Raw genomic sequence first — 72,089 nt, forward strand, 5'->3', positions numbered from 1 at the left:
AAAAAATGCAATCTGTACAGAGATAAGGAACAAAAAAGACGTGTAGCCTCACCCAGTGGTGTGACTTCAAATAATAGAATGACCCAGTCTCACTCACAGTTAATATGTGCTCCAAGACTGGAACTCTGTGAGCAAAATGATATATATGCACTCACTGGCCACTTTGTTTTTGAAAAGTTATCATAAAACAACTGCTCATTCTTGCATTGCAAAGATCATTGTTTGCTAATGACAGAGTCCATGTAATAGAGTGGGGCATTAGGGGCACAAGATTAAATCAATTCTATGTCAGTATTTGCATTGTTTTATTCTGAGCAAGGATAAGTTGAATTAAAACTTTTTATTGAATCTAGCAGAGAGGAAATTGTATGGGTAATAAATTAGCAAAAACAACAGCAAAAAAAAAAAAAACACACACAAAAAAAATTAGTCCTCCACAGCTCCATGCAAGGTAAGTGTTTCAAGATGTTTGTAGTACACATTGTTGGACTGTTTGTTCAATGGATTCACTATCTAGAGCTTTTTTGCTAACAGACTTGATGCTTTATCTGTCACTAAAACTTAAGGTATGGCAAACAATTTTATGAAATCATATACATTTTAATAAGTGCTCATGTTCAAGTAACGGCATTGTTGTATTTTTTGTACCTAAAAAGATTTATCTCTGAACCTATAATTACCATAGATATTTAAAAAATTACTGTTTTTACACTTAACATACTATTTTTGGTCAAAGTAAGAAAAATACATGTAGTGATTGTTACTAAATTTGATACTTACTATTTAATTATGTGTGGAAATAAACTATTTCAATAAGGCCAATCAATGTTATGAGAATCTCACAATTTCCCCTTGGTCCTGTCAGACCTAGGTTGTATTTCAGTTACTTGAAAGTGATTTCTTTTAAGAGTGTCTACTTCAATGAAATGCTCATTTTCTTAGTGTGAGGTAACAAATCCTGTGTAACTAATATCAAAATTCAAGTTTTACATGAATGCAATGAACCAAAGTAAATTAAAGGTCGCTTATAAGATTATAGATGTCAGAAAAAGAAGTTAAAAATGTATTCATTATTTTAAATAGAAACACCTAAGATGTTTAGATTGATACTTTATTCATCCCCTCAGGGAAAATCAGGCATCTAATAGCTCAAACGCATCAGTAATAATTGTTAAAAATTGTTATAAAAGCAAGGAGAACAATCATAAATAAATAATAAAAAAATACAAATCTCTCAATTATTACAGTGTTGGAAGGTAGAGTGGTAACAAGGTCATAAAATCACTTGTATTAAGAACAGCTTTATAAAATCTTACAGCAGTAGGAACAAATGATCTTCTAAAACGTTATGTTCTACAGCGCAGTGCGAGAAGACGACTGATACATTTACTTCTCTGACCCACCAAAAAATTGAGGAGAGGATAATGGCTATTGTCAAGGATGGCCTGCACCTTCTTCCACATATATTTTTTCACCATAATTCCTAGTGTGTCCACAGTCCTGTCCAACACCGAGCTAGCCTTTTTCACCAGTTTATCCAACCTCTTAGAGGTCTCATCTGTCGTACCGCCTCCCCAACAAACTGCAGCAAATAAGGGGACACTGACAACGGCTGTCTCAGAGAACAACAACAGCATTTTAGTACATATTTTGAATGATCTGCATCTTCTGAGAAAAAAGAACATGCTCTACCCCTTTCTGTATAGGACATCAAGGTGGACACCTAGATATTTGTAAGTCTGTGTAACATCGATGTACTCCCCTCTGATGTTAACAGGTTGAAGGGGAACCTTAAACCTGTGGAAATCCACTTGACACAGAAGGCACAAAATTATGTTAGTTGCCAGTAGTCTAGCAGTAACATAGAGAATAACCAAAAGTCAATAACCCAAAAAATCATATAACAAAATGACTAACCAAAAAATACAATGAAATTAAACACATGGAAGGGAGAGGCTTATCCTTATATATAATTTGATACTATCCGTATGTATGGTGTTCGCGTCAATACCTCGACTCAATACAAGTTAGAACCATGCAATGGGACTCTGCCTCTGTAGTTAGAACATAACGTGGCAAACGTGGACGCAGTATTGCATGATTGGCTAAGTATGTTCAAATGCTTTAGTGACGCTGCTGGTCGGCCGAGTATAGTAAGTCGGTGTTGGTTCGAGCAGATAACAGTAAGTTTGATTGGTTTTTAGAATGTTGGTTTGGGAGGGGCGTACTTTTCCAGGACTAACATCGTCAACTGACTTAAACCCTTCGACAGCTCCGGAACCGTAAGTAATTTATAAACGTATCGGCATTTGCTTGGTCTGTCGAAATCTATCTTTGAGCAGCTCGGTTTTGGCATCTGTTCTTCTGACATCTATTGTTATTACTCCGACTCTAATTAGAGTCGTAAAATACAGTTTGTTTTGAAAATTTGTTTGCCAGAAAAAAATCAAATGAGGTGCGCCAAAGAACTGAGTTCACATCTCGCAGCCCTGTTTAAACAGGAAGCTCTTCCTTACATCGGTGAAAAGGTCTATTTTAAGCACAAATCAGTGCCATGATAACAAAATCATTTCAAGGACTTAAAAAACAAATAATTCTTTGCAGAGAAAGTATGGATTTCACAAATGTAGAATTTGTAGCCCGATTCGATTGGGCTCCCAGTCTTTAGTATTCTAGTAAAATGAATTAGGGCAATTCCATAAAAACTAGAAAACCAGGCAGGAAACCAGAAGCCAGTTAACAATATTTTGAACTAAGGCTAGCCCATATGTTCTTTAAATTAACTTTAAGGAAGAATCCAAAGGAATGGGTTGAAGCAAGAGAAAGTAAAATAATTATTTTGAATACAAATTAACTACAATCATATTTAAAACCAAAACCTTAAAAACTTTACAATATCCTAATATTTCCTTGATTCTTAAGAAATGCAAAGGACTAGCATTGTGAGGTGTTTCCTTTAGGATGTCCAAAGTTCAAACAAATTACCAAGGGTACCACCATCTTTTATAATAAGGCTGCCAGAATATCACATGCTTCAAGTTGTCTGCACATCTGATAAGCAACAGACATTGTTTTTACAAACAATATGATGGCACTCATTAAAGCAACACTCAAAATAGTGGAGCTCAAGCAAAAATACCAAACAAAATGATGATGCAATGAGATCATAAAAGTATAAAAATTATAAACCTAAATAAGATTGATACAAAAATTAAAAAATTAAGAAGATAATTCAGCATATTAATGGTTTTCAGATGAAATGAAAAGAAGATCAAATACAAAAGTACAGAAAAGAACATACATAGCAGAGGTTCAAAAACCAAAAATCTAATCCAGATGATCAAGAACCAGGGTTGCCAGATGTCCTGATTTGAGCGGGACTGTCCCAAGTTCAACAGACAAATCCTGTGTCCCACATTGCTTCTGAAAATCCCGATTGAACAAAAATTGGATGTAGAAAAAAATATCTTAATTAAATTTTTGTATTGCATATCTAGTTAAAGAGGCTTGCTAAATATTTATAGACAGCCTGGCGTCATTTTATGAATAAAATGTGTAAATGTCTGCTGAATCCAAGTGTTTGCAAAAAAAATCAAAAATTAAGAAGGCAAAAACAATTTAAAAAGATTTTGAATGTGAGGTTTAGCTGCAAGCTCAAAAAGAAAATTGCCACCAAAATGATATTTTAACCCCTCCAGAAATTGACCCCTTGGGTGTTATGCTCTTTGAGGCCACTCCCCTGGAAACCAGAATCTATGTCAAAACAACAAAATCCACAAAATGGCAGCTGTCACAGAAAAAAAACAAATGGCTTTGTCACAATACGCCAATATATTTTTTTCAAAATTGAATCTCATATGATTTCAAAATTAGAATACCTGAATGAATTTTAAAACCCCTGAAATGACACACAGTCAGTATTCCCTTAGGGCAAAACAAAAAAAAAAAATCAAAGAAAAATACACTTTATAATAGCTCTTAAGTGAGTGCACTAGATTAGCAGCATTACCTGAGTCAAAACTGGAGGGTTTATTTGAAACCCTATTTGAAAAGAAGGAAAATATTTAAAAACCAAAAGTATAATATAAATTAAAAGAGAAAAAATAAAAGGTGATGTCTGGTGTGGAGCTCCATCAAAACCATGACATTAGGCAGCTAGAGTGTGTAAATAATTGAAACTGAAGTCTTGTCATATTCCATATTTACTGTATATAAATATTACATACTAGCCGAAACCCGCCGTAGCATACGGCGGTGTAAGAATAGGAACAGAAAACAGTTTGAAAGGAATTCAGTATAACAAAGGCTTAGAAAACCACCGTTACAGTATAACAAAAATAGCAAGGAGCAAAACCAATGCCAATGGTCGAGAGAGTACCTTCCTGTAGCAAGCTACAGAAAACACAGACATACTGTATATAGGTAGATGCCGCATTCACTGTGTTGCCCAGTCGACACAATAAGTCAGCGGGTCCACCCTATTGCGAGTGGTAAAAGTGCCATTTAAACTAATACAGGTAGACCTGGAAACCGGGTTTTCTAATGAAAAAACAATAACGTTTTAAATAGTATCGTTTACATACAACAGATTTTAGCGAATCGTTTACATGCAATTATTTATATCCATTTATACACTAATAATGGCAATTATTAAATAATAATAGTTATTATTATTATTATTATTATTAAATAATTTCTCCTGTATAAGTAACATTTCTCAGACTGCTTTCTTCCATCTCCGAAACATTTCTAGACTTCTTCCTGTTCTTACGCAACACAGTACTAAAGTACTGTATTGGTTAATGCCCGAGTCACCTCACGTATAGATTACTGTAATGGTATTCTGTCTGTTATCCCATAAAAACATATCCATCGCTTACAGTTTATTCAAAATTCTGCTGCCAGGATAATAACCTGTTGTTCTAAATCCACTGAACATACTACATCTATTCTCTCTCAACTTCACTGGCTCCCTGTTAACTACAGAATACAATACTAAATACCTTAACATTATCTTAACATTTAAAGCTCTCCACAACCTCACTGATCTCCTACAGACACCTCTCGCTCACTCAGATTCTCATCTGCAGCTGTACTTTCTGTACCACACATCAAACTCTGTGCTATGGGAGTTCGAGCATCTCTCATAGTGCTCCTCAACTCAGGAATTCTCTTCTCTCTCATAAACATGAGCTTGATTCAATAACACATTTTAAAACTACCCTCAAAACTTATCTTTTCAAACTGACATACCAATTGTGAATTTTGCATTGTTACTGCCAGTTATCTTTGTTTGTTTGCTAATTATTGCTGTTTGATCGAAAGCGACAGTGGACGCGGAAGTAGGATTAGAGATGGCGGGCTTGGCTCTGTCGTCCGTATCCCACGGTCTTAGAGTTGGTGGGCGGGGCTCTGTGAGTTGGCAGGCGTGGCTCTCTGTCTTGAGTGCGCTCTCTGTCTTGCTTGTCCTTAGTTAGAGTTGGCGGGCGGGCTTTGGCTGGCGTGGCTCTCTGTCTTGCGTGTGCTCTCTGTCGTGCTTGCCCTTAGTTAGAGTTGGCGGGCGGGGCTCTGTCGAGCATATCTCATGGTCTTAGAGTTGGCGGGCATGGCTCTCTGTCTTGCTTGCACTCACTCTCTTGCGTGTCCTTAGTGAATTACAGTGCATCCAGAAAGTATTCACAGCGCATCACTTTATCCACGCTTTGTTATGTTACAGCCTTATTCCAAAATGGATTAAATTCATTTTTTTCCTCAGAATTCTACACACAACACCTCATAATGACAACGTGAAAAAAGTTTACTTGAGATTTTTGCAAATTTATTAAAATTAAAAAATTGAGAAAGCACATGTACAGAAGTATTCACAGCCTTTGCCATGAAGCTCAAAATTGAGCTGAGGTGCATCCTGTTTCCCCTGATCATCCTTGAGATGTTTCTGCAGCTTAATTGGAGTCCACCTGTGGTAAATTCAGTTGAGTGGACAAGATTTGGAAAGGCACACACCTGTCTATATAAGGTCCCACAGTTGACAGTTTATGTCAGAGCACAAACCAAGCATGAAGTCAAAGGAATTGTCTGTAGACCTCCGAGACAGGATTGTCTCGAGGCACAAATCTGGGGAAGGTTACAGAAAAATTCTGCTGCTTTGAAGGTCCCAATGAGCACAGTGGCCTCCATCATCCGTAAGTGGAAGAAGTTCAAAACCACCAGGACTCTTCCTAGAGCTGGCCGGCCATCTAAACTGAGCGATCAGGGGGAGGAGGGCCTTAGTCATGGAGGTGACCAAGAACCCGATGTTTACTCTGTCAGAGATCCAGAGGTCCTCTGTGGAGAGAGGAGAACCTTCCAGAAGGGCAACCATCTCTGCAGCAATTCACCAATCAGGCCTGTATGGTAGAGGGCCAGACGGAAGCCACTCCTTAGTAAAAGGCACATGGCAGCCCGCCTGGAGTTTGCCAAAAGGCACATGAAGGACTCTCAGACCATGAGAAACAAAATTCTCTGGTCTGATGAGACAAAGATTGATCTCTTTGGTGTGAATGCCAGGTGTCACGTTTGGAGGAAACCAGGCACCACTCATCACCAGGCCAATACCATCCCTACAGTGAAACATGGTGGTGGCAGCATCATGCTGTGGGGATGTTTTTCAGCAGCAGGAACTGGGAGACTAGTCAGGATAAAGGGAAAGATGACTGCAGCAATGTACAGAGACAGCCTGGATGAAAACCTCCTCCAGAGCGCTCTTGACCTCAGACTGGGGCGACGGTTCAATGACCCTAAGCACACAGCCAAGATATCAAAGGTGTGGCTTCAGGACAACTCTGTGAATGTCCTTGAGTGGCCCAGCCAGAGCCCAGACTTGAATCTGATTGAACATCTCTGGAGAGATCTTAAAATGGCTGTGCACCGACACTTCCCATCCAACCTGATGGAGCTTGAGAGGTGCTGCAAAGAGGAATGGGGCGAAACTGGCCAAGGATAGGTGTGCCAAGCTTGTGGCATCATATTCAAAAAGACTTGAGGCTGTAATTGCTGCCAAAGGTGCATCGACAAAGTATTGAGCAAAGGCTGTGAATACTTATGTACATGTGATTTCTCAGTTTTTTATTTTTAATAAATTTGCAAAAACCTCAAGTAAACTTTTTTCACGTTGTCATTATGTGGTGTTGTGTGTAGAATTCTGAGGAAAAAAATAAATTAAACCATTTTGGAATAAGGCTGTAACATAAAATGTGGAAAAAGTGATGCGCTGTGAGCACTTTCCGGATGCACTGTATATATATAGATTTATTGAATAAAGACCAGAAAACTCAAACCATTACTTTATGTCTTGATTTAAAAGGTTGGCCAAGAACAGTGAGGACAATAGTTACATCTTTGTAATCTGGGCTGGAAACAGAATTTTAATAAAAGTTTCAAGAGTAGAAATCATAATTGAGAAATTGGCCAAAAGTCAAAATGCTGTTTTCAGCTCACCCCCTTGGCATTTTTTAAATCAAAGTTATTTATTCACAAACATGATACATATGCATTTGCCATGCAAAACTGTGTTTTAAAGTTCTATCTATCTAAGTCAGAACCTGGAGAAAATGGAATTGAGACATCTAAGCAAATCACTATACCATATTAGTAACTGAACCACAAAATGGCAACAACCCCGAAAAAAAATGGCGTCTAGATAAAAAGAAATCATAATATTAGACAAAATTAACATAGGAAAAAATTAGTATAGAATCCCAACATAATAATGGATTATGAATCTGCAGAATTCATAACTCATGAAAAATACTTCAGAGCATGAATATAAAATTATTTTAAGTACAGAAAACTTTCAAATTCATCATGCTGTTCTTAAAAGTATTTTCTCTAATAGATGGACTATACCCCTCACTAAAAATTCCAATAATAACATGTTATTTTTCATTGGAAAAAATAATTAAACTAGACAGCTACAGTTTAATTAATACAAATAGATGAAAGCTAAAGAATGAAATTAACAAGAATAATTAAGAACAGAGCAGATAAAATGAATGATATAAACAAAAGATGCCAATAAAATAATAATTAATTCAAGACTGAAACTAAGTCACAAACTTAATTGTCATAAACAAAAAGAAATGAAGAATAAAATAATAAACTCAAGAATTCTGAAGTAACAAAGTCTCAAAAAAATCAATATACCATAATTCAAAGTCAGGAAGTTAACTCTAAACCAGAAATAGCTGAACACAATTACTAATTATTCAAGGTACTAAACTAAACATGATCCAAGGATTTAACCCAAGGAAGAAGTCAAAAATATTACATAAGAATAATAAAATAATCCTAACGATGAAATCATAACAAAACAATAAAAAATCCTTTATGATTTTGTTGCACACAGCCATGCCAGACAGAGAGAACATTCTACATATGAGACCGCCCGATCTGCCATTGGCTAATAGAAATCTCTGGCTGAAGGATAGAACTGGCGGCTGTGATTCCAGCGTTTGAGGTTTGTGTCCTATCTCTGCCATCTGAGGAAGGACGACTTGAGAGAGATTAGGAGTGTTGCCATGAATGATTATTCACCAGTGACAGTCCAATTTAGAAAGTGAAGAAGGGCTGAAATCAAATGCAATGGAGAACAGCTGCAGTTGCACTCAGTCTTTATAATTATCGTATGAGACTTTGGATCATTCAACCACAGTACCTGTGGATTATTAACCAATATTAGACTCTGTACATTTAGAGTCTAAGCTAAACAAATTTATTCTTTCATTTCAGACCAACATGCAACATGTTGCCACTCTCTGGCTCCAAGACTAACAAAAATATATGAAAATCTATGCACACAATGTAAATTTGCTCAGCCATCAATTAAACATTTAAGCTGAATAACTCAGTGTACTACTTCTAATCCTGCCTGTTATGCCTCTTTGGCATGTACGGCAGCAACTAAGTCTTTTCACTGCTGTTTGCCTTGAGCCAGCTTCTTGATGGTGCACCAGCTGCGGTTCACAGTTTTCAGCTATGCCTCCACAGTACGCCACCATGTATTGCTGGGCCGTCCTCTCTTATATTTCTCTTCAGAAGTCCAGTGCATATAGTTTTGGTAATGGAACTGCTTTTGCTTCTCATTGCATGTCCAGTTTATCTCCATTACGTTTTTGTCATGATGGCGGCCCCACTTTCTTCATAGCATTGAGTAAGCAATTCTACACTGAAGATGATTCTTGGACAGAAAATGCATAACATTCTTCACACACTTTTTGTGTGGAATGTGGCCACCTTAGTCATATCACCCTCTGTCACCTACCAACACTCTGATCCATATAGAAGAGTTGATTAAACATGGATCTGGTAAAGCATTCATTTAGTGTGGGTACAGTACTGTGGTGATTTCCACATGTAGCTGAGGTTCCAGAAGGCATTCCTTGCTTTGCACAGTCTGCTCTGAATGTTGTTGCCTGCTCTTTCATCATATTTACTATGCTGTTCAGATAAGTTAAAGTGTCGGCAATAGGTAGGTTTTCTTCATCAACCATAACAAATATTGGTCTGTCCACATTAAGTATCATAACCTCTGTCTAGGTCCTGCTGATCTAGAGTCCCACCTTCTGTGCAAATGTGTTGAGATGGTTTGTTTTTTCTTGAATATACTGTAAATGTGCATATGTCACAGCAAGGCAAAGTCATCATGGGTGGAAAAGAGTGTCCACCAAATACGATTTAGTCTGTCCTCAACTATGGTTTGCATTATCCAGTCAATGAATAGGTTGAAAAGTGTATTTAACCATAAAAGATCAAAAATGTCATTGTGTTAAAACATTCTAAATGAATAAGTTATAGGGGAAAAAAACTTTCATATAAAATCTTACAACAATGTCTTGTGTGGTTGGTGTCATTCTTGGGTTGTACCTTTTTATCATTACAGTAAAAAAAAAATTTCTGAATAGGTATTAAGAACCTATGAATTACCTGGAAAGGAGCAACTGACTTGGAGGGCCAGCAAAATCTATAAGGGGAGAGAGAGGCTGACCATACCTAATAAGGTGTAGGTGCAGTGGCAAACGAGACGGGAGAAAAAAGGCAAGGAACAGCGTAAGAGAAAGAAAACTACAGGGAAAACTATGCTGTCAATAGGAGCCAAGACAACATAAAGGATCATTTAGCCATTTTATGGACAATATGGGAGGGGGCCTGACAAGCCTGTATGAGGAGGTTTCTTTGTATCAGGGTTTGGCTCGGTGTAACCCACGCAATAACAAACTTAAAAAAAGAAAACAGTATTTCAAGGGACTTTTTTTCATTCAGTTGATCCTCTAAGATAATTGTTATTTCTGTATTTATATTCTGTTAGTGGTATGGCTTGTACAGTATTGTAATCCATCAGTGTAGAGGGTTTGGGGAAATAACTGATTTATTTGTTCACAGTAATCATTTTATTTCAGTCATCATTCTGCCTCTGTTGGCTGCTCTGTACTTGTGTGGTTAGTAGAAAAGAAGTGTTGGTCACTTGCACTCTGGAGCACTTATTTATCTATTTTTCTTTTTGCTCCCGCTGTAGGTTTTAGAAGTGTATATTATACTTGTGCCATCCCAGGGTGGGAAAAGGGTCCTGAGGAGTGGTACAAGCTGAACCTGCCTGATATTTTAAACATTGTGCTTCTTCTTTGCTCTGAATCTAAGCACTGACAATGAGCATACGACGTTTGAATATATCATATTGGAATTTATCAGAACCTTACACCTGCTTTCATCTTGACTAAAGACAGCATTAGAATTAGTGTATTTTATAACTCTGACAAACATTCCTCCAAAAATCAGCAGCCAGGATACTGTTATGACAGCATGAAATTTCTTGAACAAGAAGTAATTGAACCATCATCATATTATATTGTGCTTTTATCACAATTTCTATCTATCTACATTAAAGACAAATGCAGATACATGTTTTTCTTTGCTTTTCATCTCAACATTAAACTGCTGTATAAATAAAGATTATGGTACTATATAGTGTATGAATCAAATAATAGATAAGAAGTGAAACAATCAGAAAAATGTAAAGAACTCAAGAGGTAGAAAGATGTTGCAGATGAAATATAAAAAGGAAACAATGTGAATTTTCAAAGAAGATCTGAATGTTAGGACTGAAAATGCCTCACCAGGAAATCAAGAATCTATAAAGCCATAGGAGTAAAGATCAATAGATTTACTTTTTTATTTACTCAAATTCAAGCCCTCTGCACTTTGATGAATGCTGTTCTCAAAACCTACATTGTTCAAGTGACAGGTTGCTGAGTTGTACTAACCATAGCATTTCGTCTACATCCCATGGGATGGTATGTGTTACAGATACTTGGGTCACACATCCTGTAAGTGCTGTTTTCTTTTTGCTATTGGCAAACAGTATTATTCAAGTATAGACAGCATGTTTACCACTCTTATACTGTGCAGCAAACACTTATACAGTATATGACACATATGGTAAACTTATTTTTCTGATTATTAATGTACCTTGTTATTTTTATTTTTATTTATATGTGCTAGAGTTATTTAATTTTTTTTTTCTTTTTTTATTTATAGTATGCATTTTGATCATCAGGTGCTATATTGTCATTTACACCAGTTTCCATTATTTAGCACATGTAATGTAATTATTACCATCTTATTGTATAGAAAACAAGTGTTTTGCTTGGTTAAAAATAAAACAAGCAGTTTGTTCTAAAACAACTTCCTGCCATTTTAACTTCTAGTTAAAAAAGTATTTACCTGAAACTTCTGGTTACCATTCATAAATCCACATAATTTGTTGTACGGAATGACATCTTTGATTCATATATTATGACATTACATTGTAGTTTGCTGTTTGAAAGGTATTAAACCAGAATATCCTATTAAAGTGCTATTGCAGAATGTGATTGGCCAAGGATATTGAGATTTAAGTATACTGCAAGAGTTAAAGATGTTAGATTGGCTAAAATGGATGAGGTTTGGTCTGGGTCAGATTAGTCTCACAGAGCCAGACATATTATATATACATTTTTGGAGACAACCATGAGTGAACTTTACTTAATAGTTGGTGGGAACAATTACACAACTTAGTGAGCATCACAGTTCTAAACCAATCCAACACCTCATGAAGGTGGTGCTCAAAATAGGGACAGTGATTTTGAACTGCTAAGAGCCTTGGTGCTGTTGTTAACCTAGTCTAACAGAGAGGAAGCTTCTGATTGCAATAAACTGTTTACTACCAAAAAGTCCTCCAAAATGACCCCTATTAAACATATAAAGGCATGTTACATGTGTGGAGAGCCCACTGCATGTGTTAAAAATAAACATAACCTGTTGCAAGGGAAAAACCTTTCTGTAAAATCAGATTATACATTGGCATTCAATGACATCAGTGAATTAGTAGTAGTAGTAGTAGTGAACGACACATTTTCGTTGTTGTTCACTGTTACAAACATATTGTTGGATGTAAGGTTGAAAGAATTTATCAGATATGTTGATAATGAAGAGCCACAGGAGATTCAGATTTCGGTACTCAAATCACCTGATTCGGTAAATATGCCAAGCTTGAACCTTCTGGTTGCACATCTTAATGAATAACTAAAGGGAGTCCTCACATGTTTAATTATTAACAATATAAATTATTTAAATGATGTTAACATTTTATCTGTATAATGTAAAAAACATATTTTGCTGCATTGCATCTTAAAAATTATATCGTCATCATGTGTAAATACACGCTAAAGTGGCTCAGGTTGTGCAATATTATAACTGTATCGTAAGTTTACAGCAGGGGTCATCAACTATATTTGTCAGAGGGCCAGAGTTTTACCAGACAGTCTCCTTGGGGGCCGGACCCCCAAGAAGAAAATCTAATAAATATCTAAATTTGGTTTAACATTATGTTTAATGTTTATACTTTTTCCATTGCATTACAAAACTCAAGGCTCCCATCACCTATACCACAGTCAACCACTAGGAGTGATAGATATTTTGCATCATTTCCATTAGGCCAAGTCAACTTTATAATAGAGCACTTGAAAAACAAACACGGAGGAAGTGACAGGAAAGGGTCTCCTAAAAGAGGTAAAATGGCACTCTCAAAGACCATGAAACGCAAAGTTGATGTAGAAAACAGGTCCTTCAATGATGACTGGACTGAAAAGTACGCATTTATCATGCCAACCTTCCGAAATGCGTCACCAGTATGCCTAATTTGCAGCGAAACTGTTGCTGTTGCAAAAGAATACAATCTGCGCCGTCACCACAACACAAAACATTCTAATTTCAAGGTTTCATATCCTGAACAGTCAGAGGCTCGTCAGAGAAAAATCGCCACATTGAAATCTGCCTACTCCCGTGCAAGTGGCATTATTACTCAAACTTTAACTGATCAAGAGAGAGCGGCGTGTGCATCCCTGCAGGCTGCTTGGGTGCTTTGCAGACATAACCGCCTTCGCGGAAAGTGATGTTTTAAAGGAGTGCATGATCACCGTTTTGGAGGAACTTGCCCCCGACAAATCAATAGACAGAATTATTGCATCTGTCAAACAAGTACCTCTATCTGCCTCAACGAATGCACGTCGTGTGCACGCTTTGGCAGAGCAAGTGCAGAAAGCTGTCATTGACGGGTTAAGGAAGCCAAATACTTTTCGCTAGCTATTGATGAGTCCACTGACAACACCGATATTTCACAGTTGTGCGTTTTTGTCAGATACTTTGATGGCAAAGATTTCCGAGAAGAGCTGCTGGCATTGCTTCCACTGGAGGACAACACCACTGCTGACATCATCTTTGGAAAACTGGAGGATTTTTTTAAAAGCCATGGATTGCCCCTGGATAAAATCAACCTGACAGTGACAGATGGTGCACCTGCCATGATTGGAAAAAACAAGGGTCTGGTGAGCAGAATAAAGACTGTTGCTCCTAAAACTAACGCACTCCACTGTATCATCCATCAGAGCGTGCTGTGCGCAAAGCTAAGTGGGGAGCTCAAAGAGGTGATGGAGAAAACGATGAAAATTATCAACCACATCAGAGGAACTTCAAGCACGCAGCACCGCCTGTTCCGCAAATTTGTGCTTGAATCCCAGGCTTCTCATGATGACCTGTTACTCCACAATGACGTGCGCTGGCTTAGTAAGGGCAAAGCACTGGAGCGCTTTGTTGAACTCCGTGCGCAAGTAGTGGATTTTTTAAAACAAAGTAAATCCAAAGCGCAGCTGACCATCTCCGCATCATGCAAGACACATTATACATGTGCAACGTTGCGTTTTAACAGACATCTTCTCCCATTTGAATACACTTAATCTCCAGCTGCAAGGAAAAGGAAAATCAGTGGTGGATTTGGTGGAAAAACTTGATGCCTTTGGGAACAAACTCGATCTTTTCCACGCAGATTTGTTGTCAGGGAGGCTGCTGCACTTTAACACACTGAAGACGGTGGGAGAAGGCAACGTAACAGACAAGATGAAGACATTCATCACACAATTAAAAGACAACTTTTCTGCTAGATTTGATGACTTTTTCATTTCCAGGGATGTCATTGGATTTGTGCGTGACCCATTCACCATCAGCCCAAGCGGAGAATTCTCCACAAACGCGGTGAAAATGTTGCCATTAGACGAGTCGGCCATTCAGAGCCAGCTGGCTGAAATTCAGGCCGCAGGCGACATGAAGTCGGCTCTCCGTGGTGCTGAAAGCCTGAGCGCATTTTGGGTATCTTGTCCCGAGACCTATGACACATTGAAAACGCTGGCTATGTATGTGCTCACCATGTTCGGTTCAACCTACACCTGCGAGGCTGCATTCTCCAAGATGAATTCGATAAAACACAAGAGAGGAACCGACTGTCAACCCAGTCTTTGGAGGACTGTTTGCGCATAAGTCTGACAGTGGCCAAGCCTGATGTGAAAAAGTTGGTGTCAGAGGGGAAATGTAACTTTAGCCATTGATTAAGCACTGTGAGTAGCCCGTTTCAGCATTGTGATTTGAATTCAAGCCCACTTAACGTTTCATTTGATGTGCGAACATTATTTGTGACCTGTTTTGTTCTGGTACCAGGTTATTTATTTACAATGCTATTTTAAGTTTTTATACCTGAGGATTCTGCTAGTTTCAAGCATGTTGTTGAGACTTAGTAATAAAAAAAAACATATGTTATGTAAGGGCACGAGGAAAAGTTACGCGTTCGTTGTTTTTTTTTTAAACCTGTTTGAAACAATAAATGCTTAACGCCCAGTCTGTCTGAGTCTGTCCTCATTTTGGAGTGTAGCCTAAATATAGTCATAAATGGTGGTTAGTCTGACAAGAGACTCAGTTGTTGTTATTTTTTGTTGCTTTAATAGTGTGGACAACCATTTTCTTTTTGATCCTCACAATTTTGGAATCCGGTCGCGGGCCAGATTGAATGGCTCAGCGGGCCGGATTCGTCCCGCGGGCCGCCAGTTGATGATCAGTGGTTTACAGTGAGGTAATTGTACTTATAAGTACAAACAGCACTTGATGGACTGATTGATTGCATTTATAGTTCTTGGGATGAAACTGTTTCTGAGCTGCAAGGTCAGTACAGGAAAGGCTCTGAAGCATTTGCCATATGGGAGCAGTTCATATAGGCAGCATGGCTGAGGCAGCGTGTGCTAGATGCTGTATACTGATAATTCTCTTTTCGATCAGCTGCTGTGTGGCTGTGATTCCACACTCAGATATAGTGATATAAATACTCTAAGTGGTGCAGTGAGAATAATACAGAAAAAGATGATCCGCTGTGGCAACCCCTAATGGAAGCAGCTGAAAGAAGAAGAAGGTGCAGTGAACGTAACAATGCTAAAGTTGCTATGTTATTTAGAATAGTTTGGCCATTCTGTGGACCATTATATTGTTATGGATTAATTACAATCAGATGTGTCAAACTAATAAACAATATGTGGTTAAGTTCAGTATATATGATAAAGCCGCATCAGGGATGTGGATCTAAAAAAGAAAGGGAAACCACACTGGAATAAAAGCACTGCTTTGATGCTGGGTGCCGCCAGTTTGCAAAACTGAGCGGAGGACTTGCGTACGCCAGGGTTTGAGCTAGTGTGAAAATGTGAGTGGCTTTCCACCAAGTTTGGGTTTTATACATCGTGATCTGAGCATGGAAACGGGCAACATTTTTGTGGGTACACACCATTTATACATGAGGACCCTGGTCCTCTGACATGCCAAGAGAAACAGTACATCCAGCACAAAATTAACCCCTTAGCAGTATACTAATTAATAATTAAGATTTGTATTTTCTCTTAGCATCAAGTCTTTTGTTCTATTTTTTTTACACTCCTCCTGTCATTCTGGAGTTATTTTACAAAGAATTCGGGGCAGTTTTTTAAGAAGAAACCATGTGGCTGTATTCTCTGCAGTCGCCAATTTCGCCTCTAATCACAACAAACTTTTTAACTAATTACATGTCAGCATACATGTATTTGTGTTGGAGAATTGTCTCTGATCTATCGAATTAGGTTCAAATTAAATTTAAATTTTGTAACCTGTCTATATGTTTTATTTAGTATTTGGTTCCAGGTAGTTTCTATTACTTGTTAATATTGCTAATTATAGATAATTACAGCCTAAACTGACAAATTGTCCTTTAGATTAAATGAAAAATTATGCACTGTACTGGTGCATGCTCCTCAACCTGACCTGACCTGACAAGAAGATAAGTGCTAGTGACTGGCATTTTATCTACAGATAATTCCATCCATAAGCATATCCATGGGGAATTTGGAGTTTAAACACCCTGAAAATATATTATTTTATGACACTTCCAACTAATTGGTCATAATTGATCATAGCATACATAATTCATAGAGTTCCTCAGCCCATCACCCTGAAATAATTCCTGGCTACGTTTCTGGCTCCATCATTGCAGCTAGTCCAAATAATATGAGGCTTGGCAAAATTTAACTTTGTAATGGAAAAAGAACAAGGACAGTATTAGTGATTGACTAGAACATGCTGTCATATGAAATATTTATTTACTCTAATCAAATATTTATTTTGAATCATATCACTTTTCTTAGAAACCCCATAATAGATAAAGTGAGTTCAGAGGATAAATGAATGGATCACAAAACAAAACAAAATGTCATGTATTGTCCATCTACATGACAGTGAACTTAGATCTACTGTACATCTGAGCTTTGATATCTGCTGCCTTTCCTTCCAATGTCTGGAGTTGTTTCTTCTTTCTGCTGTGGCTTTCTCCTGCCATTGATGTCATAACATTTTCACATCTCCCTACCATATAAAAAATCTTATTTTTGCGACTAACTCATTTCTTTTGAGATGTAGCTTTTGTGTTATTTGGAGATCAGTTTATCCCAGTAGGAGATATTCCCTGTGCACTGTGCTTTTCTCCTTTTTTTGCTGTTAATTTACTCAAAGGGTTTGGTTATCCTCATCACTGTCCCCATTTTGAAGCTTTCTGTCAGTGTGTCCAGATTGAATCAGGTCAACCGAGGTCTTTTAATTTCCTGCCAGCTTTTCAGAAAGTGAAGAAGAACAGACAGCAAAAAATAAATTAAACCTTTGTGTAGGGGGGCTGTTAGTAGTGACAAAAATATATATGTAATTTTCTTTCTGTAAAAGAGAAACTGACCCCAGCCCAGACCTGATTAAATCTTTAGCAATGGCTCTCTGAGTTTCCATCTAATCAAAACAAAATCACAGCAACTCTTCTAAAAGATTTTCCACTGAGTGATCATTTAGTGCAGTGGATGCAAAAATGGAATTTGTTGATATAAATTGATCATGACAAATGTTTATATGGTGATGACTATTATTTTAAATTAGACTTCTGTGTTGAGAGTTTTATACAGTATGTTGTTTTTTTATTTCACTTTACATGACTATTATAACCTGATCTGTTTACTGAAATGTTCAGATGTTTTATGTACCATAAAACTTAATTCTGTGCACTGTACTTCTATACAGCAAACAACCACTAGGTAATAAACAAATCCTGCTAAAATGAGAATGAGGCATTTCGCTGTTTAAACAAAGTGAAGAGAAAAAAGTTTATAAAAATAAAAATTTGTCCACATTAGTCAATTTGTCTTCAGACATTCTTAATACAAATAAGGGTCGTTGAGGGCCTGGTAAACTTTAATGATCCTGCCTCTCAAAAATATTAAAAACAAAAAAAAAAAAACACAAGCCAGACTACCACTTAACACAGATTTGGCTTCATGGAGTAGGCCTCACCATCAACAACAGCCTAGCCCCTGCACATATCCAAAAATGAAACCAAAGCTTTTAAATGACTAAATGTGCTGTAGGGCAGACTGGCATTACCCATTCTAATTCTAAACAAATTTCCATGGCTTAGCAAGCCAATGCCATACACTCTTGTATCAGCTTCTTATTGACTGGGCCTCATATCAGAATGCAGCCTCTGTGCCTTATCTGATAAGATGATCAATCACATACCAAGTAACACTCAGAGACAGCTCTTAGAGGCACCATTTGGACACCAAAAGTCAAACAAAAACATATAATTCAATGAATGGCAACCTTGATGGACAAAACTTCGCTCTAATCGTCTATTAATAAGGATCAGCTTACTGTATGTGTATCCAATAAACCAATGCCAAGACCTCTGAACCTTCCTTTAAAAACCACTGCAAAACTCAGATTTTGGCTGTCAGCCTGGCTGGAACTTTGGTTGTCCATATTCGGGCCCGTACAGCTACAGGGTGTGGCCATTAAAAAAGATTAGAGCAAACCCTTCAGTTTCAAAGGGTAATTGAAGACTGTCCATAAAAGGAATTGAAAGTGGTGTGCCCTCAGTCCAAACTCTCCTAAGATAACCAGATTTGGGATGTTGTTTGGTGTTTTAATTAATTACCAACATTGCCGAATAGGTCAAACTGCTAATAAATTAAATGAGGGATCAGATATGACCCCTTTCCTATGGAGGAACTCCTGTTTCAAAAAGAGAAGAGAAAAACTGAGGAAACGATCAGTTTGTCCAAAGACAAACAAATTTCACGTGATGATTTTTAAAACTTTATTAAATAGATTCCAAAAAAGAACACAACAAAAGTATTAGAAACCAAAAAACAAAAAAGTTTTGTCTGTTCAAACCAAAAAGCAAAAAAATTCAATAAAATCACAGGCCCCAGAATAGTATCTTCAATGTAAGCACAGGTCAGAATCGGAAAATCCAAAAATCAGAAGAAGTGCAAAATTAAAAAAAAAGTATCAAACGCAGTGCCAAAGCTGCAGTGTAACTGTAGTTTTTCCTTAAATATTGATAGCAGTGGTCCCCTAGTTACATTGTTATGTGGCTCCGCCTCCTGGAGCTCTACATAAAGAAGACAGGACAGAAAACATTAAAAGCAAACACATACATTAATGACTCAACAGAATACTGTAGAAATAATAACAAATGCAATATTAAATAGATATAACACATAAAGAACAAAACCAAAAACAGAATTAATAACAAAATACACAAAATACTATTTGAAAGTCAACAAAAAGATCAAATAATCAAAAATCTGAGCCAAAGATAAAACCATGACTGATAAATAACATATAAGTTTTTATACAGTCATTCTTGTCATATGTACACATTACAGTGAAATTTTTACTTGCATACACCAGTGAGGGTAGAGAGTGTGCACATGTATGTACACTCACCTAAAGGATTATTAGGAACACCTGTTCAATTTCTCATTAATGCAATTATCTAATCAACCAATCACATGGTAGTTGCTTCAATGCATTTAGGGGTGTGGTCCTGGTCAAGACAATCTCCTGAACTCCAAACTGAATGTCAGAATGGGAAAGAAAGGTGATTTAAGTAATTTTGAGCGTGGCATGGTTGTTGGTGCCAGACGGGCCGGTCTGAGTATTTCACAATCTGCTCAGTTACTGGGATTTTCACGCACAACCATTTCTAGGGTTTACCAAGAATGGTGTGAAAAGGGAAAAACATCCAGTATGCGGCAGTTCTGTGGGCGAAAATGCCTTGTTGATGCTAGAGGTCAGAGGAGAATGGGCCGATTGATTCAAGCTGATAGAAGAGTGACTTTGACTGAAATAACCACTCGTTACAACCCAGGTATGCAGCAAGCATTTGTGAAGCCACAACACGTACAACCTTGGGGCGGATGGGCTACAACAGCAGAAGACCCCACCGGGTACAACTCATCTCCACTACAAATAGGAAAAAGAGGCTACAATTTGCACGAGCTCACCAAAATTGGACAGTTGAAGACTGGAAAAATGTTGCCTGGTCTGATGAGTCTCGATTTCTGTTGAGACATTCAAATGGTAGAGTCAGAATTTGGCGTAAACAGAATGAGAACATGGATCCATCATGCCTTGTTACCACTGTGCAGGCTGCTGCTGGTGGTGGTGTAACGGTGTGGGTGATGTTTTCTTGGCTTACTTTAGGCCCCTTAGTGCCAATTGGGCATCGTTTAAATGCCACGGGCTACCTGAGTATTGTTTCTGACCATGTCCATCCCCTCATGACCACCATGTACCCATCCTCTGATGGCTACTTCCAGCAGGATAATGCACCATGTCAGAAAGCTCGAATCATTTCAAATTGGTTTCTTGAACATGACAATGAGTTCACTGTACTAAAATGGCCCCCACAGTCACCAGATCTCAACCCAATAGAGCATCTTTGGGATGTGGTGGAACAGGAGCTTCATGCCCTGGATGTGCATCCCACAAATCTCCATCAACTGCAAGATGCTATCCTATCAATATGGGTCAACATTTCTAAAGAATGCTTTCAGCACCTTGTTGAATCATTGCCATGTAGAATTAAGGCAGTTTTGAAGGCGAAAGGGGGTCAAACACTGTATTAGTATGGTGTTCCTAATAATCCTTTAGGTGAGTGTATGTGTGTGTGTAGCAAAATGTTCTGTACATTGCAATTCAGTGGTGCACACATGGATGCACTACTCTGTGTTAAAGGAAGTGCAATGCCCTATGCAATAGCACCCATGCACAAACTCAGATTATGGTCATCTGGACCAAACCGATCAATGAAGGGGTGGACTGAAACACTGAACAAACTAAAATGTAAGACATCGATTCTTTATATAAAAATTCACAAAACAAGTAATTAAAATCAATGTTTTGTCATCAATTATAATAAAAACTGCCCAGGTTGTACTCAATATAGGAAAAAATACTAAAGAAAACAAATACTTCTTCTTCCCATCACAAACAGAAATAAAGGTAAAAGAAAAGAATGTTGAAAGAAAACTATTTACAAAATCAAACAAAATGGACAGCATACTGCTATCACTTCTTCAGTACATTTAACCAATAGAACTAATTTGTCTGTTCTGCACTTACATCTATTTAATACTAGCTCTGAAGTTTACCAGCTGGTCAACAACCCAGTCAAAAGATGTCCTCTAGTGTTGGTCGCTCAGTTGGTTTTTATGTGGCCGTGGGATTGTTGCCACCAATCCCTGCTAACAGCTGTTATGTCCTATCTAATCAGGGAGAACAACATGACATTGGATCTTAGTACATAATTGAGATCACTCTCATGTGCATGCCTGCCCTTAGACAGATGTCCATTCTTGCGTTGACTGGTTGTTAGCGTAATTAGCATGCTTGGTGGAAAAGGGACGGCTGATGTTGTTTTCCTTTAAAACCACAACAGTTTCTTGGCAAATAAGACATACAGCCTTTGACCGGACTTCAGTGACAAAGTATTTAGTTGTCCATTCCTTATTAAACACCCGGCACTCACTGTCAACTTTTTCTTTTCCTTGGCCCACTCATTGTTGCAGATGAGTTCAGAGCAATAGCAGTGTAATAACAGAGAGTAGCCCGGGCTCCGCAAAATCAAGTCAATATATCACTGTGCGTAATGTGCCACCTGGTGGAACGCCAGGCATTACAGGACAAGGTTAAATGAATGCAGTCATAATTGAGATATGATTTGATTTGGGCAATTTGGTACTAATCTTCGGCGGGCCGGATTAAAAAGACCAACGGGCCGGATGTGGCTGGCGGGCTGTAGTTTCCCCCACCCTGACCAAGTTGATTTTGCCATATACAGAAAAGCAGTAGAGCAGTGTTATCAAATGCCACAGCCAGATACTGAGATGAGAAACAGAAAAGAAGAGGGTTAGCAACGGTTTAAAATATTATGTTGTTTCTGTACAAATGATTAACAAACAGAAATGCAGTATGCACAGATAATCAGAAGCTCTAGTCAGGGTATGCTGGACTAAAGTATTAAGTCTTCTACCTGGATTTAAAAGCTGAGACTGAAGGGACATCTCTTATATTAGCAGGCAGATCAAGCAGGGCCTTAGGCTTTTGAGGCTTTTTATGTTAAAAGGAGTATTTTGAAATCAGCCCTAAACTTAACTTTTCGTTTTTGCTGGTTCGTTTAATAATTTTTGCAGCAGCATTTTGAATTGACTGGAAGCTACATAAAGAATGATTTGAACAGCTAGTGAATAATGCATTGCAGTAGTCAATTCTACAAAGAAAATGCAAAGAAATGCATGAATTAAATTCTCAGTATCTTGTGTATTTAGAAAATGTCTAAATCTTCTAACATCTTTAAGATGGAAAAAAAACTTGTTTTTTCATAGTTTTATTGTGTGTTTTAAATGACCTGCTAGTGTCAAAAATAACACCTAAACTGCATGCTGATTCAGTAAAATTAATGGTGATTCCAACTGAGTTAAAGAATGTTGTTGCAGTCTTCATTATTCCCTCCAATAACTAACATTATTCTGTATTCATTGCCTATACTGACCCCTATGGAAAACCATATTTAACTTCAAGGTACTGTCAACACATTTCTGTATGTACTGGTAACAATTTGATAAATTGGAACTAAACCAGTCAAGCACAGTGCCTGTGAGCCCAATGCAATTTTCAAGCCTCTGTAATAAAATAGAATGGTTAATGGTGTCAGATGCTGCACTTAAATTTTACAACATAATTAATTAGTCTTTGCACCTGCTCATATGTCTCATGTTGAAGGTAAGTACTGTACAGCTATTTATAAAAGGAAAGTAAGGCTATAAACAGCTATATACCTGTACAGTATCTTGTACCAAAAACATACTCTGTAACATGGCCTGTCACAGGGGTATATTGAATGTTTCTGCTCCTTGTCTAGAAATAAGTCTAACCAAATTGACTACTAATAGGCAGCAGGTAGATGTCAAAAAGAATTAATGGTGCTCTCGTAATTATTACAAAGGGCAGAATACCCAGGAGCAATCTCAGGTGTCTCTCTGTTTAGGTCTTTATCAGTGTTCAGATATTCAGGGGGATAAGGAGTTGCTAGAGGGTGTTGCACCAAGACTTTATGAAGAAGAAGACCCTTACCTCAGTAGTAATACTGGAGCAGACAGAAAATAAAACACAGGGTGGAATATTAATGTACACCTCTTTAATTGTGAGGATTTAGACAACAACAGCCTAACAGGAAGGAGTGATGAATCAAACAAAAGGAACAGAATAATTCATTTTAAAGAAGGGTGCCCAAGGAAGGCAATGGAAGTGAAAAAGGTAAGAAGATGATGGAAAAGCATATATAGCAAGGAACCTCCAGAAGTAGACATTGATCCAATTCTCCATTTTGTATTTTTTTCTGGAATATGTGGCAAAGCCTTCAAAGGTCAATGTGTTACCACACATCTAGAATATTGATTTAACAATTTCACTGAATTACTTCCATACATCTATCTATTTTCAAGCCTGTTTAATGTAAATTCCTAGACTACCCCTATGGCTTTCAGACACAAGACTGAATTACCAGCAGTCCATTGCAGATTAAGTATACTGTAAAATTAATTTTGATATAGAAGTAAAATTTATCTGAAGGGCTCCATTCAATTAATATGGTTTCATTTTCCCTATATTACCTTTCATACTGAGCACTCTCTTTAAGTGTTTCCTAAAGAAAATGGTAATACCACATATTGTAAATAATCACATGATTGAATAAAATGTACATAAAGCAGTAAAAACAGAGAATAATTACATCATGACAACATTATAGTCACTTTAGTTGATAAATGCACACTAAGCTAAGAACATACACAATCTGGAACATAATTTTTCATTGCAAAAAAGAAGAATCATGTCTATTGTTTGGGGTGACCATCTCAATGAGGAGCTCCTCCCACAGAGAAATGACAAATAAAAAAAGCACAAACCTGACCCTGCAGTTTCAGGTAGAAGGATTATCTAGTCATCAGATTTTTCACTTTTGGGCATTGGCAACCTGAGAACATTTTGCAGTGTTAGATCCAAAACAGGTAACAGCAGTTCATTATAAGACACTGTAGGACAATGTGGGTATTGTCTATTTTGTTTGTTTTTTACTGACACACAAGGCCTGTTAAGACAGCATATTTAAGCAGGAAACAGAAATTCAGCTGCACAACAACCTGAATTTCTGAGTGAACACTAAAGTGAATGTCTAAACTGCAGCTCTATCAAAGCTTTGGTCAGCTCTGTACTTTATTATCAGATGAAGGTGTAAATCAAACTTCAGCTGACACTTCTGTAGAGAATACTTTCAGACAAAAAGACACCTAAATAGACATTAATTTTAGACTTTTAACCTCTAATGGTACTCTGGCTTGATGTGACAGACAAAATAAGGCACATATGTGCCGGCAAAGGATCTCCCTACCTGGAAGTGATTTTGATCCAATCACCAGAGGTTACACCTTCCCTCAAAACTAGTTGCATTCATCCTTTCTGTCTCTTTGGGGTTAACCTGAAAGTCTGTTCTGTTTGAGGAACGGAAAACTAATGATCCACTCTCTTTGAAGTGATATGCCATCCACCCCCTCTAGAGCAAAAGCTCATAAACTTTCTTTGGCATGGAATCTACACTCTAGACAACCTTGGAGCTGGATGACCTGAAGTAGCTCCAAGATTCATGCTGCTAAGCCAAGCTTTGAGAGATAATGACTGGGCCCTGTCTGAGAAGACTGAAAAGTAGCATTTCTTCATAAAGGTACTACCTTGCCTCAATAATGCTTTGATCAACCTTTGACCCACAAGAGTGCCCCTCTTTATATTAGTCTATTATCCTCCCCTGGCTGGGGTTTAAATTCTTCTTTTCTGACATTTTTGTTTGTTTTTGAGCTTTGTATTTATGTGACTGCTACTTTTGTTATTTATTTGTTTTATTCTTTAAGTCTATGTTATGTTCTTTGTGTTTTGTGGGTGGTTCCCCAAGAGACAGGGCCATCTGCCTATCACCGCAAGGGACTGCCCTCAGCCCTAAAAAGACAGGAATTAACCATAGTTACTTGCAGTCCATTCGACTGTGCTTGGGGAGTGGTGAATTGGATTTTTGACTTAATACTTTGTTTTTGATATTTCTTCCTGGATTCTGTATCAGGACTTTATTCATTTGGAGCATCTTGTATTTTAAGCTACTCTTTTATTGCTTTTATGCTCCATGGAGCTTGTTTTTTTGTTCAAAGCAGTCCTATAATAAATGCATATTTTTATTTTTTAAAATTTATATTTAATTGCTATTGCCCTTATTTGGAGGTAATATCCCCCTATAGGGTGCATTTTTGGAAGTTTTTGGGACTTTAAAGCATTGGAATTCTTGGCAATTAGATTTGTTAACATGGGACATACTATAGTGGTTACCATGAACATAACATAACAAACATAACAAATATTCACGTGTTGAAGAGACATTTAGGTTGATATTTGTATATACTAGGAGTTCTGTTTCAGGGGACAAGTATCAAAGTGAACTGAATAGAAACTCAGATCATTTAGTTTCCTGGCAGAGACCAAAGAACTCCTTTGCTTTCTTAAGGAATGAGTATAGCATTCTTACCATAGGATATAAGGGGCCCACCCTCTTTAGGGTCTTCATAGATGCCATGTTAAATTTCTATTTCTGGTCAGCATCATTGTGACATATTTTATGCCATTGATTATTCTTCTTTTATCCATTATATTTTACTTTTAGAACTGCGTGGAATAATTTCTCTCTTCCAAATTTAAAAAATCAGAATTACCTTTATATTTCACTCCCTAACTGTGTTTGGCCTGGAAATGCTATTTAAATGAAAATAAATGTAATTATGACACAAGAAAACTATATCAAGCATGGTTTTGCATTGTGTCAGTCTTTGTAAATGAAAAACATATTATAAGACAGATGTACTACACAAGACGACAAGTGAAGTCAGGATGCTGTGCAGCACATTTTATGGCTTTTATTTTAACATCGATTAAACTGTCTTCACGCATGAACAAATGAATCCAGCTGTCAAATATCCAGATGCCACTCTGTGTAGCAAAATTTATTTAATTTTAATTTTTTTTTGGTTTAGCTTTTTGCTTCATTCATTTGTTTTCCTAAAACATCCTTGTAAAGTGGATACTCTCCCACAGTTTAACACTCTAACTATAAATTTCTAAGAGCAATTAAACTGTGACCATGACACCATTAACAATATTGAGCACAAAAAAGAATGACCTCTCCAGTTATAGAAAGAGGCTGAGTCACAAAGTGAAATATGCATTCAAAGGAAGGCAAAGGGCCCTCCAATCACTATTGTTAAAACATGTTTTACCACAGGGCTGTCTGTCTGCAGTTCATCTATAAAGTTAGAATTATTCATCATAACATCTGCCACTCAACTATTGCATTCCTGCTTCCTCTTGGGTTTCTTTTGCAGTGGAAATTAAAATTATAAACGGACATTAAAATCATCTTTTAAGTTTCAAGCAACTTTCAAAACAGGCATTGCATCTTGGGAAACTATAGATAATTTAATAGTAATATCCTGCAGTCAGAAGATTATATAGGGAATAATAAAACACCCACACACACACCTCCATACATTCATTTTTTTAACCTGTTCAATGCAGTTCAGGGCCATGGAAGCTTATATCCCACTAGCAGCACATCAATTTCTTATGGGGCAAAAGTGCATCACAGGACACACCTGCAAACACATAGACACTGCTAATATGAATTTGACGACTAACCTAATATTCAAGTCTTTGGGATATTGGAAGAAACCAGAAACACCCAAGAGAAGCTTATGCTTTGAGGAACAAGATAGTCATTGTCTGCTTATTTCATATAAACTTGTTAGACAGTTGAACTCTTCAGACTAATATGTCTCCACATTTTATTGTTAAGGAACTCTATTAGGCAGGAGCATGTCCATTCTCTTCCTAGGTTCATTTATGAAATCACAGGCATTTTATTTGCTGTCCCTTCATTTGTGAGTGTCTAAGGACCCAGATATTGAATGTATTTGCACACTGGATACCTAATTGTAAAATGCTATCTCAGTCTTCTAGCCTAGAAAAAATTATCATAACTGTATCTGTTTACGTTTTTCTGGTAATTTATTGCCATTTTTTTCAATTTATACTGTAACTATCCATGATTTATATAGATCTTTTTGATACTCGTTATTTAAATTGGTCAGCTATACTTCCAAGGTCCTCCTTGATAATCTATACTTCCAATATCATAAATTACTTTGAATATTTGTGACACATGCTAAATTGAAATTTTCAATTGCAGAAATCTGTTTAATAAAGATTGCAGAATGGCTGTTATTTCCTACATCATGAAGACTTTTGAGAGGGTGGTCCTGGACTCTTGCCTAAAGTTTGGAGTAGAAGATATAATTATCTATCTGCTCCACAAGGCTTATTCACTTATGGACAAAACTGGCAGCACCAGTGACTTCAATATCTTCTAGTCATCCTTGTCAGCGGGAAGGCTCTAGGATACGCAGGTGTTTGAGCTTATGGTCTCCTGGATAATGAACCATCTGTCCAGCAGACCACAGTTTGAGAGGCTCAAAGACTGTGTCTGTGATGTGAATGTGAGGAACACTGGAGCACCACAAGGAACTGTCCTGTCACCTTTTCTTTTCACCATGTGAACCTCAGACTATAAATATAAATCCAGGTTATGTCCCTTGCAGGAATTCTCAGATGATTCGGTATTGATGGGGTGTATTGACAAGGACAGTGAGACAGAGTATAGGATTCAGGTGGAGAACTTTGTTTCTTGGTGTAAAGAAAATTGTATGCAACTTAACATCAGCAAAATCATGGAACTGGTTATTGACTTTCACCACACCAGACTATTAAAGCAGTGGATTTGGAGATAGCACGCTACTTACTATCATTTGGGTGTCCACATTAATGATAGGTTGGACTGGTCTCATAGCACAAAGGTATTATATAAGAAAGGACAGAGCAAGCTCTTTTTTCTTTGGAGACTGCATTATTTTAACTTGGGTAGTGACATCCTTTACATTTTCTATAACTCTTTGAATGGCAGTGTGATTTTCTGCTTTGTGGTGTGCCACACTGGTAACATCACTTCAAGGTGAAGTCCCCAGAATGAACAAGCTGGTTAAGAATTTAGGCTATACTGGAGGAAAGAATGAAGGAAAACCTTAGTGCCTTTATGAACAATGCCGTATATCCTCCATATGACAAACTAGCACTGAATACTCTTATTCAACAAATTATCAACAGAAGTGTGTCTATTGGGGCTCCTTCATACCTATAACAGTACCCCTGCATAATGCCTCATTTTTACTGCTCTCTTATCTTTAGCCAGGTCAGAAGTTTTTTGTTTTTCTTTTTTATGATTCTTATGTGTGTTTGGAGGTTGGTTTTAAGTGCAATATACTATACACATTTAAAATCAAGATAACTTCAAAACCATAAACAGATTTATACACAGGCAGAGTAAAACCTTACTCCTGGACCTTGATCTGGGTAGATGAGTTACAAAATAAATGTAAAGTTCTCCCTCTCATGTCTTCTTATGCTGGTAACATCTTTATTGGCACACCTTATATTCATTTGCTATAATAGATACAATTCAATGATACTAAGTTACTATTAAAAATATTCCTTAAAAAATTACTGTATATTGACATGAAAATTAAATTTGTATCTTATTCACAATTCTCACTACCTTCATATTTCTTTAACCATTAATATTACATAGCAGCCACTCATTATGTCATGATGTCTAAAAAGCATGAGTGAAACTGCATTCTGGTGGGTTCGTTCATGAACTTGGCTCAACATCATAATGCACTACAGAAGGTGGTGGAAGTGGCACAGAATATTACTGGCACCTAGCTGCCTTCTGTTCAGTACATGGTAACAATAACGACCAAAAGACATTGTGAAGGTTTGGGGCAGCCACCCGTATAATTGTTCCCAGCTGCAAAACTTATTAATAATCAAGTCCATGTTCACACGAATCAGTCCAAAACAGAACTGCCTCAATATTAAAAAGATGGCGGCTTTAAAGGCCATTAAAGGAAGTGATGTCATCAGGACCGGAACCGGAAGTGGGGTTGTTGGCTGCCACAGAGCCGGGCGGGATTTCTCTAGAATGGTCTGTGCACTTCGCCACCCCCTGGTCCAGCGTGGAATTATATGTATTCGAACCCTTTAGTTGCCTCCTAAACACGCGTGTGTGGCAACATATATAACACATACTTAATTAGAAAGGCAAACAGGATATTTAAAGCCACCCTGCATAGTCCCTTTTCTCATTCCTCCTTTCTGGTAAATGGTACAGGGCCAATGTTGACTCATAGGTTTTGTGACAGTTTCATTCTACAAATTGTAAGGTTATGTAACAGCCAATCATAATAACAAATACTGTAACATAAAAACATTATATATAATATACAATGATCATCCGCAATATTAAAACCATTGACAGGTGACGTGAATAGCATTGATTATCTTGTTACAATGGTACCTGTCAAGTGGTGGGATATATTAGGCAGTAAGTGAACAGACTGTCCTTGAAGATGATGTGTTGGACGCAGGTGAAAGTGCAAGTGTAAGGATCTAAGCGACTTGTGAGTTGTTCCCGGTATGCAGTGGTTAATAACTACCAACAGTGCTTGTTAAAGGAAGGACAACCAATCAACCAGAGACAGGGTCATGGGTGCCCCAGGCTCATAGATACACAGAAGAGATACTGTAGCACAAATTGCCAAAAAACTTAATGCTGGCCATGGAGGAAAGGTGTCAAAACACACAGTGCATAGCATTGTGGGGCTGCATAGCTGCAGACCAGACAGAGTGCCAATGCTGACCCCTGTTTATCTCTGAAAGCGCCTACAATGTGCACATAAGCATCAGAACTGGACCATGGATCGATGGAAGAAAGTGTCCTAGTCTGATGAATCACGTTTTCTTTTAGATAACATGGAGGAGATGGCAGAAGGATATACTTTTGGAAGAAGGCAGGTCTGCAAAAGCAGTGTGATGCTCTGAGCAATGTTGTGCTGGGAAACCTTGGGTCCTGGCATTCATGTTACTTTGACGTAAACCACCTACTTAAAGATTGTTGCAGACTACATACTCCCCTTCATTGCAACGCTATTGCCTCATGGCAGTGGTATCTTTCAGCAGAATAATATGCCCTGCCACACTGAAAAAACGGCCTATAAATGGTTTGAGGAACATGTGAAAGAGTTGAAGGTGTTGACTTGGCCTTCAATTCCCCTGATCTCCATCAAGTCAAGCACTTGTAAGATGTGCTGGAAAAACCAAGTCCAATCCACGGAGGTCAAACCTCATAGCTTAGAGGACTTAAAGGACTTGCTGATTAGGTCTTGGTGCCAGATACCACAGTGGTGGCACGAGGGGGACCTGCCCAATATTAAACAGATGGTTTTAATGTTGTGGCTGATCGATTTATCTATATTGCATGTTTGTGTTTGTGATGGCATTGTACTATTTTGAAGTCATGCAAGTAAGACCATTTTCTGCTTGAAATTCACTTTTAAATTCATTGAAATTTGTTTGGTGTATTTCTAAAGCAAATTCAAAATATATTAATTGTAAATAGTGTTATATAAAATAGTATTTACTATTGTTTCCTGAATAGAATTTAACTGCCATCTATATTGAAAAATCAATTTAGTGCAGCAGTTGTTTACAAGCTTTTAAAGCAATACCAAATTAGTTCCATAATACAATATCAAAAGCTGTGTGAGTTGAAAGAGTTACTATGAGTCAATGTTTAAAAGTAGGGATAATTTGGTTTAAACATTTTCCCAGTGTTTGCATGTAATGTACTCTATGTATCTATGTTTAAACCGGAAGGGCCATAACCGTTTTCTTTATTGCGTCTTGGGATAGGCTTAAACATTAAGTTGTAAATTTGTAGGATAATGAGGTGAAGCTTGTTAGCATTGTCCAAATACACACTGCTTGTCCTTGTCAAACACTACAGAAGTAGAGGCTTAACAATTGCAGTTTAATTTTGCCCACATCTGCTATTGCCTATTTATAATTAACAATTGTTATTCTTCCAAGATCACATCGACTGAACTGTAAGAGGACACAAAGCCTATTATAATATGCCTAAAGTCATTTAGAGGAAACACAATTATCTTCCAACATGTGCTCAGTGATGTGCAGAAAGAGAGTGAACAGTCTTATTAGTTTAAAAGTACCTCACCCATCTAAATCTCTGATTTAAATAAGAATTTTAGGCCTCTGAGAGAGAAAAAGAATTAGGATAACTATTTTCAATTAGAATAAAAAAGTACCCTTTTTCCTGTTCTCTGACTTACATAAATTAAGTTCAAAAGCATCTGTAAACATACAGTTACGTTCCACTGTACAGTTTAAAACAACATCAATCATACATAGCTCTACATACCAAATAAAATATTTACAAATATCAGAAGAAGAAATAATACATGTAAATAAAAACATTTTCATATTTTATGTACAGCAAAAATATCAAAATTATATCTAAAAATTGTACTTGGATTTAACCAGTTCTTCAAACAATTTTCAAACTAATTATTAGATGTAATGCCTCTGACTGGAAATGTACTTAATTCAAACAAATCTTTAGTAACTATCATAAGCCCTTAGAGAAAAAACAGGTGCTCAGGGCTGTTATTGAGGTCTGAAAAACCAAGAAATGAAAAAACAGAAGTTTAAGGAACAAACTAAAGCCAATCAGTAGACAGAGTTGAGTCAAAATAATCAAAATAAACTGTGTAAAGGGTATACCTAATTCCAAAACACAAAAACAGTAACTCGTAGTTAAAGCAATTATTATAATGATCCTATTACTAACTCACATTCTTCAGTCTTTCAGTTTCTTTGATCCATGACATGTGACCAACAACGGGCACTGCAGCTATAAACACTCTATGGCCACCATACAATATGGAGTTCCACAGACAGACCCTTAGCACAGAGCCATCAGAGGCTACAATTCTTTTGTTTTATTTCCTGTGCTTGCACTACTGAGCTCCTCATTATTTTGCTGCCAAAGCTGTTTTTTGTTGTTTTCATTATTAAAGTTGACACCTCAATTGTGACAGAATTCAACATCTTTTTTTGATGTTTACTATCAAGAAACAGTAAACGTTTTTAACGCCATCCTCCATAATTCTCGTTTTACCGTATTCTGAACAGCAACTCAACATGCACTAAAAAATTATATTTCATTCTGTGTTATTGTGGATTATCTATTGCACTTAGTAATGATATGAAAGTGTATGATAGCATTAGCTGTTTCAAAAATACAGGGTTTTGCTTTGATAAAAAATGTAGTGTCATCAGTTGCAGCCGGAATACTGGTTGCATTGGTTATATATATTTTTACTTTACAAAGTAATAGGTAGCGGTCACTGAAATACATGAAGTCCCACTTTGGCAGGTACTTAACTTTGTGTGTGCTAATAACAGTGTCCTCTGGTCATTCCCAGCACTCTTCTGCTGTTAATGCGGATTGTAGGCCCTCTGTCAACTTTGTTTTTTTGGGCAGCATCCCTCTATTACAACTCCACTCCCTGATATGCCATATAACCTATACTTAAGTTAGATCAATGGAAACACACATGAAAAACAAAAAAAGAAATGTTGGGGCGCTAACTTGGCTACTCTTTTCAAAAAGTTCATTAAAAATAAAAAACAGTGCCCAAGGTACAAAGACAGCGTCAATGGGATGTCTCTCCAGTGTGATGCTTTCCGGTCCAAATAAATGCCCTCTTTAGGGGGACACCCACTTTTATGGCATCCGCCGCAGAAAGGGGATAGTCAGCCTGAGATGATGTGAGCGAGGCTAGGCATCTTCAATGGTCTTCTTGTGAGATCTGTGGTGGAAAAAGAAGATAGCATTAGTGACAGCACCCAACACTTGTTCCAGAGTGGAAGTGCTTACCTCTCGAAAGCCAGGAAGGTGGTCCCCAGGTATACAAGCATGACAATAGATATACAACAAAATAAACATGGAAAGAAATAAATGGAGTGAATAGGCTCAAGTCAGGGATGTCCACAAAGCATATTCATAACTGTGAAAAATAAAACCAAAATGTGTACCCCACTTTAGTTCTGTTATGTTCTACTGTCAATCTAGTATTTTTGTTTCCGTTGTATTTTGTTTTTCCTGTCTTCTCTGTAACACTTTGTTTCAGCTTAATTTTGGTTTATTGTTTTAATTTAGTGTTACACGTTATCCTAGTGGATTACTTCTCATTAGTGAAATATGTAATTAAACTTTGTGTTGAGTTATCAGTTAAAGTAATTTCCCTCAGGTGCTGTAAGCAGGTCAAGCTATAGCACCTAAGAGCTCTAAATACAGTACCTATATTATTGATTTTTGATATAATGACGTCTTTGCCATTTAGTAACTCCTTTCTCTGACTCTGGACATTTGTTTACCTTTGATTTTGGGTTTTGTAGTTTTAGATTTTGTACTAACAAGGTTACTTTTGGATTCTTGGTTTGTATTTTTGATCGTTTTGAATGTTGGCATTGACAGTTTGTGTTTTAACCCTTGCTGAAATGTTGTCCTCCTTTTTGAAATTAGAATTATTTTTGCATTAATGCTGGTACTTTTTTCTTTTCCCTTTTCTGCACTTTAGTAATGTTTTATTCCTTTTTCCTTATTGTTCGCTTCTTTTTGAATTAATAAAATTTTGTTTTTAGTTTTTTTTGATAATTAAATACATTTTGTTATTTGAACTCTTTAAGTGACCTGGATTTTTCTTGATTTTTTTTTTTCTTCTTTTTGTTAGTATTTTGCTGGAAAATCAGAGCAATAAGTAGGTCAACTGACATGACTGATTTACTAAAAAACAGTTTTACACTTACAATGCCTCTTCTTAAAGTGGTCAGGAAAATGTCTTTGTTTTTACATTATAGGCTATTAAATACAGATATTACTTAATTGTTTGATAAATGTACAAAATCTCAAAGATTAATACTTTACACAAATAGGTTTTAATATATGATCACTTATTTTAAACTTTATAAACAGGAGCTCTAGCACACCAATGAAGACTCCAATATCGGCTGATGATTTGAATGAGAGGTAATGATTGGCAGCCCACTTTGTCCATCTTAGGCCCCCATCTTGCATGTAAACTTGTATCAGATCTCCTTCATTTATGTATCCCCACTACTGGCAAACTGGACTCACCCAATGTTTTTCATTCACAGTGCAAGACATAACTGGATTTAGATAATACATGTCAAGGTTTGAAAGTGCATGAATATGTGTTTATTACAAAACCTAAAATATGCTCTTATGTTACATGAAAAAAGCTGTTTTTCTTCCTACATTTACAGTTTAACTTTGTAAAAATGTAACCAAATTTTGTCCAAGCATTAGCTGTTAAAGATAATGTATAATTTAAGTTTTAAAAAATGTATGTTTAATGTTAAGTTCCACTATGAAATTAAAACCTAGAAGACCATATCAAATCTGTTTGCATGTCTAGTAATGCAGGTAGGGTGTCGTAGTGGTTAAAGCTTTGAACTTCAAGCCATGAGGTTGTGGGTTCAAATCCTGCTACTGACACTGTGTGACCATAAGCAAGTCATATGACATGCCTGTGCTCCAATTGGAAAACCAAAAATAATGTAACCAATTGCATCGTAAATGTTGTAAGTCACAATGGGTAAAGGCATCAGTCAAATAAGTAAATGTAAAATGCCTTTTCCAAGATTATCAGCAACTTGGCATATAGGTGAGGTGTTAGGTTTTGCCTTGCCTGCATAGGTGAAAGAAAATTGAAAGTGTGCATAAAGGTTCAGAAAGACATTTCAGAATAAAGATCAGAAGAAGCTGGAAGTTGTGAAGCACTTCACGTCTTTGATAATTGCTGGTGTATCATTTTGTTTCTCATTTAGGATCTCCTCTTTCCCACCAGAGGTATATGGTGGCTTACATTACGTTTGAATCAAACGCCATTTTCATCTGTGTGTATTGTTGAACGTGTTTATAGGTTATACTGAAGTAAACAAGCACCTGCAGAAATTACACAATTTTGCTCATGAAGTGTAATATTTTAACTCACACAGACACCCTGATGGCAACCAATGAATAAATCTAAAATTGAACATTTCTTACAATTTTATTATTTTAAAAGTAAAGTGTAATTGTTTTCATTATTTAATAATTATTCATATAATGTAATTTGGTTAATTTTTAATGCAGTATTCTCTGGTGGCTCATACCATCAAAATGCAATGTAAAGCTTTCTTTTGAAAACACGTTTGCTGAGATTAATCCCAGAATATTTAAATGTTTGTTTTTTTGACACTAAATAGGACAAATAAAACAAAACAAAAGAGATCAAATAAAATGGAGTGCTAGAGATAAAGAGAAGGCTTGTTTGGTTTTGGGAGCAAGAAAGCCACTTCCTTGTACATTTAGTGCATCAGCTCCTATCATGAGGAGCAATGGGATGGCAGGATTGGCTTTGATCTTCTGTCTTTTCCTTATTAACTCTGTATTTTCCCTATAATAATTCCTGTCTTGCAGTTTTATTTATTACTAATAGACACCATACTTTTAATAAAACCATAATCTTTTTAGCTTCATGCTGGGCCTTGAGAATTGTCACAATACTCACCTTGAAAGACAATAGGAGATAAAACTACCTGATGATCTCACTGTTACTACTCTGCATTGTTCTTCTCAGCTTGCCGTTCCTGTCATCTCTGCAAAAGATGTGTGCAGCTTATTCAATAAGCAACATGTTTTAAAAAGCTGCTGGCCTGGACCTTATTTCCCCTTCCACACTCAGGCACTGTGCAGACCATTTTTCTACAGTATTTGCAGACAATCTCTGGATCTGTGCATTGTTCCCTCCTGGTTTAACACATCCACAATCATTCCAGTAGCAAACAAATCAAAGGTCACAGGCCTAAATGACTACAGACCAGTAGCTTTAACCTCTGTAGTAATGAAGACCTTTGAATGCCTTTTTATGAATTACGTAAATAACGCTACAAAAGTTTTCCTGTTTTTTCAGTTTGCATATAAAGCCAACCATGGATGATGCAGTGAATTTAGGTGTGAGCTTTATTTACCAACACCTTGATAAGCCAGGGTCACATCTGAGGGACTTGTTTATGGACTTTAGCTCCACTTTCAATACACTCACCCAGTTCAACCTGCCCTGTTCAATCTGCCATTGGATCACAGACTTTCTTACAAATAGGAAACAGTATGTGTGGTTGGCCACACACATGTCTGACCAATTACCTTTAGTACTAATGGACTACAGGGATGTGTCCTTTCCCCACTACTCTTCTCACTTTATGCAAATGACTGTACGTCTGGCGATTCATCTGTCAAACATCTTAGATTTGCAGATGACATCACACTAATAGGGCACTTTTCAAACAATGATGAGTCCATATACAGACAAGACGTGGAAAATCTCACATTGTGGTGCAGCCACAATGATTTGGACCTTAAAATTCAAAAAACACAGGAGATGATCATAGATTTCAGGAAGCAGTCACCTGCACACCTATCACTTGCTATAAATGGTTTGGCACTGTACTGTCACAGACCCTTAAGTGGGACAATAACATCACATGCATTATTAAGAAAGGCCATCAGAGAATCATCTTTTTGCATCTACTCCCTCCCTCAAACAATATTGGTCCGTTTCTACGCTGCCATCATGAAGTCCATTCTGAAATCATCTATTACTATCTGGTTTGGTGCTGCTTCATTTCAGGCTAAGGCGAATCGGCAATGCATCATCAGAGTCTGTGAAAGGATAATGGGCTGTAACTTACCACACACTGAAGTCCTATACAGGTCCAGGGTAAGGAAGAAGGCCACAAAGATCATTGCTAATCTGACTCACCCAGGGCATTGCCTGTTGTGTAATTCCCTTAGGCAAATGTCTTTGTGCAGTGAAAGTTAAAACAACCCGTTCCCTAAACAGTTTTTTTTTCCACATGCAGTTATTCTTTCTAATCAGGTCTAAGCTTCTACTCAGTATCTATGCATAACTGCTCAATAGACCGGCTAGATATTTTAATCCTACTATCTCTTTATTTTTTGTATTGCTCTTGTTTGCTGCATCATATTTTCTTATTTTATATTTGATCTTCTTATATTTATCTTTTGTATTCAGTGTGTCAGTACTATCAAGACAATTTATTGACAAATGTACCGTACTTGGCCAATAAAGTGAATTCTAATTGTGATTCTCATGTTTCAAATACTTAAAGTTTACTCTATTTCTCCAAAAGGAACCTGAATTAAGAGAAAGTTAGCTATATGAATTGTCACATATTGATATGGTTTCAGTGAACAATTTTATGCAATAGAAAAAAAAAATTGGCAAAAAAAGAAAATTTGATCAAAATAATTTTGATGAAAAAGCAAAATAATTTCAGATTGATATAGAATGTAACAATAGAGCACCACACTGTAATCCAGAAACAAGATGGTAGAAAAGCAAAATATTATAATAACCAATATATAAATATGCATATGAGAACATTAAATAACAAAGGGAACAAAGACAAAGGAATACTGCCCTGCCTATCATATCAGGTAGCCTCCCTTTTTTCTCTGACACCTCTAAAAACAGAATTAGTTCTGACTTTTGTTCCACTCTCCCAGTGAGCCATTAAACTATTCAGTTCAGGAGTACAGACTTATTTAATAAACAGGAACTTTAAACTCAGGGAGGGTGGATTTCTAGGGCCATCCACAAAATTGCTTTAAATTTAGAGGTGATCCTTCAAAGCTCTAAATAACTGGGTCATAGTGCCATGGGATAGGTACTGGTACCCTTCCTCCCCTGAGCTCTGTGGATTTATTAGAACGCTAGGCATCCAGGTTTGGTTTTTGGCTCATTGCTTTTGGCAGTAGTACTTCAACAGATCCCTTAATAAAATCCTTGTAGCAATGCAGTAGGACATACAAGTCCTCTTGTGATGTGTATAATGGACTTTATAATAATTAATTTGACATTCAACCCCTGGTAACAGTTCTATTTGGCCCAATACTAAGTAATCCCCTTATCTTACATTTGACATGCTATGTTCTGTAGGTTGGGATTGTTACTTGGGATCTCTTTTTTCTGATTTATCCTCTCATACTCTCTCACTCTTACTTTTAGTCAGAAGTCCAACCCTTGTGTTGAAGTCTGGCTATATTTCTTTATACACTTCATTGACAACCATGACCAGACAGTATTTCAGTTTCCCTATGGTTTTCGCCATTCAATCTAGACAAGCATTTTTTCATACCCTAATTGTTTAAAATCACAATTTCCTTATAGATACACTTCAGGTAATGAAAGATGCCTTTCTCTGTCCACTATTCATAACATTGTAATGTGAATAGCCCTCTAACGATGACCATCTACACCATCAGAGCTGTGTACTATGTGAGTGGATTGTGGGGCTTTGACAAATTGATGGAAATACCTTTGGTATGTATTATTCTGTTAACAGATATTGATGTATTCGGCAATAATACTTGACCTTTGGATGTTGTTTTCACTATCTATAAGATATTTCTCTTTTTGATAATTTCAAGTCTGGAGAATGAATTACCTAAACAATAATTAGTAACCTCAGTAGTGGGCCATCATTATGTAGTAAAAAACAGCAAGAGAAGTTACAGCACACTCCACTTCTCTGTTACCATAGAATTAGTAGAAATAATTTGTCATGTTTTGTTAGTTTCCTGACCCTCTGTGTTCTGTGAAAGGATTTGTTTGACAACATAAAACAAAACAGTTCCTGAGTCATAATATCCAAAAATGACTTTCATGTTCCACAGAGAAACTGCAGTTGTTTAATACCCTTTGCACAATTTTTTCAATTGGCACCAGTCAAATAAAAACAATGGCAGGTAGATGCCATTTACATCCTCAGCAACAGTGTTATTCTCAGATATTTTATCCATAAACCCATATGTGCTAGCAGAAGCTCTGAATCCCCACTGCTTCCTTATGTCCAGTTAATGTCAGTCAGCCATGTATGTGTATAAAGCAACTGGTGTCACAGACCACAGTGATGTATGGATTATAATTCTCTGTTGATTGATTTATCATGTAATCTTAAAAAGAGATTTTGGTCAGATTGCTATATGTAGGCTACACTGCTGCTCTGCTGTTTCTCCAGCATCACTGCAAATTTCACTTTTGTAGAATTTTAAAGTAAATATAATTCTAAAAGTGCAATGCATACTCTGTACCTCCTATTACCACACTACTGAATTTTAGACAGATAATAGTGTTCTCAACATTTCTATCCTAAACATTTGCTCTTAACCCTTTAAACTCAGCCTGATTGTTTTGAATCTGCCGGGGTGACCAAACATAATAATGCACATTCTTTTTACAAAATTACATCAAATCCTTAATTTTTCCATCGCTGTAATTAAAGTGCAGTGTTTTGCCACTAGAGTGCCTCATTGCATACTCAGATACCACATGGCAGTCGTTTTCTTTATTCCCTCAAAGATGACTGAATTGCTATATCACAACACCTGCCCCAAACTTCCCACCGCCACCGTGGCTTTCTTGTACATCCTGATTCAGTTGTGTACAATTTGATGGAGAGACTATTATTTGCTAAATGAGAGACGTGTGTCATCTTTCAAATTATACCACATTCCAGTTTCAAAGTTTTCCACTTTCAGTTTTTCAGAATTTAGCTTTTTAAATCGTGCAACTGTTGGTGTTGTAATCAGATACACAGTATAATTTCCTTACCATCTATAGATGTTCTGACAGAGTAAGATCTGCCCTTCAAGCTGATACATAGACTGTGGGTCTTCAAAAATGGACATGTATGTTATGGATAATTATTTGAAAACAGTAAGGTTGAAGAAAAGGAATCTGGCTTTTTCTATTACTTCAAAACAGCAAAACTGGACATATTACTTGTAAATATTTAAAAACTATTTCTTTATGAGTGTTCATTACACATTCACTGACACTTTCATACTGTTTGGAAGCTTATTCCAACACCTATGGGTAAAAAGAAAAACATTCAAAGTACATTATTACTTATTCTGCAGAAGCATATGGGTACAACATAACTAATTATTTGTGCAAATCCTGAAAGAGAAATGTGTGATGTTTATTTTGAGAAATAGAACATGAATACAGTACTGAGTGAAGGGTAATGAAGTTATAACTATTTAAATCAAAGTAGCAGAAGACAGACAAAAATGAGTTTAAAGGGAGTGATAATAATTGAGTCCAGACATCATTAAAAGGTTTGGGGCAACCACCTGTATAATATCTGTGACTGCAAAAGGCTTTTTAGTAACAGAGTTGTTCACCAGACAGAGTCCAAAACAGAACTGATTACATGTGGCAAGGATGACAGCTTTAAAGGCCCGTATAGGAAGTGACATCATCAAAAGGGCCCAAACTGGAAGTGATGGCATCTGGACTGGACGTGACATCATGAAAGGGGCGCCGGAACCTTGCAGGATTTCCCAGGAAAGGTCTACAGGCAACTGAGAAAGACAGTCAGTGCACCCCAGCACCCCCTGGTCGGATGTTTTATTACAATTATGTAAGCCCTTTAGCTGCCTCCTACTCGCACATGTGTGACAAGGATTAAACCCTGCATCATATCTTTAACGTTTCCACATTGTACCTAATAAATATGAGGAGCAGAGGTAAGTTTTATTGATTTATTCTGAATCACTATTTTTGTTACATTTAATTGGTCCAGGCAAACTTTCTTGAAATTTGTTTTATATTTGGTATGTTATTTTACTATAGATTTTCTTTGCAAGCATTAACCTTTTGCACTTGTGGCCACGGTCATGTTTTGAATAGCAACACATGCCGATTGCTATCATGTGATCCCTGTTGCCACAAGAGAGAATTGGCAGGTAGAGGTGAAGAGAGCTGACTGAGAAATGAATCGTAAGTGAAAAACAAAGCAGGGATCGTAATCAGAAAGACTAAATTAATCACAAATCAAAGCCAAATACAAAAGGCAAATTCCAAAATTAAAATGCTGAGAAAAAATTGCTAATAAACGGGTGAACTAGTGTACATTTTTAATAAAGATTTGTTATGCTAATGGTATGCTAAATAATAGTGGCAGACCCTCAATATGGTGTCACAATGATTCAAAATGCAGCAAAAAACAAAAAACAAAATGGCAAGTCTTAAATTTAAGAAAATAAAAGTGAAACTATATTCCACATAATTTAATACCCCTTTAAAAATACACCCTTAAAAATGTAATAAACATCCATCCATCCATTACCCAACCTGCTATATCCTAAGCTACAGGGTCACGGGGGTCTGCTGGAGCCAATCCCAACCAATACAGGGTGCAAGGCAGGAAACAAACCCCAGGCAGGGCGCCTGCCCATTTAATAAACATAAATGCTGATATCAGCATGTGATCATTATTTACGATGTTAGCACAGGTGAACAGACATCCTGGTTTTATGACTTTCTTTAAAAATACTAATTTTTGCATCATAATGTCTTTAGGAACAGTTTTAGTTTGGGTTTCTCCAATCACAAGTTATGATGTTTGGTTTTTGGACATCCTCTTCTGTACCAACATCTTGCCCAACTCCTTACAACATCTTTTACGTATCCCTTTGTTTAAGTTATCTACTGGTGTGGGGGACTCATATTCCTGCCCATCTATTTTTATTTTCTCAAACTAAAAATCATACCATAGGACCTCATAAACTTAGGACTGCTTTTCTTATAACAGTGCCACACAGCTTACTGCACTGCTGGCATAAATTGTTCATAAGCAGTTGGGTGACATTAAGTAATTAAAGTTAATCCACTTTCATTAGTACCATATATTGTTTTTCATTGCATGCTGTCACTTAAATGAACATTCAACATTCTCTAACCTTTCATAACTATGTATTAACACAAACACATTCAGAAACAGAAAATTATTTGTTAGGTCTGCATAATATATATAATATATTTAGAAGCGTGCTTTGGAAGCACAGGAACACCACTGGGGAGGCTGCGTACTGCCTCCGGGGAAACTGCAGTCGGATAAGCAGGACATCAGTCAAGAAAATTCACATTCTTCTTTGGACGTCCAGTTAAAGGCTTTTAATAGCAGCAACTGATGCCGGCATACTTTTCATTCTTACAGATTTTTCTCCTCAATTGCCCTTAGGCTTTATGTGCTTTTAAATGAGAACAATCATGCATACCTCTACAATCTCCAGACTTTTTTCTTGCTTGTCAGGCTTGTGAGCAATACTATCCTATACATTTTCTCTGTTGCATTTTTCCTTTTAGATGGTGTGTAATGCTTGTGATAAACCTAGCATAGCACAAAGCAGATTTTTTGTCATTTTGTCTTCATTAACAGCATGTGCAATTCAGCCATCTGTACCATTAGTGCTTGCTTGTCTGGTCTTAGTACATCTTCATTTCACTCATTCAAATCCCAGATGAAACCCTAGTGTACCTGCTACTCTGACACTTCCATTCCTTAATCTGACATAAGACCTTAATTAAAATCTCTTGTTATAAACCTTCAAGACATATACTGTTGTTTCCAATATAATAAAAACCAAACATGTTATGTGTCATTTAATAAATGAGGCTTTTCGTCTGGAGCCTTTTTAGGACTTAGGGTTTTTTTAGGCCTTTATGTTAGTGCACTTCCTTCTGTAGGTCATCCACATCTGTAAGTATTTTTGCTGACTCAATGTGAAGTTCTACTGGCTTCAGTGCATTGACAGTATTTACTGCCTTTTATCTTTAGCAAGCCTGGATTAGTCAGGGGTGAATGAAATCAAAGGGGCATTAGTAGGGCAAATGGCAAAAGGACAACCTTACCAAAAAATACTCATATTAATAAGTCTAATCAAATATTTACAGTGCATCCGAAAAGTATTCACAGCGCATCACTTTTTCCACATTTTGCTATGTTACAGCCTTATTCCAAAATGGATTAAATTCATTTTTTTCCTCAGAATTCTATACATAACACCCCATAATGACAACATGAAAAAAGTTTACTTGAGATTTTTGCAAATTTATTAAAAATAAAAAAATTGAGAAATCACATGTACATAAGTATTCACAGCCTTTGCCATGAAGCTCAAAATTGAGCTCAGGTGCATCCTGTTTCCCCTGATCATCCTTGAGATGTTTCTGCAGCTTAATTGGAGTCCACCTGTGGTAAATTCAGTTGATTGGACATGATTTGGAAAGGCACACACCTGTCTATATAAGGTCCCACAGTTGACAGTTCATGTCAGAGCACAAACCAAGCATGAAGTCAAAGGAATTGTCTGTAGACCTCCGAGACAGGATTGTCTCAAGGCACAAATCTGGGGAAGGTTACAGAAAAATTTCTGCTGCTTTGAAGCTCCCAATGAGCACAGTGGCCTCCATCATCCGTAAGTGGAAGAAGTTTCGAAACCACCAGGACTCTTCCTAAAGCTGGCCGGCCATCTAAACTGAGCGATCGGGGGAGAAGGGCCTTAGTCAGGGAGGTGACCAAGAACCCGATTGTCACTCTGTCAGAGCTCCAGAGGTCCTCTGTGGAGAGAGGAGAACCTTCCAGAAGGACCACCATTTCTGCAGCAATCCACCAATCAGGCCTGTATGGTAGAGTGGCCAGACGGAAGCCACTCCTTAGTAAAAGGCACATGGCAGCCCGCCTGGAGTTTGCCAAAAGGCACCTGAAGGATTCTCATAACATAAGAAACAAACCTCTCTGGTCTGATGAGACAAAGATTGAACTCTTTGGTGTGAATGCCAGGCGTCACATTTGAAGGAAGCCAGGCACTGCTCATCACCAGGCCAATACCATCCCTACAGTGAAGCATGGTGGTTGCAGCATCATGCTGTGGGGATGTTTTTCAGCGGCAGGAACTGGGAGACTAGTCAGGATAAAGGGAAAGATGACTGCAGTGATGTACAGAGATATCCTGGATGAAAACTTGCTCCAGAGCGCTCTTGACCTCAGACTGGAGCAACAGATCATCTTTCAGCAGGACAATGACCCTAAGCACATAGCCACTATATCAAAAGAATGGCTTCAGGACAACTCTGTGAATGTCCTTGAGTGGCCCAGCCAGAGCCCAGACTTGAATCCGATTAAACATCTCTGGAGAGATCTTACAATGGCTGTGCACCGATGCTTCCCATCCAACCTGATGGAGCTTGAGAGGTGCTGCAAAGAGGAATGGGCGAAACTGGACAAGGATAGGTGTGCCAAGCTTGTGGCATCATATTCAAAAAGACTTGAGGCTGTATTTGCTGCCAAAGGTGCATCGACAAAGTATTGAGCAAAGGCTGTGAATACTTATTTAAGTTTTTTTATTTTTAATAAATTTGCAAAAACCTCAACTAAACGTTTTTCACGTTGTCATTATGGTAGGTATGTTGTTGTGTGTAGAATTCTGAGGAAAAAAAATAATTTAATCCATTTTGGAATAAGGCTGTAACATAACAAAATGTGGAAAAAGTGATGCGCTGTGAATACTTTCCAGATGCACTGTATGTTGCATTTTTTTGTGAAACATATCCTTACAAATCTGTTACATCTATTCTCTATATATAAAATCCTAAGCTTAAAAGTACAACGATTTTATGTGACATTTTTATGACACTTTTTTGTCACACTTTAAATCAGGCTTATTTTAAAACCTACAAATATGTTTGGTGTCATTATTTTCAAAATTTATTGAACTTTAACATGATGTTGTTAGATTTTCAGTTTCTTATTCCGTTTTTAAATTATAAACTAAAAAATATCAAGAACTCGCGTCCCGCAAGACAAGACTTTGTGCCAAGAGATTTAACCACGCCCGAGGCCAGAAATAAAAGACAAAGAGTAGGACAGCTGCTGTACAGGCTTTTAAATGTTCAAAGTGCTGTGCGAGATGCAGATCACATGGCACGCCAGCAGCATCAGCAAGCCAGCAGCTGATCGAGCAGAGAGGAGGTAAAACCAAATTGTATTTGTTTCCCATTGTATCACCAATTCAGAGGGGGATTTGGATGAGACTGTGTCTCCTTGGGGAGCATTCAGCCCCCCTCTTCACAATGCGAGCAGCAGAGACGCGAAGTAGCTTGCGTGTAGCGCAGGCTGGGGGGATTGGAGAGCGAAGCAAGCAGGGGGTGAACCCCCTAGTTTATTATATGTTCACTTGTTTTACCAGGAGCAAGTTTTCAAGTTCAAATTTATTGTTGTGTGTACAAGGTACAATGAGATTCTTATTCCTTGTGCCCTGCAGACAGTAATTGTGATACAAAAACAATGAATACAAAACCATACATAATATGCAACAAACAAAAAAATATATATACAAAACACACATCAGTTACATTAGTGCAGATGCCATTATCAGCAGCTATTGAGTAGCTTTATGACAAGTCAAGTCAAGTTGGGGAGCATGCACTGGTACAGTGTGTTGCCGCACCCACTACATGACGAAACAATTTGGGATCCCGGTTTGCAACCCCCCAGGCAGACGCACGGTCCTATCCCACTCTCCAGAAATGACCCTCTATCTGCTGCAGCCAGGTGTTATGTGCTTTATGACCTGAAGGTAAAAACTGTCCTTGAATCAAGTAGTGCCTCTGAGAATAGTCCTGAGCAAAATTTGCTCAAAGGGAGCAATAAGAAAAATGACTTTACATGGAGGCTGACTTCCTAATATGACTGTTTGAACTTCTAAAGCAACATGTTTTAGAAATATTCTATACCGAAGGGAGCTGTGTACCAGCAATATTCTGTACCAACTACATCATCCTTTGTGAGGCTTTGTGGTCATGAGCTGAGAAGGTGCCCGCACTAGGATGGAATGCAGTCATTGAGGATAGACTGCACTTTGTGCCTGTAGCCATTGATGATCCAAGGTTAAGTGCTTTCCTTAGACATCTACTGATGGAAAAGCAATGGTGAGCTTCCTTGAAATTGGTGGTGAGGTGCTGTGCCTACTTCATGTCTTTAGTGACTGGGAAATATAAAGCTCACAATCCACTCTGCAGCAGCTTCCCTACTAATGTAAATGCCAATGTGGTCAGCCTTCTACTCCTTACAACCTGGAACGCTTACACGGAGTCACAATTTTGAACTGAAGAATCACCTCTCCCTTGATACATTGACCAAGAGTAGTGTCTTCAGTTCAAAGGTTTGACTCCGTGTGAAAAGGTTCAGAGTTATGGACTACTTACATTTTACAGCACTTTTGGATTTAACAATATTTTAGCAAAAAATCCATGTATTTTGTACATTTTTATATATGACTGGATGACTTGATGTGGAATATGGGATTTTTTTAATATACTTTCTGATATTGTTTTTTTTAATCTCCATTATTGGTCAAAGCCTGAATTCATTAAAGTGTAAACTTTGTTAGATCTATTCTGCATGAAAACATGAGATTAAAATTTTTTCTCAGCCTTCACTATAAACTACACGGGGACTCAACATTTATTTGAATAAAAGTGTGATTTTTCTAGTAAACTCTTCAGCACATCACACTAGACTGGACACATATCAAAAGTAAATACAGAGATCTTTTTCAACTCAATTTTGGTAACAGTTTGGAAAGATCAATCATTCTTTAAGAAACTGGACTCAATTACAAACTCATTAATCTGTAATTTGAGATGTCCACACATTCAAAAAGGTGATTTACAAAGACCAAAAGCAGAAGGTGGCACGGCACTACATAACCTTTTACTGGGCAGAAAATAAACCTGGAAATCGGTACAAATTAATTAATTTATACCGGTCTGGTCTGCAATGGCAATCAAATCTTGCTGTTATTCTTTATATGCCATGCTTTTGCCCCAGTAAATACTAACTTTCTTCCATATACCAATAATCCATTCATCCACCAAACACAAAAAATATGGAACCAATGCAGGACTCACTTCAAGTGCACAGAAGTTTTATCTGTTGCTCCTCTACATGATTATCACCTTACTCAATCCTCTCAAACCAACTCTGTATTCAATCTATGGAAAATGCACAGGATTGAGACACTTACAGAGCTGTATATAGCTAACATATTTTCATCTTAGGAACAATTATGCTTCAAAGTTAACTTTCCAGCAACACATTTTTTCCACTATTTTCAGATTAGAAATTTTTTAAAAGAAACACACACAATTTTCCACACTCCCCAATCATTACTATTGCGGGGCAATACTGGTCAGTCTTAAAGACTCAGACTGCATCTCAACAATGAATAAAAACATTTCAAAGAAACTCCCCTTCAGCTATCCTAGAGTATGGTGGGAAAAGAACCTTTCAATTAACATTTCATAAAAGGAATAAAAGTCAGCCATGCATAGAATGCACTCTAGCTAGCTCTGTATGTGCCAAGCACTCAGTAACTCAACCTCAAAATTTACTCTAAGTATCTTTAAATACTTACTAGACAGTGTTAGTATCACAATTACACCTAAACAATTAACAGCTGTGTTTGGTGTACTCCCAAATAACTTAAAGTGGAGAAGGATAAATTGATTGTAATATCCTGTACCACACTACTAGCATGTAGACTTACCTTGCTTAACTAAAAGAAAACCCACCCCACCTTTAATGACTTAGTGGTTAACTGATGTTAAAATATTTGAAACTAGAAATCTGTCTAAAACTTTTTTAAAACAAAGAAAGACTTAATTAAAAATGTAGATTAAGCTTTGATATGGGGGAAAGGATTTTTTTGGTATTTCTCTCAGGTGGGATTTGAATTCTTGTTTTGTTTTGTTAGATTTTGTTTATTCTCTGAAAATTAGTCTGGTGTTCAGATTAATTTTAGTGCAATTTGTTGTATAAATTCTGCTAATTAAATCTGCTTAATTGGCATTATTACCAGCTTCACCGTCTCAGTCATCTTTTTTGGTCTGGTTGGTAAATATGTTAGCGAAATCTCCCAAAGTATTGAGGCTCAAATCAACATATGTAGCCAACACACCACCAATATGGGCCTTCTTAGATGACCTGATAGTTCCTGAAGCCAAGTTGATCCTGAAGGGCCTGGAAAGGTTTGATGAGTTGGGCAAGAATGTCAGTCAAGCCTATAGAATCAAAATCTGTAGTACTGAAGAAGGAAAAGTCACAGATAAATTTTGATTCTTTATTGAGGATGTTCTGATTCCTACCATCGCAGAAAACACTATGAAAAGACTTGGGGAGATATTTGATCCAACACTCAGAGACAATGTAGTATCAAAAACACCTGTGAAAAACTAGTAAGAATGGCTGCAAGAGGTATTAAGAGGCCTAGAATGTGCCAACAAACATTCTCCACTTCATCACAGCCTCACCACCAGCCTATACTGGGTCAAGGCAGGATGGTTTCAAGGATCAGATTATGGCCTTACTATCTACATATTACAGCAGAAAGTTTTTAGACCAGGTGACATTTTTTCAATCTTCACTCTTCCAGTTTTACAGACTATACTGTAGCTTTATCTTTATATTTTTACCCGAGGGGAGTGTAGCCCCGCTTGATCGTACACTGCTGTAGCCCGTTCACTTCAAGCTCTTGATGTCCTGTACGTTCAGCGAAGCTCTTCTGCAAATAACTGTTGTAAATAGTTAGATTTTGCTGTAGATCTTTCTATTAGCTTCAACAAATCTGGATATTATTATCTGACCCCTCTTTAGCAAGGGTTTTTTGTCCATGAAACTGCTACTCATGGATGTGTGTTACTGATAACACCCACCTCTTTAAACTGTACAGTTGATACTGTGTGAAAATCCAAAGAAAGCTGCCATTTCTGAAATTCTAGAACCAACATCATATATTTGCCCATTCTAAAGTTTGATTGAACAACAATTAAAACCCACTGACCAGATCTGGTCTGTGTGCTATATAGATATACACAGGATTGGCAGTATGGGTGAACAGTAACACAAAAAGCAGGTTATTATTAATATTACTTTCTTGCATTTTTCACATTTTTTTTTTGTTTGTTTAGTATGGATGAACAGACACCTACATTAATAACCAGAAGTCACTGGAAAGGGGTGTGTGGCACTCCCGATATCTACGCAAAAGGACAAAGGTCCAAGTCTTTAGAGTCCTGGCACTTTCTGTCTTGCTATATGGACGCTATCCAGTGACCTGAGATGAAGACTGGATTCCTTTCGTACTGTGTTTCTCCGGAAAATCCTTGGGTACCGTTGGTTTGACTTTGTGTCGAATGAGCGGTTGCTCATGGAGTCATGAATGAGGCACATTACCTGCATTGTGAGGGAGCATCAGTTACGGGACTACGGCCATGTGGCGCATTTCCCCAAGGGTGATCCAGCTCATAAGATCCTTATTGTTGGGGACCCGAGTGGCTTTACCAGGCCAAGGGGTCACCCACTTAACACCTGGCTGCGGCAGATAGAGGGTCATTTCCGGAGGGTGGGACTGGACTGGTGGATTGTTAACTGGGATCCTGAGTTGTTTCTTAGTGTAGTGGGTGTGGCAACGCACTGTACTAGTGCATGCTCCCCAACTTGACTTGACTTGCACCTAATAGAGACCCCAATGAGTGTGTAACACCTTTCATATGGCACTTTTGCAGAGTAATCTAACTTAAAAATAACTTTTATATACCCAGCCTATTAACCACTAAGCACTAAACGTATTGTGAGGCTACTATACAGAAATATAATGCTTATAGACAGTGGCACGATTTTAAACTGTTGAAGATAATCTGATGTAAAAACCACTTAGAATTTATAAATACATGAATCAGCAGTTTACAAACTGCACCCACTGTACCATAATTTCTCTTGAATTAAACAAATTTAAGTCTCACTGGAAAGAAGCTTTTTGCTCTGCTTGCTCTTTTTTGAAGCTGAACTTTTAAGCACTGCCATTAAACTGATTGGATTTTCATTAAAACAGCTTTAATGGATACTTAAACATATCTCAAACATTAATCTTGCAACTCACAATCACTGCACATCTACATTGAGAAAGAGTTTGTGTAGTATATTCATATTTTAATATTTACATCATTTTATTAATTATAAACTGATAATTTATTTAATGGGAGAGCTAGAGCCAGTGGGTAAGTTCAGTTGGGTAATGCAGCCTAGCAGATAAAAGATTTGACTTGCATGTCCATGATCTTGGTTTCAAATCCCCTGCTGGCTCAAAGTGCTATGATCCTCTAAAATGCCATTATTTAAAAATCATATTGATACACAATGCTATGTCAAATAGTTTCATTTGTTTTTATTTTATTTTTTTTTTATGAATGTGATCACTAATGCATTTTTTGAAGCAAATGTTCTGTGTTCACTGATGACCTTGTTTGGAGAATAATATACCATATAACTAAAAGGCCATCAAGACTTCTTATGCAAAGTGTCGATAGGCACTGTGACTGCCAGTGACACTACAAGATAGTCCTTCAGTTATAGTGGTGCTGTTCTTTTGACAGGCATGAATCTTCCTGCCATATTTATGATCATTATCCTACGATCACATTTGTTTGGGCAACATGTGTCATAATAGTTTGGACTGATCATTCACTCACTTTTCACCTAAAATATAAGCAACTTTTGATCTAAACAGGCTCAAAAAGTGGAAAAGCCGACGGTAAACTAAAACAATCCTTAATAACCATCGAAAAATATACAAAGATTGAAACAAAAGGGTGAGGAACTGTAAAATCCATGAAACTCAATGCCTCTCTGAGGGTCTGTGCTACTCAGCCAAATATAAAGGCTCAACATTAAGGACACAGGTCACATACACAGGTCATATAAACACAATGATAAAAAAAACAAAAGTAATAAATATATAGAAAATAAACAAAATAAAACATAATTCATAACAAAATATGCAAAACAATAATTAAAAAGAATAATATATCTAAACCATGGATGAGACCCTGGCTAAAACTAGCTTAATTGTTAGGGAAGGTAAGGTAATTTCAAAATATTAATAGTTTATTTTTGATTGACACATGCCTTTTTTAGTATAAAGACCACAGACATATTTATTACTTTACAAACACTTTAGGTAGCTGATTTAAAAAGTCTTAGTATGTTGGACCAGCAGTGCATGGCCTCCATGAACAGATCCTGTCTGTTTATCTCCTTACAGCGAGCCGGATGTATTGCCCTCTAATAGCAGTTCGGAGCATATGAGTTCATTATGCCATGAAGATCACCTGTTCTATCATAAAGTATTATATGTTACTATATGATACTAATATGACTACCAAGAATGATGATTAACATTATCAATTTTTACTCTTTTAGCTTTAAAACAAAACCAGTCAGCTTGTGTATTAGATCTTTATGAAACAGACGTGTTGGGGTTATGGATTTAAATGAAAGAACACACGTTTTAAATATTTAATCCAGATATCAGAGAAAGCTTTTATGCTCTCACTATGAACAGAGTATGACAAGCGGGTAAGCTGCTTATAGATGCTCAAATGGATTGTTTATCCTGGTTGTTTTTTTTCATATTATATCTTTTAAAGACTGAAATTATTTTTAAAAAACATTCTGAATAATAAGGGTATTTACCTGACACATTATACTCATATGACAAGAATGTTTTTGGCAAACTGAAGCCAGTTCAGCTATCTGCCTTCTGCTTATTCCGTACAGTAGGGCCTGTCTACTTTTGACTAAAATATAATCTTTCAGCACAAAAATGATCCCCTATAGGTGAACACTATACAATATAAGGCCATGCTGGAACAATGATAGTTGGTCCTGAAACCTTCCCAGTGGAATAGTGTGACAAGCAGCATTTAGTGTTCACAGTATTGTATTTTTAGAAGTGCTATTTAGAAAAAATCTACACTTTATAACATCTTTTAAGGTGAACACCATCCTCAAGTGTATTAAGCATAATTCTAACCACAGCAGCCGCTTTTGTTTCTTATACTGCTATAAATAGGGAAAGTAGAGGACATTACTTAATCACTGCAAGAGTAACTTTATGCAAGGCACCTTAAGATTCTGCTTTCTGTCTCACAAATAAACAACAGTAAAAAAAAAATCACACACAACCCTGCACTGATTCTTTTGACATGTGATGGACAACATCAGGACTCAAAGAAGAAAAACACATGGTGGACAAAAGGAGAAACATCTCACATATACTGTAGCACATTTGAAACCAGTCTTCTGGAGATTTGGGGAAAAGAACAAAGATATCTGAATTCACATATAATTGTGCAGGAAAGCTGCTGAGTCTCACTGAAGAACTGAGGGTTCCGCAGATAAACCTGTCAGAGATGGTGCAATGCAGGAAGGATGTGGCACTGATGGGCTCTTAGTACATCTTGGGGATAAGCACACAAAGTGACACACCAGGCCTGGCCAATTTGACACCAGCAGAGACAGCCAATATAACCATCAGGAGAACATGTAAGTATGACACTAAAATAAAAACAAAATTGAGGGAAGCACTTCCTGTTAATAAGGTGAAGTGCTGCACCACTCTTCAACCTGTAAATATGTTCTAAGTGTTATCATATGTTGTCAGCATGATGTGTGTTACTTGAAATGCCAGATGACCACTGAGAAACTGAAGAAAAATACAGCACTATCAAAGGGGAATAAAATAAACCGCTCCCTCAATGTAAAATGCAAAAGGAGTTTTTTTGGATTGAGGATTGGTTTCTTGATCGTCGTTTCCTTTAATATTTTCTTGATACTGGTAAGGCTGTCATGTCATTTCTCGTCTTCATGTACATTCCTCCACACTTGCCAGTACAATCTCAATTGTATTTGTTTAAACTAACTCTTATATCCCTTGTCTTTATAGGCAGGTAGACGAGGGTCCAATATTTCAAACCTGGACTGCCTCAGTGAAGAGTAGAAAGACACAAGCAAGGTGTCACATTGTATAAATGTTTCTGGTTGGTGCTTTCTGGATGAGCTGACTGTAATGCCTGTCAGAGAAAATTTCAGATATTTTTTTGTTTCTTGGACTGAAAATCTTTAGAATTGCTTGATACATAGACCTTTGACATTTTAGCACGCTTACAGAAACCAAGGGAAAACCCTGAGGGTATATTAAGATAAACAAAACAAAAGCGCAGCACAAGACTTTGGATTGATGTTCAATTAATTTATGAACTTTCCCATTTTGCTAGATGTAATCAACTTTCTGATGTATTGATCAGTAAAATTTGACAATTGATAAGGTATTTCTAAAATTCCCTATATTAACTATGCTAATTCAAAATGTCTTTCTTGTAATGTTGTAAAGTGCCACTTTTTTCCTAAATAAATTCTGAATAAATAAGTTAATTATTCACTTTATATTTGAGTTTTGGAATGGAAACATGAACCAACCTTATCTGCTAATTTAACTGTCAACAATGCAAAAGTAGCATTAATTATGTACAAAAGTAAATTTACATAAATTTATACATAAAAAATTACATTAATGTATCTATATATATAAATTGTAAATGTAAGATATTTACAGTTTTGTGTGTAAATATATACTTATATATTATACATTGGTGCTTGAAAGTTTTTGAACCCTTTAGAATTTTCTATATTTCTGCATAAATTTGACCTAAAACATCATCAGATTTTCACTCAAGTCCTAAAAGTAGATGAAGAGAAACCAGTTTAACAAATGAGACAAAAATATTATACTTGGTCATTTATTTATTGAGGAAAATAATCGAATATTACATATTTGTGAGTGGCAAAAATATGTGAACCTCTAGGATTAGCAGTTAGTTTGAAGGTGAAATTCGAGTCAGGTGTTTTCAATCAATGGGATGACAATCAGGTGTGAGTGGGCACCCTGTGTTATTTAAAGAACAGGGATCTATCAAAGTCTGCACTTCACAACACATTTGTGGAAGTATATCATGACACGAACAAAGGAGATTTCTGAGGATCTCAGAAAAACAGTTGTTGATGCTCATCAGGATGGAAAAGTTTACAAAACCATCTCTAAAGAGTTTGGACTTCACCAATCCACAGTCAGACAGACTGTGTACAAATGGAGGAAATTCAAGACCATTGTTACCCTCTCCAGGAGTAGTCGACCAACAAAGATCACTCCAAGAGCAAGGCGTGTAATAGTCAGCGAGGTCACAAAGGACCCCAGGGTAACTTCTAAGCAACTGAAGGCCTCTCTTACATTGGCTAATGTTCATGTTCATGAGTCCATCATCAGGAGAACACTGAACAACAATGGTGTGCATGGCAGGGTTGCAAGGAGAAAGCCACTGCTCTCCAAAAAAACAATTGCTGCTCGTTTTTGTGGACGGATGAGACGAAAATAGAACTTTTCGGTTTAAATGAAAAGCATTATGTTTGGAGAAAGGAAAACACTGCATTCCAGCATAAGCACCTTATCCCATCTGTGAAACATGGTGGTGGTAGTATCATGGTCTAGGCCTCTTTTGCTGCATCTGGACCAGGGTGGCTTGCCTTCATTGATGGAAAAATGAATTCTGAATTATATCAGAGAATTCTTTAGGAAAATGTCAGGACATCTGTCCATGAATTGAATCTCAAGAGAGCTGTGGGTCATGCAGCAAGACAACGACCCTAAGCACACAAGTCGTTTTACCAAAGAATGGTTAAAGAAGAATAAAGTTAATGTTTTGGAATGACCAAGTCAAAGTACTGACCTTAATCCAATCGAAATGTTGTGGAAGGACCTGAAGAACGTAGTTAATGCGAGGAAACCCACCAACATCCCAGAGTCGAAGCAGTTCTGTACGGAGGAATAGGCTAAAATTCCTCCAAGTCAATGTGCAAGAATGATCAAAAGTTACCGGAAGCGTTTAGTTGCAGTTATTGCTGCAAAGGGGGGTCACACCAGATACTGAAAGCAAAGGTTCACATACTTTTACCACTCACAAATATGTAATATTTGATCATTTTCCTTAATAAATAAATGGCCAAGCATAATATTTTTGTCTCATTTGTTTAACTGGTTTCTCTTTATCTACTTTTAGGACTTGAGTGAAAATCTGATGATGTTTTAGGTCATATTTATGCAGAAGTATAGAAAATTCTAAAGGGTTCACAAACTTTCAAGCACCACTGTGTATATATATATATATATATATAGTCACACACGCACGCTTGGGAAGCAGCCAACAAGTCCTAAGGTAAATGATATATCACAAGATAAAGGGTTGATTATACTGTATGTACTAATGCCTCTCTCTCTCCATCTACAGAAACAAAGAAGAAAAACAATAATTCACCTACCATACTTCCGGGATCTCAAAATGGCCACGATCCTACAATCCCATCCACTTCCGGCTCCATCATAACGCATCACTTCCAGCCATTCCCATTGACATCACTTCCGGCTCCACCATAAAGATGCTACTTCCGGCCATCGTTGATGTTACTTCTGGGCCAACCATGATGATGTCACTTCCGTTTTGTCATTTCCTATCATGACCATTTCCTGCCACCATTTTCTGCTATATAATGTCCATTGTATCCAATATTTCTTGTCAAATGTTTCAAATTTTTGATTCTTTTGGCCTCATTTTTTCATTGTCCGGAGGACTTTATACGGGGAAATTCTCCAACTCTTTTTGAGTATTCCAGCATCTTGTTCTTATTACTATACTAGCAAAATACCCACGCTTCGCAGCGGAGAAGTAGTGTGTTAAAGAATTTATGAAAAAGAAAAGGAAACATTTTAAAAATAACGTAACATGATTGTCAATGTAATTGTTCTGTCACTGTTATGAGTGTTGCTGTCATATATATATATATATATATATATAGCAAAATACCCACGCTTCGCAGCGCAAAGTACTGCATTAAAATTTTTATTAAGAAGAAAATTAAACCTTTTTAAACTGAGGGAAAATATGCCAATAATTATTTGTTAAGGATCTCTTTGTATTCGGCTACTGGTTGTAATATGACGAAGCTGTGCGCTGAGCTTACTCTTGAGCATGCAACTTACAGTTGGCCATGTGAACAGTAATCTTGTCTCAAATCTGACAGTTTGGATTGCTGCTGTCATAATCGGTTTGAGTTTTATGGTTTGTTTCAATTACGACAGTATTTGCAGGACTTGTGTTGAAGTGACATTCGGCATCTGTCAAGCGTTGTAAGCACACAACCGGTTTTATCGATAAAATCACATCCAGCTTTTGAGAGTTTAAACATTCATAAACATTATAGTGTCCACTACTGAAATCGTCACCTGTGAATCTAAGATGTTTAAGAAGCATTGACGGTTGTCGAAAGTTGTAAAATGTTTGGCCATTTTGGTACACTTGAAAGCGACAACCGAACAATTCAGCGGCAGCCATCAACTCACATGCAGAACCATAGGTGAAGGGCTTAAGCATTTCACTCTTCTAGTGCTCCTGTGTAGTATAATTATCTCCTGTACCGTCAGCAGTCCACACCTTGAACCTGTCCCAGTCATTCAATACATAAGACACAATGTTCCTCCGGATATCAAGAGTGAGCCTGATATGGCCGTGCAATATGTAACAAAGAGAATGGAAAAAGGCAGGTGACATCTCCGGGCATGGAAACCACTCGGTAAGTTACAGTTCTTTGATCAATAGTGATCACCTCGATATACATGGTAATGGAGGTTTGAATGATAAAGGAAATGGGTACCTGAGAAATGTAAAGTAAGTCTAAAATACCTATACAATAACTATAATTGTAATAAACAAACAATAAAACAGTGGAGATACCGTGGATTAAACAAAAAGGCTGTAGTTATCAGTAGAGAGACGTGAATCTTGTGGCGAAGCAAGGAAGGGAATGTAGAGACCGGAGCGACAGATGGTCTTATATAGGCAGGCAGCCAACAACGTGGGAGGCGTTGGGATGGGGGACCCAACGCCACCTCACACGGTGACCGAGCTGCAGGCTATGGATGTACTGTATATATGTACGTAAGTATGATTCAGTTAGCGTTGGGAACCCGTGTACCAAATTTCTTGAAGATGGGCCCATAAGTAACAAAGACTGTTGAAAAGTTCAATATGGCGGCTGACAGTGGCATCATACCACCGAAATAAAAATGTACATTGGTTTTGGTTATTGCAGGGAAGCCGCCTATCAAATTTCGTGAAGATGGGGCCATGAATAAGAAAGTTCAATATGGCGGACGTTGTTGACCGTTATGCGTAGAATTTCAAAATGAAACCTGCTTAACTTTTGTAAGTAAGCTATAAGGAATGGGCCTCCCAAATTTCAGCCTTGTACCTACACGGGAAGTTGGAGAATTAGTGACGTTTTGAAAATTCAATATGGCGGCCGACAGTGGCGTCATACCACCGAAATAAGTACGTACATTGGTTTTGGTTAGCGCAGGAAGGCCACCTACCAAATTTCGTGAAGATGGGGTCAGCCTTCTACCTACACGGGAAGTCGGAAAATTGGTGACGTTGGAAAGTTCAATATGGCGGCCGACAGTGGCATCATACCATCGAAATAAGTACATCAGTTTCGGTTAGCACAGGGAAGCCGCCTACCAAATTTCGTGAAGATGGGGCCATAAATAAGAAAGTTCAACATGGCGGACGGTCGAATTTCGAAATGAAACCTGCTTAGCTTTTGTAAGTAAGCTGTAAGGAATAAGCCTGCCAAATTTCAGCTTTCTACCTACATGGGAAGTTGGAGAATTAGTGATGAGTCACTGAGTCAGTCAGTCAGTGAGAGCTTTGCCTTTTATTAGTATAGATATATATATATTGTCAGGGATGATGGGGACGTCATGAGGGACCGGATGTGGGTCTGTGCCCACCCTGGATCACGTGGGGGTTGCCTTCCTGGTTGCTTTGGGGGCCACGGGTACAGGGCATGGAAGCTCTACCCTGTAGGGGCCTGTGGTCACCGCCAGGAGGCGCCCCAATGCCTTGGGGACCTGTTACCGCAGCACTTCCGCCACACCAGGAAGTGCAGGGGGGAAGAATTAGGACGGCGCCCAGAGAGCTGCCGGGAGGACAGCCGGCACTTCCGCCACGCTGGGGCGTGGCCAGAAGAGGAATGCCGGGAACACCTGGGGCTCATCCGGGGACTCTATAAAAGGGGCTGTCTCCCATCATTCGAGGCTGGAGTCTGGAGGAGGAAGGACGAAGCTCAGGAGAGCTGTGGAGGCGGCCCGAAGAGAGGCATTGAGGCCAGGACTGAGTTTTGGGGGGTTTTTGTGCACGTGACTGGGGTCTGAGTGACCAATGGACTGGGGTCTTTGTGACCAGTATTTGTAAATATAGTGTAAATAAACGTGTGGTGGTGTTTTAACAACATGTCCAGCTGTCTGTGTCCGGGCTGGGTTCACAATATATATACTAGCAAAATACCCGCGCTTCGTAGCAGAGAAGTAATGTGTTAAATAAGTTATGAAAAAGAAAAGGAAACATTTTAAAAATAACGTAACATGATTGTCAATGTAATTGTTTTGTCACTGTTATGAGTGTTGCTGTCATCAAGGATTTGATTATTATTATTTCTTTCAAACAGGTTCGTATTTGGAGGATGTGTTGTGTTCAAGTTACATTTCGTGTTTGTCAGCCATTGTAAAGATAACAGGTTTCATTCATCGAAGTGTTCACTACCCAAATCGCTACTCGTGAATCTAAGATGTTTAACAGGCATTCCCAGTATTAAGTTGTGGAATTGCCTGCGAGTACTTAGCGACAGTATCTCTATGAACTTGTGAATTTGTCTGCGAGTATTTAGCGGCAGCGTCTCTATTAAGTTGTGGATTTGCCTGCGAGTATTTAGCGACAGCATGTCTATTAACTTGTGGATTTTTCTATGAGTATTTAGCGACAGTGTCTCTATGAACTTGTGGATTTGCCTGCGAGTATTTAGGGACAGCATCATGAACTTGTTTTCATCTAGCTACATCAGAATATGTACCACGACATCTGACACGCATCTTTTTTACTGTTTTCTCACAGCTTGGATTGCTGCTGTCATAATCGGTTTGAGTTTCATAGTTTGTTTCAATTACCTTAGTATTTGCAGGACTTGTGTTGAAGTGACATTCGGCATCTGTCAAACATTGTAAGCATACAACTGTCTTCTCGATAACTTTGCATTGTAATAAACAAAAATAAAACAGCGGAGAAGCCGTGGATTAAATAAAAGGCTGCAGTCATCAGCAGGAGATGTGAATACTGTGGCGAAGGAAATGAAGTGACCGGAGCGATGGACGGCCTTATATGGGCAGGCAGTCAATTACATGGGAGGTGTGGGGATGGGGGACGCAATATAGGCAGGCAGCCAACTACGTGATGATGGGAGATGCAATGCCGCCTCACACGGCGACCGAACTGCAGGCTATGGACGTATATATGTACGTAAGTAGGATTCAATTATGACTGTTACGCGTAGAATTTCGAAATGAAACCTGCTTAACATTTGTAAGCAACTTGTAAGGAATGAGCCTGCCAAATTTCAGCCTTCTACCTACACAGGAAGTTGGAGAATTAGTGATGAGCCAGTATTAAGCGCAAGATGAGAAGCACTGGGCTACTTCTGCAAACACCGGAACAGGGCACATTGAAAACAATACACATTTTGGAGATATGGTAGAAAAATATGACATACGAAAAGCTCACACATACAATGATGATGAGCAGAATGCAAATCCTGGTCTTTGGATTTATGAGACAGAAGCACTGCCCACTGTTGTAACACTGTTAGAGGAGGCAGTTGATAATCTAACACCACTAGGATTGTGAATTAAACTAAAGTACTATGCACAAAATGTGATAACAATATAAACCTTGATAATGTCTATCCTTGCTGTCTTGCCATCATCCCATCTCCACATATTCTAACTTCATCTCTCCTTATTCTTCATTATGCCTGTTTATAAATGAAACATATTTCATTTTGGCTGTGGAGGGGAACATTCAAATCCCAACAGTGTGGTTTGCTACTTAGAATCATTTCCAGGTTTAGGAATACCCCTACTGTCACAGTTTGGCCTGGGCTTGCCCTCTTTGACTGTTTTGGTTTCAGCTCCGGCTACGTGCATTTAATAAACAGATCCAGCCTCTCCAAATCCTCTATTTTGCTGATTAAGTTAATAAAATTAAGCTTTTAAATGGTATTATGGTTTAGCCAGGGCTGCAGCCCAGCTGAAGGTTATTCTTTGTTGGTTTAATGGTTTTGTTGTTTTTCAAGTATATTCAATTGGAAATTCATATTTGCCTTTTTGCATTATTAATTTGTTGTTTGGAGTCCTTTTTTAAATTTATATAATTTAACCATTTTGGTTTAAATTGTTTAGTTTGTTTATTTTTCAGGGTTTAAATATTATATAAGTTCCTTTGCCTTCATTTCATGTGTTTTGTGGGTGAACCACCTACTTAAGGACCACCCTCAGCATTTATATTTGAGGCAGAGATGTAAATCTTTTAATAGTTCCTTAATAATCAATGAATGAATATAATTTTGACATTTCTTTCTCTAGTTTCTGGATTTATTGTTTCTGTCTTTGGTTTTTTAATCCTTGAATTATGAATGTGGGTGATTTTGCTGTGGGTCACCTTTTGTAGGCAAATTTTGTTGCTATTTTTGTTCTTGTTTTGTTAAAACCAATTAAATTTTCACTTTTATGAAGATTCTGTACTGACCTTGTTTCTCAAGACAAATATTTGATGGTTTCTTTCTCTTAGGGGGAATTTTTTGGGACATTTCCGATATTTTTGAACTTTTAAAGCCACCTCTCCATTTTGGGCCTGTGCAGAGTGAAACCTGCCTGTGGAGGTTGGGGCCCAGGCTGCCTTAGGCTGAGGTCTATCTTTAGGCAGGCTAGTGAAGGTCCAGCCCTGGTTTGTGGATCTTTTACAGACTTTATACCCCTTTTTGCTGTTTTATGTTCTTCTCTTCAGAAACAAATGTGCTTAGTCCTCTTTACCTGAACCCTCCACAAATGGGCCTTATATTAATTCATTCAGTGACAATCATGTAGATAAGGCTTAGCACAGTAAGATGGGAGCATTCAGAGGCATTCTTGTCTGTTTGCCTGTAACCTCTAGTTAGGCACTGAATTCTTGCATTGGTTAGCTTTTTGCCTTTAGGTTTAGGTCTTTTCTTCTTTTTCTGTATTTCTATAGAAGTCTTCCTAATTTTCTTCTGTTAGTTAATTTAACATTACATTTTGTGGGTTTTCCTTAAAAGTTTTTTTTAGAGATTTACAGTAACAATTTTCTATAGTATTAACTAACTGTTGTTTTCCTATTTGTTTTTCTCCCCTTAACAACCTTTATCCTAAATTTGGTTTAATTCTTGCCTTAAAGTATTTTTTCCAATTAATTTGTAAATTAATTATATCCTAATTTAATTAAAGGCATTTAGATTTTTTCCACTGATTTTAATTGTTTTTTTGTATTCTTATCACCTTACTTTTATTTTTAATTTGTATATCAAATGAAAGCTTATGTCTTTGGTCAAGTAGCTCTGTTCCTCTCAATTAAAGTTAACTGAGATTACAGGGTTTATTTTTTTTTTTATTGGCACAATTTTGGGTCACTGCATTATTACCGAAAGTTTGAGCCAAAAAAACTAAATTATTTTTGAAATCTAAGGGTAGTTTATAACTTTATTTTTAGCTTTTGTAGATCCATTGCTGTATGTAATATATCTGTTTTACTCTATTTAGTATATGTAATCTATACTGCTGAAAATTGGTTATATGCATATTTTATAAAGATCACTGAATTTAATTCCTCTTCATTTTGTGACAAAGACATTGGATGTAAGCCATTTAAAATTGCTTACATTTGATAACTCTAACCAGGATTCATAATTAACATCAAATCCTGAGTCAAAATTTAAATATTTGCCACTGTCACATCCTGGTTCCATCCCGATTGCTGTACCTTTTTCAAGCTTATGCAGCTGTTGTTATCCTAAAGTTAAACCTGCCTGAGGGGGAACATTCAAGGGTTCTATAAATTCCTGTACTACAATTCACACTCCCAGGAGGGGGCATTCCTGTACTCAATAGGAGGTAGAATTCCAACACTCTGACCCATTTCCAGAGAAGGGGGTGTTAAAGTGCTTCAGGCTACATCATCACTTACAAACTACTTGTGAACTAGGCCACAGCTTAATGTGCCAGGTTCTCATGGTCCTACAAGCTTTAGCCAAAATGCTTTATTTAAAGCCCCTAGGCAACCTGCCCATGCCAGTAGAGAACAAGGTAGCCTGGTAATTCCTATGTTCTTCCCGTTTGGCAGTTTTGAAGGTTATATAGTAGTTTGCCTCCCGCTTTGTCTCCCAATATAGACTTATTACTAAGTTACCTCTACATTTATTGATTAGAAATTATAGGACTACCCTTTTGTAGCCTGAAACAGGTCAATAAAATAATTGCTTTTTATCCTAGCACTACCCTTTTGTCTAGCTTAATATTTCCTTCTTGTCTCTCTTTTCCCTTTCAAGGTGTTTTGTCCTATGACAGTATACTGCACAAAAATACAGCCACTAGAACAAGCCATTTGCAAATTCATTTTCTGCTGCTGAAAGTGAACCAGGCACAATCTCTGAAAGATATAGTAGGAACCAGCCATGGATAGAGCAGCAGCCACACATGCCGAAATATGGAATAGTTCTGCTATATTCTTACGCTGCGTATTGTAACAAAGTTACAATGAGAACCAGTTAGAGAAGCAGTGCAGTAATGCCAAAAACACACACACACACCTTTTCAGTTTGTTCATGTTTTTCTGCAGTTCAATTTGAACATTTTTTCTTGACATTTTCTCCAGCACTGCTCCATAGAGTTTCATATTTACCCTGAGGAAACAGGAGCAGAATGTCTTTCAATTATTGGCTAGTCTTTTACAGCAAAACATTGTCTGTATAACTTTACAGTGTAACATTCTTAAGGATTACTCAGCTAATTTGTTTTTATTTTATTACTGGCTGTCAAGAAAGTTTAATTGAAATAGTGTTTAGATTCTCTCTTGTTGGTCAAAGTAAACAATTTGAGTCATTTTATCTGCGGTGATTGTCACTCCAGTACTTCATCTGAGCTGCATAACATTAGTAAGTTGCAATGAATTAATTCCAGCCATGATCTACAGTAACTTTATTACCAATATGCCTGAAAGAACAATAAACCTTTTAAGAAATTAAGGCGCTGCCTTGCAATGAAATAAAGTCATATTTTTGTAAGAACATACTTCAAAGACAGCAGTTCTGATCACATTCAGAGTTAACATTATCAAATGCTATCTTTTGAACTATCTATATTTTTATCATCCATCCATCCATCCATTTTCCAACCTGCTGAATCCTAACACAGGGTCACGGGGGTCTGCTGGAGCCAATCCCAGCCAACACAGGGCACAAGGCAGGAACCAATCCCGGGCAGGGTGCCAACCCACTGCAGGACACACACAAACACCAAGCACACACTAGGGCCAATTTAGAATCGCCAATCTACCTAACCTGCATGTCTTTGGATTGTGGGAGGAAACCGGAGCGCCCGGAGGAAACCCACGCAGACACGGGGAGAACATGCAAACTACACGCTATCGGGTAATGCAAATTGGTAGTCATTTGTTAAAACTTTGATAAAGAAACTAAGAAGATTTGAGTGTACATCATTAGTTTTATGAAATTCTAATTAAATAAGTGAATGAACTATCTGTCTATGGTAGTGGTTCCTAATGCTTTCTATACCCAGCACCCCTAGAAAATGTTTGATTTGTGTTTGCAACCCCTACAAAAGTAATATGACATTTGAAGATGAAGAAGTCTATTTTTTAGTTTCTGAACCACAAATTAGACCAGATATAGTACTGCAGGTAAACAAATTGAACTTGATGCATAAAATTGAAATGTAAATTGAGTAATTTAACTTTATAAATTTCAGTAATCTTTTTCCTGAATATAGGAAGCTTAGACACTCGATTGGGGTATCCAGCGAAACATCAAGGGATGCTAGGAAATGATGCACAATGAACAATCGAGAAGTTTAGGGGATCGGTGACTCCCATGAAACAACAGGTGCTCGCGCACCGCTAAGCAATGGGACAGAGTCAAAAACCTTTGTCCTCTGATATAACCTGCAAAGCAGTTCAAAAACAGAAGCAGCACACTGTTAAAATTGCTGCCCTACTGCCAGGACCGCCAGCACGAGAGATGGACTGAGTGTAAGCAGCAGATGTTGCATCCAATTCAGTCCCCTTTGCCCGCCCCCAGCAGAAATAACAATTCCAACCTTGAAATCGGTGACATTTCACCATCAGGGCTTGCTCAGAAATCAATACTAGACCTCGCCCTTTTCTATGGATCATTGCAAGGTCCAAGTTCCAATCTCCAAAAAAAAAAACAATCCGCCAGCAGCAAGAAACCCATGAGAATTTGTATTTTTGTGGGTCATTCAGAGGTGACAATTGCACACACAATGCTTAATTATTTTCATATCACAGGAGCATAAAATAATAAATGATCTACAAATGGCAGCACTCTGCAAGACAACAACTGCACCTTGATAAAGTTGGGTGATGCACCTCAGTCAGTTTTGGTGAATCACGATGCAGCCTTCCTCTTTGTTGCACCCCGTAAAATGCCATCTCGCACCCCCTGGGGATGTGGGCACCCATGGTTTGGAAACCCTGGTCTATGGAACAATAATGTGAATTACTTTTGACTGTTAGTATTGAATGAGTTAGAAGTGCAATTATTTGCAGAATTCTTCTTCTTCCATAGCTGTTTCCATTTTATATGGGGCACTATTTTATAACTGAAAAGTAAATTGTTTAAAAAGAAAGTCAGCGGATGTAGTGGGGGACATGAAATATAGGTGGGGGGGTTTCCCAAAGTGGTACTTGGGTGAGTACTTCAATATATAATTAAAGAATGAAAATAAAATCCTTCAGCAAGAAGTTCTTTCTGGCTTGACAGATGGATGGAAGTGTCTCCTTGATTTTATTCAGAATATAACTAGCATGGATGTAGTGATTTAAGATTGCAGATGTGTTGTTGCAGAAACATTACTTCTTTTCCAAATAAAAAGTCAAACAATTTTGGAGTGCCTGCCATTGCCCCTTAGCAGAAGTGGAGTACTAAAACTATCAGTTTTGTAGAAAGAATGCTTTTTAAAAGTACAGAGATTACCATTTCCTTGTGTCCACAGGCATGTAAACTGTTGCTTCATTTTCACTTGTTCACCTCTCCCCTGCACTGCTCCACTACCAAAATTACGCTGTATGCTCACAACCTCAAATGATTTTTTTACTCAGATCCTTCAAATATCAGCTAAATATTTGTTTGTTTCTGCGGTGGGTTGGCACCCTGCCCAGGATTGGTTCCTGCCTTGTGCCCTGTGTTGGCTGGGATTGGCTCCAGCAGACGCCCGTGACCCTGTGTTCGGATTCAGTGGGTTGGAAAATGGATGGATGGATATTTGTTTGTTTTTCACACCTATGCTATTTGAGATATCTGCACAGTTTATTATTCCTTAATAAATAAACCAGGAACTGTTACTGCATGCTCAGCCTGAATAGAAATCCTAAATAGAGTTAATAATTAAAGAAAAATAAATGAACAAATTAAAGATGAAATTGTTAAATATAAGCAAACAAACAAATACTTACAAAAGTAAAATTTTAGCTATCACTTACAAAGTGCACTCTTTTCAATTTACCAAATATATAGTAAGTAACATGCTGCTCAAGCTTGGAAAAAAATTGCATTGCACCTTGCTAAAAAATCTAAAAGGTTTTGCGTCCTATTGTATATTTAGCTGAATTATGGCCTCCTATTGGCAAATAAATTAATATCACTTAATTATTTTTTCTTTAAATCTACTGATGACCTTCTGAACTATCTAATTCATTAGGCCCGCTGTATAAGACTGCACCTTCTCCCACCAGTCCAGGCAATATTAGTGCTTCTGGGAGTTGCTGATGCACATCGGAGAGACATAGAGTAATGCTGGGAAGAAAGCCGATGTGAACGGTGAGTGGGCTTTGAGGTAAATTTATGTCTCAAGTTGCAGGGGAACATATGGAAGAGTTGCTGAGAGATATGGATCAGGATGTTGTCCAGATGTGTTTAATTATTATTTTGAAAGATAATGCAGGAAGCAATTTGTCTTACACATTATTTATTTATAGAGATAAATTCGTAAAAACTGCAAACCTGTACTCACATTATTTCATATACCTGCAGATCAGTCTATTCGTTTTACATAACACAACAAAAAGACAGTTGAATTATTAATTATTTGTTATGAAAAAGTACCACCAGTGCCAACTTCTGCTTAGCTGAATAGATAATAATAAGAACTGTTACAGCAGTCTGCGGCTTCAGGGTGAGGGGTACAACATATTGCGGTTTGATCCTCCTCAGTCACAAGCATCCAAAACAGTCTTAAGATTGGTGGGCAAAGACATCTTACACTGAAAATAAAACTCAATTTTGAAACTGAATTTAGTTAGCAAACAGGGTACTTATTTATTGAATTTATTAAAAACTAGCAACATTCCATACAAAGAAGCCAAACAAAACTAAATTCAATTCAACTCCCACCCAAGAGAAAGTGAGGAAGGCCAACAGACAGAGTAAAACTTTAAAAATAGAAAAGAGAGAACAAAGTCCTTTTTCCCAATATAAAAGCTTAGTCTAAAATGTTATTGGTTAGATCCTGCCAGGTTTTTAAAAGGTTTTGAACAAATCCTCTAAGTGATAATTTGATTTTTTACAGTTTCAAACAGTATATAACATCAGTTACCCAATGACTTAAAAGAGGTAGGCTATGATTCTTCCAGTTGAGTAAGGCAAGTCTATGTGCCAATGGTGTAGTAAAGGCAATTACAGTTTGTTTGTCCTTCTCCACTTTAAGCTCATCGGGGAGTACATCAAACACAGCTGTTAGTGGATTAGGAGAGATTGTGACAGGCTGTCTGATAGGCATTTAAGGGGTTTGGTCCAGAATGATGTTAATTTGGTACATGCCCAAAACATATGGCCCACTGCGGCTGGAGCTCAATTGGAAAGTGTGCTTGTTGGATCTTGCCCTGAAAACATTTTGGACAATTTTAAATGAGATAGATGTGCTTGATATAAGATTTTATGTTGAATAATTGTATGTTTTGCACATATTGAGCTAGAGTGAATTCTGCAAATGGCTGCCTTCCACTCCTTTTCTGAAATGTAAGAGATCCTTTTCCTACTAGGATCTTTGAAAGAAAGGGACTTTAAAATGTCTCTCTATTATATAAAAAATCTTGGGACAAGACGATACTTTTTCAGAGAGACGTTACAAGACTTTTTCAGAGAAATAGTTTCACATCCCGCGAGACGAGACTTTGTGCCAAGAGAAGAATTGAAAACCTAACAGGTCCTAGCGGGGGCAGAAATAAAAGACAAACAGAAGAAGAAAAACAGACAAAGAGTGTAAGGCAAAGTAGAACATCGTAAAGAGGTTCAAAACCATTGGTGCAATGCACATGCAGAGTAGGTTAGAAATTATGAAAGCACTAAAATTCGAAAGTCTCAAAAAACTGATAGTAAAAATCACATTAGCGCTAACAAACAGAAATTATCACTCGGTGAAATAACGGAACAACGAAAAGAGATCAAATATATGGACATGGATGATATGACAGAGCTACTACAAGTTTAATTTCAAAGAAACCAGAATTCGGTCAGGTTTATATTTATGATCACGGAGAAGCGATGTAACATAGAATCGAAAGAGTTAAATGATCGGACGTATTAGACATTCTACATCCAATAATGGATACAAATCCATACGTCCACAAGTATTGCACTTTACCCGAAACATGGACAAAGAAGTTTTCTTGGATTTCTATATGAATCCGAAAGATCACGCTCACATATATAATAAAACAACATGTGACAAATTATCAGCGATAATAGTTTTGAAAGACGGAGATATAAAAGACAGAGTTTATATTCATGTTTATCTAAAAGCACAGCATGATTCATCACAAGCGGCAGATCCAGGAAATGACTAGCGCGTAGGGCCCGCACAGGGGTTGGCGAGCGAAGCAAGCAGGGGGCAGAGACCCCTAGTTTTTATATATTATAGAAATGCTATCTGAGTCTTCAAGACAGATCAATATTTCTTCTGGAATAGAACTAGGTGGGAGAGGAGAAAAATTGGGGAGATTTGATTTGCAAAGTTTATAATTTGGAAATAGTTAAAATATTGGGTTGATGGGAAGCTATATTTGCGATGTAATTGTTCACAGGATGCAAAGACATCATGTATATACAAATTTCTAAATGATTTAATCTCATACGTTTTCTAAACAATAAAAACTGTGTAAGTTTGAAAGGTGGTTATTGTGTAGAGGTGCCATAGATATAAGCTTCTCTATCTTGAAGTACTATATTGGTTCCATATTCTGAATGAATGAAGTACAATTGGGTTGTTAGCATATTGACAATAACTTGTATTTAATGGGGTAGAAAGTAAGGAATATATAGAAGTACTGCAGGATTTTATTTCTATTGTGGACCAAGTTTGTGTGTGTTCATCTATTTCTGTCAACGTCCAAGTTTTTATACCTTTTATGTTTGCCGGCCAGTAATAAAACTGAAAGTTAAGTAGAGCCATACCATCTTCTGCTTTAGGTTGTTGTTGGGTCATGCTTTGGATGCATGACTGTTTTGAATTCCAAATACATGTGGTTATAATTGAATCTAATTTTTTTAAAAAAAGGATTTGTTAATGTATATGGGATGCTTTGAAATAGAAAAAGTAGCTTAGGAAAGATATTCATCTTGAGAGTGTTAATTCTCCCTGCTAAAGTGAGATTGGGGTAAACCAACTATGCACGTTAAGTTTTTCTATGCAGAAAGCAAAATTTTGTTGAAAAAGAGCTTTATATTTACTTGCGATGTTTACCCCTAGATATTTAAACTGATCAGCAATGATAAAAGGGAAGGTGTCCAATCTAATGTTTTGTGCTAGTGAGTTCACTGGAAAAAGCACACTTTTATTTAAACTAGTTTTGATTACAGATATCTTTTGAAATTCTGCTAGTGCTGTTAGGACTGCAGGCACAGAAGTTTGAGGATCTGGTATATATAGTATCATATCATCTGCATATAGTGATATTTTCTCTTAAAGTCCTTCTTTGATAATCCCCTTTACCTCTGATGCATTTCGAAAGCGAAAAGCCAATGGCTCAATGGCAGTGGTGACAGGGGGCATCCTTGTCTAGTACCATGTTCTAGTTTGAAGTAGTCTGAAATAATATTGTTAATACAAACTGAAGCTTCTGGACTGGTATACAGTAGTTTGATCCATGCACATATGTTCAGGCCAAAACCAAATTTGTGCAATGTAGTGAATAGGAAGTTCTATTCAACCATATTGCATGCTTTTTCTGCATCCAAAGATAGTAAGCACTCTGGAATGTTAGAGTTTATGGTTGAATATATTACATTAAACAGGCGTAGAAGATTGGAAGCTAAGTGTCTGCCTTTAATAACTCTGAATTGGTCTTGTGATATTACTGAAGGAGGCACTTTCTCAATCCTTATCCTTAGAAGTTTGGAGAGTATCTTAACATCATTATTCAGAAGTGAGATTGGTCTGTATGATGCATATTGTAGTAAGTCCTTATTTTTCTTAGGAAAGATGGTAATTAATATTTGGTGAAAAGTCAGTCAGTCAGTCATTGTCCAACCCGCCATATCCTAACACAGGGTCACGGGGATCTGCTGGAGCCAATTCCAGCCAACACAGAGCGCAAGGCAGGAACAAACCCTGGGTTGGGCACCGCGAAAAGTTTGAAGTAGAATTTTATTGTCTTCTAAAAATGTTGCTAATAAAAGAGGAGCTGACATAACTGATTTTTTATAAAATGCATCAGGGTAGCCATCAGGGCCTGCTTATTTCCCTCCCTGAAGTGAGTTTATAGAATCTAGTAATTATGAGAGTGTCAGAGGTTTTTCCATTTCCTCTGCTGAGAGCATCTAGCTGTGGTATCTGTAATGCATCAAAAAGCACATTAGAGTGTGTCTTGTCTTCTTTAACCTGAGTAGAATATAAGGACTTATAGTAGTCTCTAAATGTGTACATTATATTTTATGCTCAATGATTTTATTTCTGTCTCTGTTGGTAATTACTGGTATTGCATTCCAAAGTTCCTTCTTGTGGATTTGTTGAGCTAAGATCTTATTAGCCATCACACTGTGTTCATAGTAATGATGAAAATGAGTTGTTACATATCTTTTGTTGTCAAGAGGTTGAGTTCTAATGGCAAAGCCTATGTATCTTATAAAGTGTCTCATTTGGATTGTTCTTGACCTGTTCTGGTAATTTCAGTGATTAACTCCAATGCCTTCTTGGTTTCCGATTTATTTTTGTGGGAGAGATATGAAATAATCTGTCCTCCTAAAAATGCCTTCAGAGTTTCCCAGAGTATTCCTGCAGAGACCACTGAGAGTGCATTTGTTTCTACAACAAATCAGTTTGCTTGGATATGAATTCTGTATAGTTCTCATCAGCTAATAATTGGGGGTTAAGACACCAGCTGTCAGTTGAGTATGTGGGGCATGGTGATTTTAAAAAAAAAAATTATTGTAATTATTCCATACAAATAGATCAATTTTTACAAAAAATAGGATTGAAAATAAATCAATTCAACCCCCACCCCTGAGAAAGAGAGCATGACCAACTCAGTAAAACTTAAAGCTGGTCAAAATACATAAAATGATGTGTTTAATAGGCAGATAGAAAAAAAAAGAAATGGGAAGAGAGTGCTTTAAGAGCTTATTATAAAATATTATTGATTAGATCCTGCAGGTTTTGAAAAAGTTCTACACAGATCCTCTAACTGAGATTTTAATTTTTTCCAATTTCAAATAGTACAAAACATCAGTTACCCACTGACTTAAAAGAGGAGAGTTAGGATTCTTCCAGTTTAGCAAAATAAATCTGCGTGCCAATAGTGTAGTGAAGGCAATCACAGTTTGTTTGTCCTTCTCCGCTTTAAGCCCATCTGGAAGAACATCAAACACAGCTGTTAATGGGTTAGGGGGGATTGTGACACCAAGGCTGTCTGAAAGACACTTAAAAATTTTTGTCCAGAATGGTGTTACTTTGGTGCAGGCCCCTGGGGGCATAGTGATTTGAGCTCCATAATCAGAGGGATATGGTCAGAGATAACAATGCTGTTTTTGTACTTGCAAGATTTAATTGTGGTCCAAAAGTTCTTATCTCTAAAGAAATAATTAATTTTTTAGTAACAATGGTGTACAGTACTGGGGCCTCATGCATAACGGCGTGCATAGAATTTGCACAATAACATAACGTAAGCACAAAAGCCGAAATGTGCTTACGCACAAAAAAAATCCAGATGCGAGAATCTATGTGTTCGCCAACTTCCACGTTCTTCCACTACATAAATCCCGGTCAGCGTGAAAAGTAACACACGTGCACGCGACTGCTGTCCCGCCCCAACTCCTCTCAGAATTAAGCTTCTTTGAATATGCAAATCAATATAAATAGCCCTTAAGCTCAGCGTTCTGTGAAAAGACAAAGGGAAAAGCAAGAGGGAAAATGGAAGAATTTCAGCGAATACCAAGTGGAGGCAAAGAAAACGTACTATATGTTGGTTTAAACAGTGGTATAAACAACAAAAGGAAGTTGATCGACTGACATAGCATTTCGGAGAAACTCGAAAGCTCAAGTTCACGTCGCACAGTGCCCGAAATAAAAAAGAAGTTGTTAGATATCAAAGTCGCCATGAAAAGGCGAGTCATAGCCCACCATCTGAGTGTCATATGAAAGTTTATTAGGGTACAGAGAAAAAAAGGCACACAGTGGGGGAAAAGCACGAAATGTCAAC

Source organism: Polypterus senegalus, chromosome 1, assembly GCF_016835505.1.
Source record: "Polypterus senegalus isolate Bchr_013 chromosome 1, ASM1683550v1, whole genome shotgun sequence".
NCBI lineage: Eukaryota > Metazoa > Chordata > Cladistia > Polypteriformes > Polypteridae > Polypterus > Polypterus senegalus.